The sequence below is a fragment of the Anolis sagrei genome, chromosome 1, assembly GCF_037176765.1.
Source record: "Anolis sagrei isolate rAnoSag1 chromosome 1, rAnoSag1.mat, whole genome shotgun sequence".
In the NCBI taxonomy this organism is placed as follows: domain Eukaryota; kingdom Metazoa; phylum Chordata; class Lepidosauria; order Squamata; family Dactyloidae; genus Anolis; species Anolis sagrei.
The window spans coordinates 129282311-129343258 of NC_090021.1; the positions used below are offsets into that span (position 1 = coordinate 129282311).

General features: G+C 36.3%; 1 protein-coding gene across 7 annotated transcripts; it reads right to left on the reverse strand.

The window, feature by feature from the left end:
- Positions 1 to 8285: 8285 nt before the first annotated feature.
- Positions 8286 to 60019, reverse strand: KIDINS220 (kinase D interacting substrate 220). 7 transcript variants are annotated; one of them, XM_060787952.2, is made up of 31 exons: positions 59850 to 60019; positions 51148 to 51289; positions 48716 to 48814; positions 46980 to 47078; positions 46171 to 46269; positions 45309 to 45410; positions 43885 to 43983; positions 42637 to 42834; positions 42419 to 42517; positions 41888 to 41986; positions 40491 to 40589; positions 39978 to 40155; positions 37934 to 38098; positions 37597 to 37776; positions 36122 to 36287; positions 34541 to 34692; positions 33303 to 33592; positions 32340 to 32480; positions 31539 to 31782; positions 31293 to 31381; positions 29626 to 29770; positions 29045 to 29207; positions 22350 to 22528; positions 19983 to 20209; positions 18991 to 19101; positions 17893 to 17949; positions 15262 to 15294; positions 12549 to 12689; positions 11801 to 11899; positions 10943 to 11188; positions 8286 to 9735 (listed from the first exon to the last, which is right to left on the reverse strand). In XM_060787952.2, exons 2-31 carry the CDS (start codon positions 51253 to 51255, stop codon positions 8467 to 8469), a joined length of 5376 nt encoding a protein of 1791 aa, XP_060643935.2. In that variant the 5' UTR covers positions 51256 to 51289; positions 59850 to 60019; the 3' UTR covers positions 8286 to 8466. The 7 variants fall into 7 exon arrangements, with proteins under 7 accessions (XP_060643935.2, XP_067324599.1, XP_067324597.1 ...); XM_067468498.1 differs by lacking the exon at positions 17893 to 17949; XM_067468496.1 differs by lacking the exon at positions 15262 to 15294.
- Between the last annotated feature and the right edge of the window lie 929 nt (positions 60020 to 60948).

Consider the following 60948-nt stretch of genomic DNA (forward strand, 5'->3'; position numbering starts at 1 on the left):
AACCTTTCAGGATGTTTCAGATTTCACAATAAATTGTTAATAGGACCTGCAAGCTTGGCTCTCTCACTAACCTCCAATAGTGTTCAATCATTTCTGAGTATTAAATAACATCAATTCAAATCTAAGTCCAGCTGCCAACTCCTCCCAATGTTCAACAGAAAGCCCAGCCCATTTATTTCTATCCTTAGCAGTTTACATTTCTTTAGGTCTGCTCGTATGCCCTTCCACAAACACCACTATCACCTTTCCGTTTATGTCCCAGCATCACTTCCAATTTTAATTTTTAATTTTACATTTGGCCTTCCCACTGTTTTTAATTATGTGTTGTCTTATTAATAATGTTGTATTTTTATTGTCTATGTTTTTTTTTATTAATTACTTGTATTGTTATTTTATTGCTTGTATTGTTGTATTTGGGCTCGGCCTCATGTAAGCCGCACCGAGTCCCCTGGGGAGATGGTAGCGGGGTACAAATAAAGTGTTATTATTATATTATTATTATTGGTGCCATAAGTTAATTCATGTTCCCCACAACTAAATCTGTTCAGGAGTCTTGGATGGAAGGATTTGTTAAAGACTTAAGTATGTGCCTACTGAACACATGCAACGCCACCACTACATCTATACTAATTTGGTTCTGAGATGCCACTGAGATACAAGAAAATGGTGGTGATCACACCTCATATTATGAAATGGTAGTGATGGGAATGCACACACTTATGCCTGTGTTCACATCACTGCAATTCAATCCTATGGGGCATTCTACAGGCCACAGGCAGTACCAGTTGCAGATCTGCAGGCCACAGGATTTCCACTTTAAAACAAATATGACAATGCATATTCACATTTTAGACCATAAAATACACACACACACAGAGAGAGAGAGAGAGAGAGAGAGAGCAGTTTATTAGAATAAACAAGTCTCTTTGAACATATTATGTGAATACGTGTGCAATGTGAATAGTTTCATATTATAAGATGAATTTTGCTTGTAATTGGCTTCAACTCTTCTTTTGAAACACAGCAGTAGTTTCTTGGCTTTACTTTCGTTTTCTACTTTATGCTACACATTTTTAGGCTTTTAGTCTATAGTTTTAATTTACTTTATTGGAAGAGTTTCCATGTACACACACCCACACATGATTTTTTTAATATCAATGATATTTAATTCTGTTTAAATGTTTGTATATATGTAGATTTTAAATTGTATCAAAATGCTTTCAATGTAGGCTGCTTTAAGTCTCCTTGTGAAGAGAAAAAGCAAAGCATAAACATAATAATAATAATAATTAATAATAATAATAATAATAATAATAATAATAATAATAATAGCATTTCCTCCATATGGTTTTGTTTTTTTTTGGGTCTAATATTCCCACCTACAATGATTGTGTGAATAAATTTATTCCATCAAAGGTTTCTAGTGGATTCATCTAGGTACCATATTACCTTAAATATATTTTAAAACTTCAATAGACGCTCATTAAATGAACTGAAGAGATTGCATCAATCAACCCACCACATGTAATACATTTGCTGCCCTTACCTGAAAACAAAACTGATTAATGTAGAATCCTTGTCGAGAAGTCTGAAGCTTTGTTCTACTACTTGGCTAAAGATTTTAACAATCTGAAATGCTGGGTAGAAAACAACACCATGATTCTTCAGAACGCTACTACATCTTCATCAGGAGAGAGCACCTTTTCTTTTTAAAAGCTCCAAGGCATCATGAAGTTGTGCTAGATTCTCTTAATTTTAAAGGAACAGGCACCAGCTCCAACCAAGAAACCTCAATTCTTATAGAACTGTGTGTAGCAGAGTGAATAAAGAAATATTCAACCTGAATATTGAGGCCAACCAAGTATGTCTAGTAGGCCTGTGCGGTTTCGTTCGTTAATTCGTTATTTCGTTATTAATTCGTTATTTTTACCACATCCGACGCGATTTCAAAACACATTTTTAAACCCGGAAGGGTTTAAAAGTATCGAAACAGCAGCCCCATATATTTTACGAGCTTCAGCTCGTGTCGTTAATGGGATGGAGGCTGCTGAGTGCTGCTGGTGCCTGGGAGCCAATCCGGCGCTCCCAAGCACCCCAGCAGTAAATGGGGCGGGCGGGGCGAAGGGGCGGCGCGAGCGCACACCCAGTGAGCCAAGCACCGCCCCTGCCTGTTGGGCGCCCGGCCCGCGCGTGCTCACCCTTACAACCGGCCTCCGCACGCCATCCAATCGGCTCCGGCTCCTGCGCCCTCCTCCTCCTCCTCCTCCTCCTGGCACTTCCTGCAACACAGCTGGGAGGAGGAGGAGGAGGAGGAGGGCGCAGGAGCCGGAGCCGATTGGATGGCGCGCGCGCGCTCACCCTTACAACCGGCCTCCGCACGCCATCCAATCGGCTCCGGCTCCTGCGCCCTCCTCCTCCTCCTCCTCCTCCTGGCACTTCCTGCAACACAGCTGGGAGGAGGAGGAGGAAGAGGAGGGCGCAGGAGCCGGAGCCGGAGCCGGAGCGCAGGAGCCGGGGAGGGGATTCCTGCAGCGCCGGCTCTGCCTCCGTGGCCCGCCTGAGATGAGACCAATACCATCTGATTGCCACAAATTGAAGGCTGCATCCATCCAGGCTCTTTTGCTGTGAGTTTTCAGGGCTGTATGAGTGTATGACCATGTTCCAGAAGCATTCTCTCCTGACATTTTGCCCACATCTATGGCAGGCATCCTCAGAGGTCTGTTGGAAACTAGGCAAATGGAGTTTATCTATGGAATGTCCAGGGTGGGAGAAATGAAAGCCATTCAATGCTAATCAAGGTGACCATTACTGCAACATTCACACTTACAAAATGTTTTGTAAATATTTACGAAATTTCGTAAATAACAAAACATTTTTTGGAAAGTTTTGTAAATATTTTAAATATCGAAACAAAAAAACACCCCAATTACAAATCGATTTTAGAAACAATTTTTTTCTTGATCAAACAGGCCTAATGTCTAGAGATGTCCTAGATACATGAAATGTGCATGGGGCGGGGGCTCAACAACAGGCAGCCCCAACCTGAAGCACAGAGGCTAGTCTCTCTAAACAATGTAGAGGGTGCAAAGGGTTGGGGAGCAGTAGATCACTGGGAGCAGTGTCCTTGGTTACCAGGCCCCAGGCTGCATGGCACTGTAGGTTATAATCAGGACTTTAACTTCAATGAATTCTGCACAATGATAGGAAACCAACACAAATTCTTAAATACTGTAGGTCCTTGGTGTCTTTGAGGGTGGATAGTATTCTGAATGTTAAACATTTCCAGTTGTATCAAAGCATAGCCCTATGAAGAATGCACTACATAAAGAATACAGTAGTCCCTGAACATTTGCAGTTTTGACTTCTGCAGATTTGATTATTAAAAAGCTCTCTCTAGTATCCTTTAGGCCCTCCAATATAACTCTATGATCAACTCCCTTTAGTTCTCTCTAGTAATCACCTCCAATGTGATTCTATGGTCAATTTCCAGTAGAAGTTCACTACAGGGTTATACTGGGAAGACCTAAAAATTCCTAAAGAGATTTTCCCTGAGGTAAAAAAAAATAGCAATTTTTAAATCCATGGTTTTTCACTTTTCACGGGGGCCAGTGCTCCCAACCCAGCAAATAAGGATAGATGGCTGTACGTGAAATTAGTTTTGCCAACACAACTTTCCAATATAGAACAGACCTGTGCTTATGAGGATATCTGATGAGCGGAGAATAACAATATTTCCCCAAATGTGCCAAGGTCTGGCACCATACTTGTGTCCATTGGATATAATCCTTTCTGTCTTTCCAAAACTTACCAGCGCTGTCACTGGTCCAGGGGAAACTATTGTGATTAGCTATGTTCTAAAACATATTTTAAATAAAAAAAAATGGTAACTGTGTTTTAACTTTTGCATCTTAATAATTTTTAAGGTGGACTGTTTTTAAATGGTTCTAAGTCATCTTAATTCCTATAAAGGGGAAAAGGCAGAATATACATAAAATAACATTTTTGTGTTTGAGATTCTGATCATATTTGATAACTGTTGGACAAAAAAAAGTTATGCCTGCATGAAATGCATTTTTTAAAATCTAAACACAGAGAATCCAGCTGGAATTCAAAAGGAAGCTTTCATTCTAACGTGAACAATTATTTTGTGTGTGCCAAAGCCTTCAGTTTAGACTAGAGTATCCACACACTGCCTCAGAAGTGTTATGATGGATGTCTGTGAATGCATGTTCTGTCCAGTATAGGATTCACTCTGAGTCCCTTTTAGGAGATAGGGTGGTAGAGAAATAAATTATTATTATTATTATTATTATTATTATTATTATTATTATTATTGTGTGTAAAACCAATGTATTTACATGTTCCTTAACATTAAAAGGTTTTTCTAAAAGACCATTCCTATCTAAATGTTCCATGTTGCATTCTGTTGGACATACTATTCAAAATACCAGCACAAATCTCTGTGCTAGAATTCAAAGAAATAATGTAGAAGAGGTCTTTGCAAGCTCAGGTGGATTTTTAAAAGTTACTCTAAAACACACTATACACAGAACCAATTATTTGCCACCAGCCATACAATATTGCAAGCAACTCGAAATATTTATTCTTATTTTGAAAAAAAAGTATTAGAGGCAAGTTTTTTAAGGGGGGGGGGGGAACAATCTTATACTTCAGGAATGTGAAACAATGAGTGCCACCAGCAACTCGCTGCATCACTGTTGGCCTAGGTAGGCATGCTGGGGATTTTAGTTCAACCTCTGGAAGGCCCGGTGATCCCCACATGTTTCACAGAGGGTTGTTTTATATCTTGCATTAACAAACACAGGTAAAAACATGAACATTTTAAAATTTCTACTACACTCTAACTCAGACCTGGCTTTCTTTCTCCTCTCCTTTTGAATCTCATTCTTCCAGTATAATCTTCTTCAGTTTTCCCCATTCTCATTATGGGGATACCGGTCCCTTCTCTATTTTGGTTTTTGTCCAGCCTGGAAATGTCAATAAAAGCTTTTCAATAAAAATGCATTCAATTCACCACAGTCTATTTTAAAATTAGTATTGTCTGTCTCATTACCTACAGTAGTAGCAAAACTACCTGCCTTTTAAATTTGCTGGGAAAGCCCTATTAGAAACATTGAAAACTTCAAGCGAAATATATACAATTGGGCACATTTTGTCTGAGAATTATGGAGATCTTTGCTGTGTTGGTACAAGCAGTGACAAATTTGTCCAGTCCATGCCAATGCAGGGGATTACCCAGACCAGAGAAAAAGGGGCAGTGCCATAATTGTGTTCACTGGAGTATTCAACCACCCCGGTTCTGCAACTGTATAGACTAAAACCTATGGTGTGATAAAGGTCTTACTACAAGCTTCAAAAGCATGAACATATCATTTCTATCAAAATTAACTGGTACATTTTAGCAATGAAATTTGTGTACACCATTAGTAAAAGTACTATTGCAAAGGATTCCAGGTATCTAAGTTTCATGGCCTTCAGCCTATGGTTCTGAAAGATAGACTTTTTTACTATTATATATTAAAGATCTATTGTAGAGGTTCCCAACCCGTGGTCCTCCAGGTGTTTTGGACTTCAACTCCCAGAAATCCCAGACATCTTACCAGATATTAAGAATCGTGGGAACTGAAGTCCAAAACACCTGGAAGACCAAAGGTGCTGATAAAGGCACACATTACAAGGTTAGAATATACAAAATGCAGTGACCAGAGTGAAAAGACTTGAATTCTGCTCAGCTCCTTGTTTGTATATTGTTCATATGTGGACACAAGTTTCACAGAAATTGTTTTATTTTGTTTCCATATTGAAGCCTTAATTCTGGTATCTTTTTGAGCTTTGTAGTGAAGGCTGTGTTATTAAGAAACACAACCCTACAATTCAATTGCTTTGCATCCATAAAATGAAGTGGATATGGAGGTGGGTGATTTTTACCAGTGGCCCTTCCCAGTACCCAAATCTGCTTGAGGGGGAGGTCCTTGTTCTCTGTGACTGAAAACTCTATCTTTCCCTAGTCTTCTCATGGAAACCTTCCTCTAGATAGCTGGATTGTGCCCTCAAAGTAAATCCATACTACATGCAGATATCTATCACTGACATCCAAACAGCACAGCTTCCCACTGAACAAAGAACAGCATAAGCAGAACAATTAGACAAGGAATTCAGAGACCATGAAGAATAAGCACTTCTACAAAAGATGGAAAATATTTGCAAAACACCTAGCAGCTTCTCATTCAACGGTAACTACCATATATATTCAAGTATATGCTGAGTTTTTCAGCCCTTTTTTAAGGTGCAAAAAGCCCTCGGGGCTTATACTTGAGTCAGTTATTATTTTATTCTGTTATTATTATTATTATTATTATTATTATTATTATTATCATCATCATTATTGCATTTATCATTTTACTCTATTATTATTACATTATTTTACTCTATCATTATTTTTATTACATTTATCATTTAACTCTATTATTTGTATTCCATTTATTATTTTTCTCTTTTTTTGTATTATATTTAGTATTTTACTCTATTTATTAGTGTTATTCTTACATATTATTTTACTCTATTTATTCTTATTACATCTATTATTTTATTCTATTTATTATTATTACTTTATTATTTCACTCTATATATTATTGTTATTATTACATTTTCATTATTTTACTCTATTATTATTGGAAGGATACGTAAGCAAATTTACATTGAAGAATATAAGAATAATGGTTTAATCACAGTTGAAGAGTCTTATCTTAAATTACAGTTTTATGTAAATATTCAAAAACCTTTAACTTACTGATGCCTCAATTAATGTATTAGTATCTATTTTTATTTCGTAATTTACCAGTAGCTGATGCATTTCCCACCCTCGGCTTATACTCAAGTCAATACATTTTCCCAGGTTTTTGTGGTAAAATTAGGTGCCTCGGCTTGCGTTCGGGTCGGCTTATACTCAAGCATATATGGTAAATGGAGATTCAGGACAGCCAAGATTTTTTTAAAAGCCCTCTAATAGAAGCTCATACCTTTTAGTAGAATTTTACTGCCTTAATGTTTCCAATCAACTGAAGACACAAACATTGTAAGTACATAAAAAAACTGAAACAAGCGCAGCGTGCCTCTTAATTTTATTATCCTCACTACTGCAATACATGCAATCCAGTTATCATATTAAAAACCATGCATATTTCATTTGCAGTACAAGTTACTGACGTTACAGACACATAAAAATAGAAATGACATAATTATGTACCGTTCTGCTACACAGTGACACAATGGCAAACAGTACATTTTTACTGAGGTGATGACAACCTCCAATTCCATTTGCTTTCCACAATCAGATTAATCAAAGGCCATTTGAAAGACTGTAAATATTCAAAATGAATTCAAAAGACTACAAACAGACACAGTTAAAAATGACCCCATGTACCACCATGACTAGGGCTGCTTTTTGCAATTACTTGAATGCGACTGCAATTACCACTAATGATGAACAGAAACTTCCATCAATTACATTAAAATCTCAGCCACAACTATCGAACAAGACAGAATAATTTCAACACTTGTCCACATTGTCACAAATATGGCATTCCCAAGGATAGCTCAAAGCAACTAACAAGAGCCACATTTTAACCCTTCTCTACTAGCAGCTACACCATCAATACTTTTAAAAGTGTCACATATAGAAGTGGAAAATTTAAGCTGAGCACCGTTGGGCTGGATATCAGATATTTTATTCTTTTGACTTCCCTTGACATGATACATTCCTTCCCTTCTTTTTCCAAATATTTTTAAAGAAATAGGAAAAACTAGACATGCTAGTATAAAGAGGTGAGTGGGCGGGGCTTCCACTTAAATGTATCTCGTGAGAGCTTCTAGAGTAGTGGTTCCCAACCTTTGGTTCTCCAAGTGTTTTGGACTTCAACTCCCATGATTCCTAACAGCTGTTAAGCTGGCTGGGATGTCTGGGAGTTGAAGTCCAAAATACCTGGAAGACCAAAGTTTGGGAACCACCGTTCTAGAGAGTTCTAAAACTGACTGCGCCAGCGCAGGAACTCCCATATATACACATTTCACAGGGACCACATAGAAGAAGCAATGTCGTTTTGTCTCTGTGTGATTTCTGTCATAATAAACGGGGTTTTTTAAAAATGCACAAGGAATTTGGAGTTAAATGCTGCCTGCATTTGAGAATGGGCACTGATTGATTTTCTCTGATACCTTGCTCATTTTATGCACATCTTTCCCACAGGACATCAATGGGACTCTAGCAACCTTAAGATTGATTTAATCTTCCATGATAATGACCAAAAAATGAACGGGCATAGTCATAGCAAAGGACAATTAACGATTTGTAACCCGATTAGGAAGTGTTTTTTTTAAGAAGAGTGGAAGTGCACAAACTAAAACACGTTATCGCTCGGGAAGCCTGTATTTTTACTTGGATCTCTTTTAAAGAATACTCTCTCTTTCTTCTCCAAAGCCTGCAGCATCAGAGCCAGTAACTGTAAGGAGCTCAGAGGCATCTTTTGAAAGCCTGGCGTAACTTGAACGCTGGCTGCGTTTGTGGGCCACACCTTTGATGTTATCGTTGTGACCGCCAACAGAATTAGAACTAGATCCAGGGCGAAGAATGATTTGAGAAGGCTCTCGGATGCTTTCAACCTCTTCAAAATTTTGATTTGGCCTGTTGGCTGGCGCACTGTTATTATTCAGGGTGACTGTGCTGGGGGTGCGGTTCAGATTGTAGACTTTCTGGCACGATGGCCAGTTCTCTTCAGGGCTGCTGGCTATTAAGCTGCTGTCTGAAGGGCTTTTCTTATCTTCTGAGCAAATTGACATGCGTGCTATGCTGGCATCTTGAAGGCCACTCAAGCTATGGGGTATTCCTCTTTTCCCATTGCGGGCATCATCTTCCAGCTCAATGAGATTTGCTTTTTCAAGCTGAGAGTCATCACCATCATTATGGAGGGAGTGGTTTGGAGAGCTTTCACTGGATCTTACCCCAGAATCAGAGGAATCCTTCTTGTCTAAAAGTGCATCTGTCAAGTACTCTTTTGCTTTAATCAATGTTCTAATGGGCTCTGATCCATGTTCTGGAGATTTGGGTTGCTTCTCTGTTTTCCCTTCTATTTTTCTATCTTTACCTTCCTTGAGGAGGGGAGTGTTATCCGATTCTTCTGTTCCAGATTCATCTTCATCACTTGGAAGCTTCTGATAGCGAAGAGCTACTCCCTTCAGCTTTAAATCTGCAGCCTGGAAAATGCTGGTTCTTTCTGACGATTTCTTCCCTGGAAGAAGCTTAGACCCAGACTGATCCGATTTTTCATCTTCTTCAGTAATTGGATCCAATGGAGATGCATCATTAGTAGATACGCCTGATGTACTGTAGTCTGCAACATCATTCCGCTTAATCAAGAAGGCCTTCCTTCCCTCATCTTGTTTCTGTTCAGCATCCTTTCCTTTATCTTGTTCCACATTCGACTGAAGGGAGCCTGTTGAGGTGCTCTGGCCCATATAGAAAGCTGCGGAACTGTGTGGAGAAGATCTACCACTCACAGTGCTAGAACTTGCACCCCCTTCTAACTGTGACATCTGAGCAATATACTCTCTGTATGCATCTCTATATTCTGCCTGTACCTTATCAGTAAGCTTTGAAATCTCAATACTAGAATCTTGAGAATTTAGGCTTGAGAGACTTGGAGTTCGGCGGGCTTGAGACTGTACAAAGAGAAAAGAGACACATCAGCGAAAGATTTACCGGGTTCGTATCAGCTCTTTACAAAATAAAAGGGCACTTATAAACATTATGAAGTAAAAGTTAAAGGGTTGCTGTGAGATTTCCGGGCTGTAGGACCATATTCCAAAAGCATTCTCTTCTGACGTTTCACCCACATCTATGGCAGGCATCCTCAGAGGTTGTGAGGTCTGTTGGAAACTAGGCAAGTGGGATTTATATATCTGTGGAATGACCAGGGTGGGAGAAAGAACTCTTGTCTGCTTGAGGCAAGTGTGACTGTTGCAATTGGCCACCTTAATTAGCACTGAATGGCCTTGCAGCTTCAAAGACTGGCTGCTTCCTGCCTGGGGGAATCCTTTGTTGGGAGTTGTTAGCTGGTCCTAGTTTTGTGTCAGGAATTCCTCTGTTTTTGGAGTATTCCTCTGAGGATGCCTGTCATAGATGTGGGTGAAACATCAGGAGAGAATGCTCCTGGAACATGGCCATACAGCCCGGCAAACTCCCAACAATCCAGTGATTCTGGCCATGAAAGACATCCACAATGCAAAAATGCATTTTATCTCATTCCATAGTGTTGGACAAGGAGGTTTCACTTCAGTGTAGGCAGCCCCCTACTATCCACATCATTACACATTCTTTTCTCTGTTGAAAAGAAGGGAGTAATTCCAGTAAGGAAACATATATAATGGGACATAAGGTGGTGCAAGCTCTTATTTACACCGAACAAGAAATAACATAAAATATGGTGTTTTCTCCTTTTAAATGTTGTTTGTACAATTTGCAAAACTTTAATAAAAATTTAAATTAAAAAAATATGGTGTTTCCTTTTCATATATATGATTACGATTATGATTGTGGATTACAATTGTGAATTACGTGATTTTAATAGTGAATGCAATGTTTTATATGTTTTAATGTGCATTAATTAATTCAAATTTTAACTTCAATGTATTTTAACTGTATGTTGTTCAAAGACATTGAAAGTTGCCTATATGTAAAGATGCCTTGAGTCCCCTCCAGGGTAAAGAAAAGCAGGATATAAATAGGGTAACTAAATAAAGAAATATATTAACCTACATGCTACCAATGCTACCTGAAAATGATGGCGCACACTAGTAAAAATCACTATTCTTTATACAGGGGAGATGAACTGAATGGGTTGAATTAAATATTCTGACAATGGATTACCTGCCAGCTCAGGTTACTGTGACGTGGAGGGGCTTCTTCTAGACCAATGGTGTTCAGCTCTTCAAAGCTGAAATTGAGACCATATGGAGCTTGGCCAGGTAGACCAGTAAGTTCAGTATGAGGCAATTCACTATTCAGCGCAGGACGGCGAACAAGGTCATTATGTGGAATTGCATTGGCTTGTTCACTCACTGCTCGAGAATCCTCATGAACAGCTTGGGTCTCTGCATTTCTCATTTCAAGTACCTAATATAAAAAAGTACAGCTATCATAATGTGACCAGAAATGCATGAAAATCTATTAAAAGATAAATCTGGCTGAATTTGTTAGATAAAATCTATTGGAAATGGGCCAAGAGAAAAAAAGCATAGTTAAGATTCAGAAACCTACAAATTTCAGCTTCTATGAGTCATCAGAGTATGTGTAATCCATCTATCAAATATGCAAGATTTTACATTTTTAAACACATATGTTAAGCAATTGTATTAAAGAAGAGGCAGCTTTATAATAATGCAACTGGCATAGGAACATCATTTAACCACAACCAAACCTCTTCTTTTCTGTTTTCCTGAGATGCCCTAGTATTTAATGCTTGAACATAATAGACGAGACAATTGCTCAAGCCCCAAAACCATGTAAATAAGAACACCATATAGTCTGAATACTCTAATTCAATTATTTAAAAAAATGTAAACAAGAAAATAAGAAAAACATATGGTTGTAAAGACTGTAGTCCTTTACACGCTAACAGATTCTAAACCATATTACTGACTGATTTCCAAATAGTTATGCACAAGCTCACACAACCATTGCTATCAAGCCATGTTGATTTCTGTTTGAAACTTAAAACTGTCTTACTGCGCTTCTAAAGAGATGCCAGTCACCAAAATTCATATTCATCTCTCGCTTCAGTTCATCAATGTTGCACTGTGCTAACACACGGCCATTGATATTTGCCTAAAGAAAAACAAAATGTAAAATAGGTAAGTGTTTGATGCCTGCAAAAGAGTGCTTTGAAAGATGGTACAGAAGAAAGAGGAAGAGGTGAAATCAGAGAAAGTTTTTTTTCCCCCAAGAAGATATAACTGAAATAAGATAAAGATAGTAAATGAAAGAAAGTAAAGAATATTCAAAGATAAAGAATGCAGGGAGGGAGCTACTCAATGAGACACTAGTAAACGACATTGAATGGTTCTTGAGCAGTTTGCACAGAGGGGATTGGGTGGGGCTTTATCACCAAAACCTACTTAGTTTCCGAATGGGTTCTCTGCCTAGGCAGAAAACCCACTGAGTGAGGCACAGGGACCACTATAAAGAACTGTTGCTTCAACAGTATGCCAAATGTGAGAAAAAGGAGTCAAACTGACCTGACACAAAAACATGTATCATGATAGTGGGAGGGTGGACAGGGTTGGGCTTGGGAAGTGAATGCATGCCGGAGCACCTTCTCTGCTGAGCCCTTCCAAAATTAAGAGCTTTCAACAAAGGGGGATGCAGCCATATTTAGCAAAGTCCCATATAAAGATATGAAGGCATATAGAAACAGTAAAATGGTGAGGTGTTTTTCAATTTTTTCTGTAGGACAATTTTTTATGTGAAAACTCACCTTTTTAATGGTTGCAGAGTACTGAGTTAGCATAGTCTGGTCTAATCCTTCTATCTGTTTCAGCTTCTCACAGACTGCATCAACAGTCATTGAGCTCAATGGCACTTGAGGTGCTCCTGACCCAGCACCCGGCACTGTTCCCTGCAAAAGGGAGAAGTACATACATGCAACATGTTCAGATATTCATTATACCCACTCCACATTATGCCTATATATAATTGCATGTTAGCCCTCACTGAAGGCAGTATCACCAGAAGCTGTGAATACTCCCATACAAAGGAGCTACCCTGTCCCCTGAATAAAGTATCAACTCTTTGAAATTCCCAAGATGCTCATGAACTATTAAAATCAAATGAACCAAAGAAATCTTGATCTGTTCTGCGATATACCTATTCTTCAATGACACTGCCAATTCTTTACTCAAGGCATTGGCAAATGAACAAAGCAGGAAGTCCCATTGGGATAGAACACCACAAGATGCTCAGAACATCACTGGTCACACATATCTGTCATAAGAGGTCCTGGTACATTTGGAGCATAATAAAGGAGGATGAAGTATCTGCTGAAGCAAGATGCAATATCATGCTTTTGCAAATGACCCTGGCTAACCCTGGTTAAATTCTAACATTTGCCTAGTGAATTAAGGTGCCACAACAGGGTTTCATTCCTATGTATAGATTTCCATCTTCTGTGAGTATCTACCATAGCACTAAGCACTATGTAAGAAATGTCTGTATGTTTTTAATTTGTAAATTATATATATGAGAAAAATAAATGCACGTTCAAAGCTGGTACTATAAATGTCATAGCAGGGCAGAATTTCCTGATATGGGAACATCTTTTTAATAAGATATGTTCATCTCAATTGGGGGGGGGGAGGGGTGTAATAGCACAGTTACTCAATTTGCTCATTATGGTATAACTTTTCCAGATTCAAAATCATCCCACTTCACTAAGATACTTGAACATCCCCTTTTTCTTATTTCAAAAGACTGGAAAACTCACTGACTCAAGGATAGATAATATAGATACATGATTATGACTGTAGGGATGTCACTACAGTCATAATGGCAGAAGTTACATGATTTCATCTAGAGAATTTTTTAGTCACTGCAATTCCTCAAACACAGAACTGCTTCAAGAAGCAATATTATGGGGTTTTTTTCACAGCTTTCCAATGCCTTCACCGAAAAATGGTAACAAACCATGGGCTTTACATGCAGCTATTTTCTAGGCAGACCTGACCAATACCTAATAAGGTTTATTTGAAGGTCAAATTATGGCAACAAATATGGCAAGTCCAATAAAACACGACTGAAACTGTGAGATGCAACACAGAAATAAAGCATAGCAGAAAAATTTCTGGAGAAGAGATGGCTGTTTGTGTGGGGTCCCAAAAATGTCTTCATTCAATGCCAAAGCCAGGCCCATTACTGAAAGCATTTGAAATAAAATGAAAGCAGAAAGAGTGGAGATGCCTGGTCTATTCAGATAACCTATGTATCAGGATACTACTGTAATTCTAAATTATTCTGCATTCAACACTTCAATAACAAAAAGATATAAAATCTCTCATGAAATCACAAAAGGATTTTACAATATTTTACATAAACAAGTTTTGAAACTATGTATGTAAAGGATTGGCTTCCAGACATGATAATCAAATACCAATCCTTACTATTCCCCCTCTTTCCTTCCTTTCCTTTCCTTCTTTCCATCAGTCTCTCTCTCTCATCTTGATGAACACCTCATAAGCTCAGCTAACATAACCAATAATGATAGGCATCAATGTCTATGCTGATATTATTAGTTTAGTACTGAGAATAAAGAGACAGCCTTTAATGTGATAGTAGGTGTAGTTTGCATCCCCATAAAATAGCTTTAGTGAGGCAAACCTTTTTCCCATGTGCACCAAACCAGACAGAGTTTTGTTCATATGCTGACTGTTGCTTCACAGACACAGATAATGAATATTTCTATCTTCAAATTTAATATGCACCAACAGCAACCAAGGTTGTACAATATAACCCATCTCTCTAATAATGAAGAAATGTCCTATAAAATTGAGTTTTGATTTAGAACATTTCATCTATATTTAACATATTCTGCATTCTGTACTAGGGTTTCCAAATTGTGATTACAATTGCACAGTTATCACTTTTTATCCCTATTATGTAAGTAACAGAGAGGAAAATAATAATAAACAGGGAGGAAAATAAGAAGGGCTAAAATACAACACTATGGCTGTTGGTGGATTAATTCACTAGAGCTTTTAGCATGCAACATAAGCTAGAACGGGAATTTTTTTCTCCATAGAAATTATGAGAAAAAAATAGATTGGTGTCAATAAATGAATCTCATGATAGACTCAGTTTAATCCAAAACACATCTAATAAGAAGCAGTGCCTAAACAATAAGCAATGCAAGTGCTTTTAGTGATATTTGTTATATCATATATAATATTTATACACACACATAGCTTAACTATACTAAAAATGATTTCTTCTAATTTTAATGTTTTCCAAAAATGTTGACAGAACAATTATTCTGATAAACATTTGCCATGCACAATCTAAAAAGCAGAATGTCAAAGCAACCCCGAAGGCTGGAAAAGTGCATTAGTATATAGACAGCCTGCATGATGTGCTAGTACATATGTACATTCTCTAATGATAATATATAAAAGTGAACGATTTGGAGAAAGTTGCTGTACCTGTCTAGGTCTGTTTAACCCAGTTTTACACTGCTTTAAGAAAGAACAAGAAACGACAGCTTAACATGAAACATTACAAAATGCCTATACAGAATGAACCAGTATAGTTATTTATATTTCCACTTTAGAGTGATGAAGGATCATAGCTGTTAAAAAAAGAGGTGTCACTCAATTAAAAGATGCTGGCCAGAATCCAAAGAAACGTGCAACTAGTCCTAAGCAATAAGAAGAGCATCTGTTTCTTTTTTTCTTTTCTGAAAGACAAGCTGCTGTTGAACTTTCAAAAGCAGTTTGTGATCCCGGAGCAGGTGAACTGCTGCTCAAGCAAGAGCATAATCCTACGGAATGCTTAGAAGTTCTTATGTAAAGTAATCCAACTCTTTGGATCCCAGCCACATACAGTATACAATAAAATAAAGTTCCTCAGTCCATATTTCCAAAATTTCAGTAAATTACACACTTTTGAATTGGAATAAAAATCTCACAGAAAGTTACATGTACATGAATGCCACATTTTATTTAAACTCATGGATTCCAGAATGATTCAAAGGCATATATTAAAGGTGCATCTTCAGTCACCCAATTTCATATAGTCAACACAAATTATAATCCAGCAAGTGTTCCCTTCAAATACAGCTAGGCTTCCCTTTTCCACTGACTTGATTTTCCTTCCCACCCAAGCTGCGTACACAGGTGATATTTTTTTCCACTACCATTCCTCTTTTAGTGTGATTTACCCCATTACATTGAAGAACCGTATCCAGAGGGCTCCTGGCAACAATACGAACTGCACTTATTGCACAGTTAGGCCAAAAAAATCCATTTCCACACTCAACTTCAAGATAGAAAATGTTTAATTTTTAAGGCAAAACTGATGCCTCACATTCAGAAATTGCCAGTATTATTAACAGGACCAGGCTGTAGTAAGGGTCTTTTTTCTCCCTCATGACAAAATGCTACAAGACCTTATTTAATAAAACCGATTCTATTTTACTAGTATAGCTACTTGTGCAATTTATTAAGTTGCTACAGCCAGCTAAAAGCTTCAATTATTTGTAACAGACAGAGGGGCAAGTAATGGTGACCCTTCTGCTATTTTTGATGTATAGTTCCCAGCAGCCCTACCCAGATTACTCTATGATGAGGAATGAAGAGTTATCACCTAAAAGAGCCAGCATGGTGTAATAGTTTGAATACTGGACTACACCTCTGGAGAACAAGGCTCAGCCATAGAAACTTGCCAGGTGACCTTAGGCAACTCTGATTTTCTCAGCTACAAAAGAAGGCAAAACACAAACCCTCTCAGTACAAATCTTGCCAAGAAAGTCCTGTGATAGGTCACCATAAGTCAGAAATGACTTGAAAGCACAAAACAGATCTAAAAGAATCCAGGCGGCCACAATTATCCAGCCCTACTCTAGAACAAACTTGTACAACTTGGCATTCGCTATGATTTTTGACCTAGTAATAAGTCTACTAGGACTTTCACACTAGCTGTAGTTGATGGGAGGCAATACAAAGGGAAGGGGCATTCCAGAAATATATCATATAATTATTCAAAATTTCCTTTTTTTATTAAGTTACTTGCATTTCTAGTGCAAACCCCTGGAAAGAAGTTGTGACTTAGATCTGCATGAATTGCAAGACAGTGAAGGATCAGCTGCCAATAAGTGTAAAAAGTACATTATTGTTTGGTAGTGACCTCCACTACACTGGAGGTGTGGTTGTCACCACAATAAGCGGTGAACAGCATGGAGGAGAGGGACGGAAGAAGGTTGGAATCTTTTGTCTTTTTCCTCCAATGTGTGCATGAGAGAGACAGAGACAGAGAAAGACAGGGAAAAAGACACAGAGAGACAAGAAATGCAGAGAGAACCCCCACGCCTACCCCAGTATTTAGAATATAAAGACAAAACCAAAGCCATGCAAATAAAAGCTGTTGCAGAAACAGGATAAAGCCATTAAGAGAAGGAGTGACTTCCATTTTTGCTGACCAGAGGTTCTGCTGAAGATGTGGGTACAAAGAGCTATTGTGTAAGGAATTTTAGGTTACCAATGGTAAAAGTGATTTAAAGATCCAGGATCAATGTAACATGGTAATATATATGAACAACAAGAAAAAGCAGAATACACACAATTAATATCTGGCCTTCCCACTAAAGCAGCAACCATCCATCTCCACAGCTGCCCTCTAACCAGCTTTGAACCTGGCAAACTGCAGCAGCTTTATGCAATTTAATAAGGATAAGTGTGCATTATTTGGCTAAAACATTGAACAACATCAACCACTCACATCTACTAAAGTGAACAGCTAACATCCTAAGTCCCTTTTACTAGTCAGAACAATGCTAATAAATGAAGGGAGAACATACTGTACTCTACTGAAAACATTGTACTCCACGGGCTACTGAAATGCAACAAGAGGAAGGCAAATGACACAGTACATTTTAAAGTAGAATATTAGCTCTTGTATTCATTCACAAACTATGCTTATTAGTCTTCATCTACTCTATTTGCTCATCAAGCCACTGATGCAGTGTTAGTGAACTGCAGTTATAATGAAAGCAGGCTCATTACTGTTGAAGAAGCAATGAGATGCTACGGTTCCACACCACATGACTACTCATTTACCATTGAGGGGTCTGTGGGTGAAGGAACCCACTCATCAGCATCTTCCTTGATAATATCCTAACAACAACAACAAATCATTATGATTCGCACAACACTGTTAAGCATGCAACAAAAATATGAAGGGATAATGGATGAAAAGGTTATATCCTACAAAAACATCATTTATCCTGACCTTTGAAATCACACTGTTTAATCACTCAGTTTGGAACACACTTCAAACATTCACATTCCCTCCTGCCTTCCTTGTTTCTTTTTATATTTCCAAGTCTTTGCATGGCTTCTGCATTAGCATGAAACTGTAGTTCACTGTTGCATCTGAACTAATCCAATCATAGTTGGTACAAACCATGATTAACTCACAAACCAGAGGTGAGGGAGAAAATAATGGAGCACATGAACATAGGGACATGATTCGGCACTGGAACTGAACTGAGCCTCTGTGATAATTCAGCAGACCAGACTTTCAAGGAAAAAGGCAAGAAAACCCATCAAATCGCCAAACTTTGAGGCAATTTGTGGCCCACAGGCTTTGGGTGGTCTTTTCTTGATTGAGGTCATTTTTAGAATACAGTTTAGAAACTTCTGACCAACTTTCCTCTAAAGTTATCCATTTTTCAGATCAGAATAGAATTTCAATACAGGGGGTGTTTTTCAGCATTTTCTATTTCTCTCTAAACTGACGACTCAGTGCATGTAAGTTATAATAATTACAATTTATGGAATTATGCTACTGTTAGTACATAAACAAGCATAAAGCTCAGTTTCTGTCCAGACAGAAATTAGAATTTTAACTGAACAAAATACATTTTGTTTCACATCTGAATGAAAACACCCAAATATTTAACTAGACTTCAGGCTACTACCAGGACTCAAAGGTTATTTATAAAAACCCTTTGATATAAACTTGTTACAAATGTGAAAGATGATTCATTTCCCAATCTTACCTAACTTTGTCTCAATTTTAGAGAAAGTTTCTGAGAAAAGTTCCTTACACATCTATGTACCAACATTAAACAACAGATCCATATGTGTTTTTACTCACTAATATTATAATGTACCAGTAAGTTAACATGTTCAGTTACTGTTTGAGATACTTACTAGACCACTGTTCTGTTCCCTGGACAAACTCGATTTTAGTGATGGACGTGAGGTGAGATGAGAATTGCCAGGGTAATACCTTGGCATGTAAACATATGGGGCAAAGAATGGCTATGGAAAGAAACATGTAACAAAAAGGGACCATTACAAAAATCAAAAGAAAAAACTTAATTCAACAAATACGACTTACTTGAAAATGTAAAACATAAAAGTTATTAAAAGTGTCCACTTCTTGAGACAATTTACACAGGCCTATGTTGTTTGAAACATAGGCGCAATAGATAGGTTGGTACCTACCCCACTTTGAAGTCAGTGGAAGAGTTCCAGTTTAGTTCAATGAAAGACAAACATTAGGGTAATGAAACACTTTTGTAATGAGTTACAACAACATTTACACAGTTTCACTTGAGAGCGACTAAATGATGCAGTTTAGAACTACTGCCAGAACAGCCACGCTAATGCAAGTTAGTTTAATTCCATTCCAGTAGTAAGAAAATCCTATGGGGCAAAATGTGATAGGGAGATCATGGTTTAAGGATCTAAAAAGTGAAATCCAGATCCCCAAACATTTGATTGCCCCTGCTTTTCATATATTTTTAATGTACAACAATAAGAACATGCTGATCCACTCTATATTGGTTGGTTCAATGTATGATTCATGTCCAAGCCTATACATTGGACTCTGCATGAATATTCTAGAAATAATGTAATCCATGCTTTATTAAACGAAGAAATAGTATCTTCTGTGCATAACGTAAAGTATGGGTCCTGGTCTTTCATTCATTTGCTTGCCTCCTGCAATTGTGAAATCCACAGATATTTTCTTCACAAATTTTGGATCAGGGCTGAGTGCTTGTCACACACATGTAATCAAAGGCCATCATTTTCATCCATTTTCTGCTAATGACGTGAAGTGTTTTTAACCAAGCTTTTAAAACATCTGACAAAAAATACAATCCTGTGAAAATGTAAACAGTGGCTCTATTTCTTACCCTATTATAGAATGGATGCTGAGGTCCTGTCATTCCACTATAGTAACTGCTGTGGGGTTGTGGTGATACAACATTCCCATTGAATGGCCCATTAAAGGAGTGTGTTGAAGAGCAGGCTGATGATGGCTGGCTAAATACTGATGAAGCTCTAGGAGCTGCCTCTTGTAAAGGCAATGTGGGATATGGGATTGCCCCAATATTAACTTGGTCTCTTGCAGCACGGACATCTGAAATGCAACCAAGGAACACTGTCAATAAATAACACTACAATCTGACAAATTACACAAAAGACTGCAAAAGCCCAATTTTGTAACACTTCAAGTGAAACTCTTTCAATAGTCCTTGATTATTTGTGTTTCTCACTAGAAACAGGCACATAATATCAATCCCCTTTGCAACAAAGTGGCAAACACAAAAACTTGAAGATCTGACAACAACAAAGGATTTTTTTCTCTTTTCTCAGTTCTCTACTGAAGGCTTAAGAAAAACAGAACCAAAGAACTGACTGGAAGTTCTGGAAATTGTAGTCTAAAACGTAACTTTTTAAAGAGCTGGGTGTGCAACAAAAGTAGGAAGGAATTAGGGATGTACAGAAGAATAAAACTGTAAAATGCCTCTTTGAAGGAGATGGCTTCCCAGGGAGAAAGGAAAGGGGAAAACTGATCTGCTTCTTTGGAATGTGGAGAGTTTGACCCATATACCATATTTATTTGAACCTAATGCACACTTTCTTTTTTTTTTCTTTTTTTCTTTTTTTTTTTTTTTTTTGCTAAATGACATTACCAAATCTGAGGTACACATTAGATTCAATGACAAGTTAGAATTGTGCACGTATATCTATCTGTGCCATTAAGCAAGAGATCTTGGCTGGGGAACATAGGAGGAAGAGGCTTGGTGGGAAAATTGCGGTGGCTGCAAAATGCAGGATGGGACGCTGTGTCCTTCCATCAGGCCTGGTGGGCAGCCGGCTTCCCACGAACATTTCCGCAGACATTGCCACTTTTCCTCAAGGCTGACAGAGAGGTGCATATTCTCACCAGCCTTTTTGCTGCCACTGTAGCCTAGCATTATGTTTAAGAGCAAATCTTTTTTTTTTTTTTGCAATGTTCATCTTCAACCCTGAGATGCACATTACATTTGATTGTACATTATACTCAAGTAAATATGGTATTTCCTTTTGTGTCCCTTCATACAGAAACCTGAAGAAACTCTTGCTGTCATTTCTCCTTGACTTGCCGCAAGTAGAGTAATTACACTAAATATATACCTCTCCCTCCACTCCCCTGTTCTTAAAAGAATATAAATCAGTGAAAGATTCCCTTCAGAAATAAGACAGCATTCTACATCAAGCAAATTTTATATCTGGAACAAGAAGGACAGAAATATGTTGAAGATCTGTAAATACATGGGTTTCCCCAAATGTTATTACATAGAGGAAAATGCCAGGACTTCTGCGGTGCTCTCAAGAAAGTGAAATGCTCATTTTGCCCCCCATTGAGTGCTTTTGTTTTTCACTGAGGGCCATATAAATATATCTTGAAAAAGGCTGCACTTTAATCCTATTTCATTATGGAAATGAAACGTTCAGTGAACATGAAAAAGTTGAAAATACTCTTTGTTTGATAAAAAATATGAAACTGATTTTAATTGTGAATGCAATGTTTTATGTTTTAATGTGCATTTAATTTTCATTTTCATTTTTTAACTTAAGTGAATTTTAACTGTTTGATGTCCAAAGGCATTGAAAAGTTGCCATATGTAAAACTGCCTTGAGTCCCTTTGGAGTAGAGAAAGGCGGGATACAAATAAAATAAATAAATAAATAAATAAGTAGACTAGATGAGTGTAAATTACAAAATCAAAGCAGGCCATACAGATATATTATAAATTTATTAATTTTTGTTTTAATTTTAAGTTGTCTCAGATGTAACAGGTGGCCTAAAAATAACTTTTAAAATGCATAATATCACTCCCTAGGGAAGATCACATCCATCTTCTCATTCAAATTGTATTCTAATCAGAAAATTGCAACCCTATAAGCATATATCTCCTACATTATCAGTGTTGTTAATTTTTTTATAAATCAAATACTGAAAGTTCAACAATCTAATTAGCAACAAATGAAACAAACTTCAAAAAAGTGTAGTCCTAGCAATATCATGGATTAGAAAACATGTAGGATATAGTAACATTTATAAAGAACCAGGAACTCAGCACTAGTTGCTCAAAGAATAAAACGAAACAGTGATCACGTTTGATTTGATTCTGTGTATTTCTTGTTTCCAATAACAGAAGTTTATCTTAGTTAGGTAAAAGAATTATACTAGTGGCATTGAAATAATTCCCAGTTATTTGGCAATACATTACCTGCAATAATTTCTCTGAGTTTTGGATCAAGATTTACTGTACATGGTAAAAAGGTTTTTACATCACGTGCTACAAGAACTGGAGTTCGTGAAGACAAAAACACTTCAAAGTTTCGAATATCCCCATCAATCTCAAGTAGAGGCTCTACATCTTTAGTTGTTGGAATATTCTTTGAAATCCTAAAGAAAACAAAAGAACCTTCAGGTTATTAAACATTGGTCTATAGAAGTCGCAAATATTTCTTCTAAACAACAGCAATCAATCATAAACCAGCAACAAATCTCCGATTTATCCTGGATTACTAAATAAAAAAACCCACAATCATTTATGAACATTTTCATATTCAAGTCACATAATTAAAGCACAAGATGACTACCAATCAAGTGAAAACAGTGAACAAAGGGTTAAAACATTTCCCAACCATCTGATTTTTGCAGAACAAGATTGTAAAAAGAAAAGGAAATACCACTTAAATGAAAAGCCACAGCTGAGAAGTCACATGAAGCAAATTAGCTGAACGTTAATGCCAATTCTGATTAAGTCTGAATGTGAATAGTGTTCTGCACATGACGAACAATGCTCCTGTTCAGAATCCAATAGCCTACTACTGGTTTATGGACTGAAATCTCTATTCTAACGTTCTGAGCACAATACATTCCACTATTATGTTGAAAAATATTTATGTAAATTATAATGCCTTGCCAAAGAACCATAAAGCTATGCATCTGTGCTTCTCAGATTTTTTAAATTTAAAATCGTAAAACAATTACACAAAAAAATTCTGCAACATTACTTGCCCCAAATGGCCAAGTCAATTCGAAAAACTAAAGCACTGTAATGGAAGAAGGAAACATCTGCTGTTACTGATGGTATCTTTTTTTCTTTTAAAGGAGATAGGAAGAATTTGCACAAAACTGAAAAAAGTAACATTAGAACACACTGGTGAGTAGTAAGTGTTCCTGCAGAGTACTATGTATGCAAGTTAAAGTTCCTTACAGGAAAGTCTGGGACAAAAACGAGACTAATCAAGTTGCAATCTTTGAGGAAATCTTGCTTATGAAACCAAATTTCCTAAGGAATTAGAAAGCTGGTGATCAAAACCAGGGATGCTCAATACTTGTTTCCTCAGTGTTTTACACTTTATCTCCCAGAATACCTGACCACTTGCCAAGCTGACTAGGGCATCTGGGAGCTGAATTTTAAATTACCAGAAGGGAAAAAATTTGGAACCGCTGGGCTAAACAACTGGATGACTGAACCGAGTCCACAAAAGGAACATCAGTCTCACAAGTTGGTACCACCTGAAATTAGTAACAGTGTTCAGCAGAAATTATGGGATCCAAACTGGAGTTCCTAGTAGGAAATGAAGAAGTCAAGAACATCCCATTTTAGCTTCTATACATTTAACAATTTGATAAACTCTGTAGATTTTTTTTTTTGGTCGTGTCAAGAGCGACTTGAGAAACTGCAAGTCGCTTCTGGTGTGAGAGAAGTGTCTGTCTGCAAGGACGTTGCCCAGGGGACGCCTGGATGAATTGATGTTTTTATCATCCTTGTGGGAGGCTTCTCTCATGTCCCCGCATGAGGAGTTGGAGCTGATAGAGGGAGCTCATCCGCCTCTCCCCGGATTTGAACCTGCGACCTGTCGGTCTTCAGTCCTGCCGGCACAAGGGTTTAACCCACTGCGCCACCGGGGGCTCCTTAACTCTGTAGATATAAGTATGCATATACACAATAGATGCCGATGAAATTTAGAGCAGCTTGCCAGTTGGAGTGGACAACTCAGCAGTTAAACTGGCTGGGATTTCTGGGAGTTGTAGGCCAAAACACCTGGGGACTCACAGGTTGAGAACCACTGTTGTAGTTGAACTCTCATTATTCTGCACAACTGTGTATACTGATTAGGATGAAAGGGTTTTGCAATCCAGTAATATCTAGAAGCCCAGAAGCAGTCTATATTTGCTGGAGTTAAACTGAAGGAACTTGTTGACATGCAAACAAAGCTGAGTGACATCAAGCGGTACTATGAAATCCTGTGCAATATGGCTTCCAGAACAGCCTGAAGTGGTGCCAACTGGAAGTAACATCTATAACTACCTACACATGCCTTGGGGACAGTCAAAACAGAACAATTACATACTGAGGAAAAACAAGTACAGGTTGAGTATCCCTTATCCAAACATCCTTGGGCCAGTAGTGTTTGGGATTTTTAAAAATTTTGGAATACCACTATTCGCATAGACATACATAACAGAGTATGTTGGAGATGAAACCATAACTTGATTATTATACACTATATTTTACTTATTTTTTGCATGATAGAAAATTTGTGTTCACTGAATCATCAGAAAGCAAAGATGTCATTATCTCAGCCATCCAAATGGGCAGATTGGAATTTGGAGTATTTTATATTTCAGCATGCCAGACAAGGGATGCACAACTTTAATGGGATTAAACCCAAAGCTAATCAGGAGACTCCTGATAATCTCTTGCTTTATTTGTTTTTAAAAAGCCCAATGTACTTTGACCACTATTAGCACTGGCCTTCCTCAAAGGCTACACTAAAAGAAACCAATATAATTCCACTTATTACATTAATGAGTACAACATAAAATTAATTACATTATCTAAAAACATAAGGATTACATTATTATGCATAACAGAGGATCAACTGGTTCTTATTTTGTCTTTACACATGGACTCTGATTACTTCAGTCCATGTATAAATATCCAAGGATAATAGTCTCGATTTGTCTTTATTTAATTGTCCATTTTTTGGAGTATGCATTATACAACTCCGAACAATTTTGTGTAAAAGTATGCATATACACTGTGTTATGTATGCTTTCTGAAAAAAATGTTCAAATACTCTTATTTTAAAATATATAAATAAAAAATCTCAAACACATTTGTCACAGAATAAAAAATAACCTGTTTAAACGTAGCATTGGAGAAGTAATGTGAAATGAGTTTCCCCTTTTCTCACATTTATGTATATGTTAGCAACAAAAAATCAAATGATTTAGAAAAAGGTTTTTAGCTCAACACATAATTGCAATAAAATTATAATAATTGTCCCAATTAAAATAATCCTGAATGAACAGTTTGTCATCTTAATGTTCCAATGGTTTATAGAAGGATCTCCTTAATTAACTAAAATTGCTTTCCAATGTTATTATCAAATGGCATTTGTTAAAAGTTGAATGATTTAGAAAATAATTTAACAAAAGCAACTTTATCACACCAACATTTTTCAGATGAATAAAGCAAGCAGATGCATCATCAAATTGCTATCAAACTAAATGAGGCTTTTTATAGGGAGGGAATTAACTTTACTACCAACACTAAAGGTTTTGGATTTTTTATACATTTAATAAGATAAAATGTATATATCATTTATGCTTTCTCTGATAATTATCCTGTAAATACATCTTGAAATCCTTACAAAAAAAGTAGATGAGAAATAGATCTATTAGCTTAAGAAAAACTATAATTAACTAAATTATTGTTCATTCCATCAAAGACTCTTTATTGAAATATTGAAATATTTATTCATTTCATTTCTGTACCGCTTTTCTCATCCCTGGGGGGACTCACAGTGGTTTATAGCATAGTAAATGGCAAAATTCAATACTTCACATAAATGTAAAATACATCACATAACTAAAATAATATATAACTATATAATGTATTTGAGGTGCCACCACCGAGAAGGCCCAGTCTCTCATCCCCACCAGTCGCACCTGCAAGGGTGGTGGGACAGAGAACAGGACCTCCTCAGCTGATCTTAATGCTCTAGTTGGCTCATAAAGGGAGGTGCATTCGGAGGTAAGTTGGACCGGAAATAAATAAAAGATATCAAAAAGAAAAAATACTGGTTTCTTTATTCACACAATTTCTGTATTTTAGGCCATCTTCTTTTGGCTGGGGTGAGCAAAGTATGACTTTTCAATTGTTGGACTGCAGCTTTCACAGTCTTTCACACTGACAATACTGGATAGGGTTGTCAGGAACTGTAATACAACAATATTTGAAAGAAGGCATAGTGCCTTGTTTGTTTGATTACACAAGCCCTCCTAAGGGTCCACACATAAATTTAAAAACCAGGGCAACTCTAAAACAGTTTTAGAGTTTTAAAACAATTTTAATGTTTTTTTAAAAAGTTTAACACACAGTATGTAGGCTAGAATAATTCTATGAAGTTGCAGCATACCTCTGCAAAACGTAAGGCAGTATGGACTGCACCAAATGATTGATTTATTTATATTTTAGTGTAAACAATTATGTAATATTAAAAATATCTGAAGAATTTATGATGTAATACAACTAAAACACAAAGGATTAAAGTTTCAAAACATTTACGCAAGTGGTCCTATAAGAACACTAAGTTAAAACAGTTTCAAAAGCATTTAAGCACAATGAAGTTCTCATGAAAAGGTTTCAGTGGGTCAGCAGAACTGTTGTCAGGTTGAATAAAGCCCTTTGCTTTATTCTATCAGATTTACTGCAGATGGTGTTGAGTTGTCAGGAAAACGACATCACACAACCTGATCTGGGAGGATGACATTGACAAAGGCAAGCACAGTTGAGGGCGATAATACTGTTGCAATCAATTTTATGTTATAAATCCCTTTACTCAATTGGTTACAATTATTCAGAGATTATGTGGAAGTGGTAAGTTTAGGATCTGCAGTTGGTGAACAAGAATACAATTAAAGCTTCCTAGTTCTTCTAAATGACAGTTTCAGATTATGTTAGGGAGAACATCTTCACATGGTTATAAGTCTTTCTCCTAGAAAGAGAATTAACAAAATACACTTTTCATTGGAAACAACAAGAATTCACAAATTTATTTATTTATTTACGACATTTATATGCCACCCTTCTCACCCCGAAGGGGACTCAGAGCGGCTTACAAGGTATATATACATAAATATATTATTAATATAGTACAATATCAGTGTTAAATACAAATTTGCCTTTAAAATGTGATTGTATTTCTATGTGTTTTGGAAACTGCTTTGGTCCAACTCTGGAAGAAAGGGAGCTCATAAATTCAATAAATAATTAGCTGAATAGCCTCACCACTCATATTGCCTCATTAGGATGAAATATGCTATTTCAACTCAAGGAAGCTATAGCACTAGCACTATCAAAACACCCCAAAATCTGTAAATACCTGCTCACTGACCTCCAATCTCATTCTTCCTTGATGTTAAACAAACCTAATAAAAGGTTTTCTGGTTTACAAGGGTGGTATGATACAGTGATCGGACACTTGAAGCAAACTGGGAGATTCTGGAGCAGACACTAGCTAGCAGCTTATTCTGAACATTAGAGATTTTTCAAGAGGATGATATGGAAAAGCAATTATGTATCTTAAACTTTGGGGGATGCCTAGAGTGGGGATGAAATCAAACCCTCAGTTGTTTCCAGTTCCCGAAATCCATACCACACAGGTGGTATTTTAATGTTTATTGTAATAGATTAAATTTTTAAGCTGCACAATATTGTATTGTCGAAGGCTTTCATGGCCGGAAACACTGGGTTGTTTCTGGGTTGTACAACAACCCAATTTTTAAGCTCATTCCTAATCTCCAAGTTATATATTTATCTCTTCCAACATACTGTATAAAGGCTACACTGTGGTCCTTGGAAGCAAGTATCAGACATCGTATTAAGATAAAGATGAATATAAATTCCTATTTATTTTACAACTGCCTTGTAGATGTCTTCATCAAAATAACTGGTAGTATTACTGCCATCTACTGGTAGAGTACAGCTAGCTGATGAAGATCAATGTAGGTTGCATTCTGTTCACAATTAACCTGGGAGTGCATTCCACTGAACTTTATGAAACTTCTGAATAGGCCTGTACACTGGAAAATATTTTCCAAGACAGTTAATTTAATCCCTGAAATACAAAGTAACATATAATTTACAGATCTTGGAAATGTTACATTCCTGTAATGTAAGGCCCATAATCATGGTTCGCAGCTTTGCTGGGAGTGGCGTTCCAGGGCCTAAAGTCTCAAAAAAAAAAAAAAAAAAGCTCTGCATATGACATAACTGTAGTAGAAGGACAATAGTAGTCACTTCACACAACAGAATGACTCTTATCTGTGATATCTCCCAGCTTGCTCTTTTTTGAATCTAGCCAATTCTTTCCTGACAACTTCCAATACAAACTGGCAAAAGCTCCAGCTATAGCAGGGTTTAACAGCTGATGATTTGGAACAATACAAAAATATAGGGTGGTCCAAAAGTCAAGAAGTCTCAATAGTTAAGAATGCATTTCTTATTTACAATACTATCGCATCATATACTGCATCTACAAGAAATACATTTACATTATGTGTGAAAAACCAAAGCTTGTATTGTAGTGTCCTATACTATATCATCAACTTCTCTGCAGGAAATTCAAAATACTCCAAACTCCAAAATTGTCTCCAAGGATAGCCAATATAGTAACATCTTTCCTTTCTGATGATTCAGTGTATACAAACTTTGTTTCATTCACAATTTTTTTTACAGATATGGTTAAAAATTACCTTCAGGATATGTGTGTAAAGGGTACATGAAACACAGATTAAATTAATTCTACATTTAGATTTGGATTCCATCTCAAAGGTATCATGTTATGGAAAGAGATGTAAATACATCATTAGCAGACATTTCTCATAACTCCTACATACCTCTCATAGATTGTTTTTAAAGTTAACTGATCTGCAACGCCATCGGTTTCTTCCAAATATAATATAAGCCATGATGTCCTGTATGGCCACTGCTCTGTCAAGTTGATCCAGCTAGCCAATCTATCCCAGTTGAAACTAATCTGATTAGCTCTCAATAAGCGTCCTGTAAGATATGAAGTTCAATTTAGATAAAATTGCAGACAGCAAGTCTGCAATCTTGCAATAGGTTTATTGTGACCATTGAATATATCAAAAACAGTAAGCAAGCTTGAGTTTTAAGATGGTGGGTGTTGGAAATTGAAGAACCCCCTTTTAAAAATACTGTTCATATTCAAATTTCCTTGTTAACATTCATTCACACCACCAAACAACCTATAATCCTGCCCTACGAGATTAGTTCAATGATCAAGACTTTTCTCAACTTTGCAATTCAAACAGGTTCCATTAATGATTTTCAGCCTAGGCTTTCTTTTTTCTCTCTTCTTCCTCCCTATCTTTTTGCTTTTCCAATACATGCAACATGCAGATTATAGTTCTTAAATGGCTGCCCTTGTATTTCAAAGACCAATCAGCAAACATACCTGTCACAGAAACAATATTGAGCAATCGCCTCATAGTCTGTGGACTAATATCACTGAACCAGTCTTCTGTAACTAATAGTTTAGTCAGGTCAAAAGACATTTGACGTGTAATGGTACGCTGCATTTGTCTTCTCCTGTAAGTGTCCTAATTATAATAAAAACCAAAGCAAGTGCATTTAACATTTATAGTTTAACAAACAGCAAATATCAGCATATCCAACAGGAGAATATGAAAAAGTACTTAAAATCCTCCTTTGAAATTACTTTTCAAAGAAAATTTATTAGGATAAAATATTTAAGTATTTTTCTAATGACATCTTCAAAAGATGCTACATCTTAGCACCTTTGAGTAGCATGTGATGGAAGTAGATTTCAATCTAGGAAACCTTTTTTTTTCTCAGTCAATCTCAAAGTTACTACAAGATCTTTGCATATAGATCCAAACTTTTTTTTATCATGTCAGAAGTGACTAGAGAAACTGAAAGTCACTTCTGGTGTGGGAGAATTGCCCAACTGCAAGGACATGGCCCAGGGGATGCCCAGATGTATTACCATCCTGTGGGAGGCTTCGCTCATGTCCCCACAAGCAAAGTTGGAGCTGAAAGATGGGAGCTCACCTCGTCTCCCAGATTAGAACCCCGACCTTCAAGTCAGCAGTTCAGCTGGCACAAGGGTTTAACCCACTGCACCACCACAGCTCCGGATCCAAATTAACACAGCTATATCTTTGAATGCTTAAAAATTATGTTCTTTCTCCAATCCTATTTCTCTTTAAGCACAATTTGTATGGCAGAGGAATCTGTCCAAGCCAGCCTTTCTAAAGCACTCAGCTCAAGGACAGATTTGCTGACTAGGAAACAACAATAGCTGGCAGCCTTTCCCCTCCCAATGACAATGACTTTGTCCTCTTTTTTTCTGGGATATGGCAAGCATCATACTAGGATTTCTACAGGGCAGCGGGGGTTGAAAATTATTCAGGATTAGCATGCCTCTTGATATACTCCGTGAAGATACAGACACCTGTGCAAATTCTTGATGAGAAAGAAATGTGTAAGAAAGAATAGTTTGATTATCTCTTACAATAAGTTCATGAAGACTGCTTTATTCTACTGAGTTTTAATTTATCTTACTATTGAACTCCATTTATGCTTTCTCTCAAAAGTTGGGTTTTATTACATTTGGGCTTCTGCTGTGTTTTTAACAGTTTTATTGTAAGCTGCATTATTTCTGTCTTTCGAAAAAGAGAATGTTGCATTGGATTAGACTAGGTTCTCAAACAGCTACTTCCAACAGCAATTTTACATCACTATTGTTTCTCAATTTTATATCAATACTTGGCAGTGCCTGCCTACCAACACAGGTACAATATTCAGACATTGATTTCTGCACAGATGCATTTCTGTAGAATTTTCACTTCTGAAAAGTTTAACACAATTAACTGACAGCAGTTGAACTAAATACATCCTAAGGCAGGCCTGCACAACTTCTGGCCCTCCAGATGTTTTGGACTTCAGCTCCCAATTTTTTTGTCTGTTGGACAAGCTGGCTAGGGCTTCTGGGAGTTGGAGCCCCAAATACCCAGAGAGCCACAAGTTGTGCAAGCCTGTTCTAAGATATTCTAATGGGTTTTCCAAATAATGAAAGATTTCCAATTTTCTATTTCTTACTCGTCTGTTAAGAGCTGTTTTACTTCCAAGCTTGGTCACATCTCCGAGACTATTCTGTGAAACTCTTCGGTCTACGTCTTCATGAAATCCTAAAAAAAATATCCATATTTTCCTTCATTGTTGCAAGCAGCAATTTGTACCATGAACTCTTAATATAAAAACAAGAGGATGAAGTTATACCATATATTGCTAATGAATGCTGATATTAAAATGTGCTTGTTTTCAATTTTGTAGTTGCTACTATACCTGAACCATCTGTGTATGGAACATCTCCATTTGTGGTTGCAGCTACCATCATCCTTTTAGCACTACTGAGTCCACGGCTGTTCAGAAAGACTGGTAAATGGACTATATTCCTCATGTAATCATGTCCATTTATATTTGAGTCCCGAAGCACACTGTTCAAATTCTGATTTATTGCCTTTATAATGATGTGTGGATCACTAGCAAAAATGGCAATAAATGGACCTTTCGAGAATAGGACTCGAACCTGTGAAAAGTGGAGGGAAAGTTGAACTACACATCAGTAAAGATGATAAAAACACCAAGAGTAGTTGAGAGAGTTAAGAGCCAAATGACCTGGATTGAAATACACTGAAGATGCATGCATCTGTCCCTTTTTTCTGCTGTGGCCTGTCTCTGTTCAATATGCTGAACAGACAATTAGAAAATGGGCTCTATATTATAGAGGACATAATAAATGGCACTCTAATATGCTTTGGTGGCTTGATGTGTAACGTGACCATCCTGCAGCACTGCAACCACAATATTCTGCTGAGAGGTAAAGTTCAAAAGGCAATATAGACTACGTGGATCTACAGCACTGTTTGAAAAAATCGAGCTTTTGTACTTCTCTGCTTCCACTGCAGCCTCTGCAATACTACTCCTTAATGTACAGAGACCTATCAGAATTGTTTGGGATGTGAAACAGAAAGAGTAGAGAGAGAATGGAGAAATCTGTTGCCAGTGAATGAAAAACTAAAGAAAAGCTAGAAGAAGCGTGATTTTATAGCAGCCATCAATTTAAACGAAACACTATTTACTTACAGTATCAAGCATCTGTAAAACTTTGTCCTGTTCACATGCATCCAATCCATCAATAATCACTACAAGTCTGGTCTGATTCTGAGTAAAACTATCAATGGTTTTTGCCATCTTTGCCATCAACTCCACTTCACATTTAAGAACCTATAAAAAAATAATAATCTTTAAATGGCAGTGTTGTGAACATTATCCGTGGTGAGGGCAAAAACATTCCAAAATTCATCTCAATTAAAAAGGCATTGGTAACTCCCACAATCTTACTACAAGTTAGTCATTCACATTCGCTGAAGTTGGGATGAAATGTCCCCTGGGAAAACGAAAATTCACGCCCACCCGTGTCCAAAACAAAATTGGTTATTATTTCAGGTCCACTGGTTGTTGGTTTGATGGTTGTTTTTATATTTTGTTAGAATGTTGATGTTTTATTTTGTCTTATGCTGTCATTTATGTATTTTGATGTGTTTATTTTAACTATGTTTTTTGGGCTTTTCCCCATGGAAGCCTCCCGAGTCCCTTCAAGGAGATGGAGGTGGGGTACAAAAATAAAGTTGTTGTTGTTGTTGTTATTATTATTATTATTAATATTATTATTATTATTTAAAATGTTGATTTCTTTTAATCTCAAAGAACTCCTCTCTAGAAATCTCTGGATCATCCAATGACTATGATCAATGTCTAGCAGAATTTGATCACAGTCGCATTGAAGGATCTAGAGATGTTTTAATCAAATCTGTGAATAATCAAATCTGCAAAATTCAAAGCCATTAATATTGAGAATCGACTGTATTTAGAATAAAATACATTCTTTAAGTTTAGTGGAAATCTAGTATGCAAGACAGAAATGCTCTGTTTTAAACAGACAACTTGCTTTGTTCTTATGACTCATCTGCTGTTAAAAACACTGAAAATCACTATCTTAACTCAAAACTGCTCTTATTTTGTTTGTAATGAAGGATTAGTGCTTACTTTCATAAACCCTTCGCTCTTCAGTTTGTGTAGTTTGGAAGCCGCACTGTGGAGCCGTTTTCTTTGTGAATTCAAGACTGAGTCCATCACGCGCCACCATGTGCGACAATTCAAAATGAAGCCCAAACCCACGACACATACAAATGAGATCAGAATAGCATTCACTGTCATGTTTTCAGGGTTCACTTTAAAATAAGCTATTAGAGTAATCCCCGCCACAATGCAGCTCAGAATGAAGAGGAAGATAACAAAGGATGGCAGGCAACAAGTTTTCTTCCATTTCTTTTTTCCTGGGAAATAAACAAGCAATGAGTAACTACATTTCTACTTTCAACATGAAACTTTCAATATGAACTACCAAATTTAACCACGTCAGATAAAACTGTGATGGAAGTTCAACCATATATTTTAGGACAACTAGAGACTGTGTTAAGTTATATCTAAAACATACAAATTATTACAGGAAACATTTACAGCGCGAATCTTAGAAATCCTAACTATACCAGTTTTTCTTTAAACTACATACAGAATGAAATCTAGAATGGATGAAATGCCTACAGTGCTTCTCTTTCAGGGCAGAAAATTGTAGACTGGCTAACTTCTGTTCACAGGAATATAACAAAAGGAAGTAAATTAAACCAATAACTATAAGCATCTACAAAAAAAGTGAATGATCACTGATTAAGTAGAGTGATTCCACTCTGCTTAAAATCTGGATGTTCATAAAGTTTGAGGACTCCACCCTTTAAAAAGACTCTTCAGTGCAGAGCTACACTATCAAAGGCAACTAAAGTAATTAGGTGCAGCTTCTGCAAGTACACAGATACAGGATGTAAGGAAATAAATCTCTGACTGCAAAAGCTCTGAATGGGTAAAAGGCAATTTTTACCAGAAGCATTACAAGAGTTAGCATTCTCTTAACAGACATAACTGGTATAAAGAAATATATAGCCTGATGAAGCTGCAACAACCTGCAAAATAGTATGCACAAGCAGGATACAATCTGATACGTAATGAAGGCTAAAACAGTGGTTCTACAAGTGATAAAAGGTTTTTGCTAGTGAAATGACACTATTCGATGGCTTTCTGAATTTGCCTAAAATCAGAATGAACATTGTTTATTTTCATTTTTATGTACATTTCACAGAATGTTTTTTCTGAAACAGCTACATTTCCCCACTTTTAGCAGTGTACTAACTGTCAAGTGGAAGGGAGAGGGCAGCTTAGTTCACAAATACCTTGAGTATCTTCAGTCTTGAAGACTCGAAAAAGGCGTGTTGCTAAGAAACCAAATTCTCTTTCACAGGCATCTGAGAGAGTGGCAATCATCTCAGCCATGGAAGTTTCTCCACCTACGCTGGACAGTCTATTGTAATCGGTAAACAAAAATCTGAAGAGAAACAGTTAAGAGCATTAGATAATTAATGATTACTTGGAACATGGATTTGGATTTGCTATAAGTGCAATCTACGTTTTCAAACTGCAAAGCTGCTGTGAATTTTTCTGTTCAGAGTTATTTGTTTTTGCTACTTCTTGTATTTAATACTCAATTCTATAAGTGTTCAGAAATCCAATGTACGGATTATTCCAGCTGAGAGATAATCAAAGGTCTAGGTGAAAAGCAAACACAACATACTGTATATACTCGAGTATAAGCCAAGCTTACAGCTCTTTTTTAGGCTGAAAAAGCCCCCCCCCCCTCCACACACACACAGCTTATACTCGAGTCAAAGTTATTTACTATTTTATTGTTTTTATGACATTTTTATTTTACTCTATTTTTATTATTATTATATTTACATTATTTTACTCTATTATTATTATTACATTTATTATTTTACTCTATTATTACTGCTATTATTACATTTCCTTTAGGATTATTTGATCATATTTTTTATTATTTGAAAGGATGCATAAGCACATTTACATTGAAGGAGGTTAGAATAATGGTTTAATCAGAGCGGGAGAATTTTATCTTAAATTACAGCTTTATGTAAATATTCAAAAACATTTAACCTACTGATATCTCCATTAATGTAATTTAATTGGTATCTATTTTTATTTTGAAATTTATTAGTAGTTGCTGCATTTCCCACCTTCAGTTTACACCCGAGTCAATATGTTTTCCCAGTTTTCTGTGTTTATTATGTTTATTTATACTCCACTTTTTCTCTCCACAAAGAGACTCAAAGCAGCTTACATTAAAAGCATTTCAACACAATCTAAAATCTACAAATATACAAACTTTAAAACAGAATTAAACCTCAATGGTATTAAAAATTCAGTTACAATCCATAAAAACATATTCAAAGCTAAAAACCACAGCACAACCTGACTTGATCTTAAAAACCTTTATCTTTAAAAGCATACCTGAATTAAAAAAAACTTTTACTGCACATAATTACAGAGCAATTTACCTCTGTGATGCCACAAAGTTTTTTTTTGTATAATTTACAGGATAAAATCTTGAGATACTCATAAATTTGTAACTTTTGATAAATTAAAAACTCAAAGAGAGAGAGATACAGAAGATTATAAGAGATGCTTTGTATACAGAAGTTACCCAGGTAATTTCAAATTCAGCTCCGAGCAGTAACTGTGAGATACAGTTGAACAGAAAAGTTGTTTTGCTTGCTTGAATCTCACACAGATGAGCAACAACATAGAAAATATAAAAAGCAAACTAGCATTCTGGTGTGAACATCACAATGCCCCATCTGCATCAAATTTCATCAGAGATAAGTGTTTTGCAACACCAACATTTTTAAATGCTTCAACACAGTTTAAAACAAAAGAACATTGCACTAAATCATTCTAACCTGACAGGTAAGGCTTTTGTAGTTTGTTCAGGCAGCTCAGGTGGGTTCACAAACATGAGTTTCAGCAGCAACTCCATGTAGCCAATATGTCTGGCTAACCTTGTACTTAGCACCCATGCCCAGTTCCAGTTCTCTCCTTCTCTTCGGCTACCAAAGTATATCACAGCTAAAATGAAAGATTTTACAAATATCTAAATATTAGTTGCAGCTATAAGAGATTTAAAAAGGAGAGCCAAAAGATTGCTTAACTTGTACCACTACTATTCCCATTTAGCTCCACATCATCTTTCTGAATGAAGCACTATGAAAGAAGCCAAAGCCTTAATTCCTATACTGCATATATAACCAACAGATAGTAATAAACAAGCCAACAAAATCAAGCTTTTTGTAATAATCAGAAACGAGAGTAGCACAGCTTAAATCAATTTTATGCTGATTTTAAATATGTCTTTATTTTTGTCCATCATGTCAACTTTTTAAAATATGACGAATGGTACATTACAGTGGACTACTGTAAAGTCTGCACATTTCACATCATATTCATGTAACAAAAGCCAACAAGTTTTTCATCAGATATAATTTTAGGCCATTTGTATAGAGTTTTTTTGTGCTGAATTCAGATCTGTGCTTAATTTTTTCTCTATCATGTGTAGTTTTTGCGATGAAGCTAATAAAATAATTAATGCATTGATATCAATTAGATTCTATTGACATCAGTGCATAAATGAATTAATTATTTGATTAGGCTTATCGCAAAAACTACACGTGATAGAGAAAAAATAAATACAGATCTGAATGCAGTGCAAAAAAAAACCTGGATCTGAATTCAGTGCAAAAAAAAAGTGCATTAAAATGGCCTAAAATTATATCTGATGAAAAATGCTTGTTGGCTTGTGTAATCAATCATCAGTTAACTGCATTCAGAATCAGGGTATTCCATTGATTCAAAATGGAGTTTTACTCTAGAGTCCCAACACCTTGAATAGGTCCCTTAAACTCAGGGTAGCTCCCACAAAATCCCATATGAACTTGCATAAAACCCAGCTCTGAGTCACAGACCACTTCTATTCAGAATTAACAGAAGACAGAACTTACACTGAGTCAAAAGAAATATGATCCTCAAATCAATGGATATCTAAAATTGATTGTTACAAATGTTTTAACTCTCTTAATACATTTGATTAGACCTCCCATGAGTGGAGTTTAGGCACAAGATCATGTCTGATCTTGGAAACTAAGCAGGGTCAGTCCTAGACAGGAAACCACCAATGAATACCAGGTGTTATACGCTATATTTCAGAAGAAGGAACTGGAATTTGTTTACTAAGAAACCCCTATAAATTTCATGGCATCATAAGTCGACAAGTGATCTGAAGGCACACACACACATATTTGGTTTCACTTTGTATACAAACTTTTGAGTTCAATTATAAATACATAGATTTTCACTCAGTCTGACTGAAAATAAGACTTACTAAAGAATACGTATAGTAGTGCCAGTAAACTCAGTGAAACTGCAATTCCAAGTTTGGCATCTACAGTGAATGCAAGCAATAAGCCAACACCTCCACACAATAGAAATGTAAGGAACACAATAAGCCAGGAGAACTGGAACAATGGTTCAATCTGCTGTCCAGCAAAAGTCTTCATTTCATCTATAAAAAGAGAGAAAGAAATTCTATCAACACAAAATCTCAAAGCCCATTATTTCGTCCCTTGGAATTAAAGACCAAACTGTAATGCCAAAACCTAACTATATTGTGCTTTATTAACTAAGGAATGATGACAATAAATATTTGAACTAAATTTTACCTTCAAGTTTCTTGAGCAAAAATGATTTCCCACTTCCCCATTGGGCATAAAGTCCAACACAGATGGGTGGCTGCATAGTCGGTTCACTAAGAATATCTGCTAGTGCGCTGCTGTAGAGATCATAGCCCAGCATATCTCCATCAGTTTCCGTGGGAGATAAATGTCCTGCAACATCAGAAAGCTTCATAAAATAAACATGTTACAAGTGTATGTTTTGTGTTCATTCATCAACAGCAACCCATAGCCAGCTTGCTAAATATAAGTTCAATGATGTATAGGCAACTGTATTGTATGTTTGTTTTTCTCTACTACTTCTGAGCAAAAGTGCAGCATCGACTTACACTGCTTTTTTTCAGATATTATTTTCCACATAAGGTTTATTCACCTTTTCTGGATTATTTTTGTTTCTCCTAGTAATAATAATAATAATCATCATCATCTTTATTTGTAGACCACCCTACCTTCCCAAGGGAACTCAGGGCGGGTTCCAACATACATAGCAAACATTCAATGCCAAAAGAGAAAAAAAACAAACATTCAGACAGATTACATCAGGACAAACCATATTAAACAATATAAGAGCAACCTAACTCTAAACTTAATAACAAACAGAGTAACCAACAGTAAGAACTTAAATAACCTATACATGTTATGTATAATCTGTTATTCAAAAATTATTCCTTAGCCTACAGTCCAGGTACAGGCAGTCCCAAAGTTACAAATATCTGACTTACAATTGACTCATAGCTAAGAACGGGGCTGAGACAAGAGGAAGTGAGAGAAATCTACCCTTAGAAAGGAAATTCACTCCTGAAAGAGTTATTATGGTGAAAAAGTGTATCCACTGAAGAGTTATCACCAATCCTTGATTCCACAAGACAAATTTTTCAAACTCCAATTTTCAAAGGGACAGAAAGTGCAGTGAAATCTTCTGAACAGGGGCATAGATAACAAAATAAAAACCACAAGGGTGTTAACCCTTCCCTTTGCAATCCAAAGCTTAAAAAATATTTTTGGCTGCAGTTACAAGGAAAAAAATTACCTGTTCTGACTTTCAAACAAATGCAAGTTAAGAATAAACCTACAGAACCTATCTTGTTCTTAACTTGGAGACTGCCTATACTCTTTTGCCAGGCTGTTTAATGAGCTTATTTGAAAATAATCATTTCAGTAAAACACAGCACTTGGAGAACTCCTGGAATTAATCTATGTTTATTACTTCATACTTGCATAAGCAGTTCTACTGACCCATGTGACCCATAAATTACAGTATCACAAAGAAGATAGTTAAAGAAAGATCGTATAAGAAAGTTACAGCTCACTAGCAGTTTTAATAAAAAAAAGTAATATAAAAAGGTAAAATTATTCCTATGATCTTGATTGTTTGTTTGTGAAAATGTAATCAAATTTAGATTCCATCTAAAATTGCATGTTGCCTTTCTCTTTCCATGGGATAAGTAGAATTCAGAAGCTTAAAATCAGCTTTTATACAGTTGTACTTTGTTGTGCTTTCCAAGCCAAACAAAATGTGGTTGACATTAGTTTCAAACAAATCAATGTCAAACTGTGTTTTTTCAAAGCCCGCTTGTTGGAAACTAGTGAAAGTTAAAATCTTAACCACGGTTCCAGACTGTACAGCAAGCTGGAGTTGATGAGAAAAGGCAAAGAAAGGGAGTACAAATAAAATGAAAAATACAGGAGAGAAAGCAAAGTAAAATGAATAGATTTTAGCATGAAAGGGAAGTACTGGAGAGGGAGACAAAGAACACCTGACTTTAAAAGCAGGGCAGGAAAATAAAAACTGAGAGACAAGGGCTTACAGAAAAAAAGCTAATGACTCCTGCCTTCTGATGTAACTCATTTGATATGGATTGCTCTTCTGCACCAACCAGAGAATTACTGTTCTGTCTTTCAAATCTGAACTGTGCACAGAAGCACATGAGTACTCAAACTTCACATAAGTTATATTTTTTCTTGTTCAATCCAACATGTTCCTGAAAGTAACTGAAGTTAGATATATTTTTTGAAATTGCTTAATACTTACTAGCACCAAATATCTGTGTTAAAATACTTTTCTGGTGGCTACAATCAATGTTGTAAGGTGTCTCTCCAGCTTTATTAGGCCTGTAAAGCAGCCTGCCATCTTTAGGATTTCTTAAAAGCAGCTCTGCAAGCCTTCGGCTTCTTCCACGAATAGCAATATGAAGTGGAGTATCCCCTTTCTGTAACAATCATCATAACGTTAAAGGATGTAAACCAAAGTGTTTTATTACAAAACAGTTTCATTACTCAAAATTTAATACATCACATTCCTTTCAATTTGGCCCTATAAACTTTATGACCAGAACTTTCATTGGGATAATTTCTACAATTAGCATGCTTCAACAGTTGGCTAAAAGAACCAAGTTATTTTGTTAAGTTCTGAAAGAACGAAGTTATTTTGTTAAGTTTCTTTCCAAAAGGTCCATCCATCTCAATACACATGGTGAAATTTCTCTCTGCACCTGAGCTGATTTTAAACTATCTTTAAATAAAGCAGTTGTCAACAAGAGTGTACCTTATCTACAGCAGAAACTTTTGCGCCTTTGTCAAGCAGAAGCTCAACTATTTCAATGTTTCTCATCTTGGTAGCCTTTATAAGAGGTGTTTCTCCATCCTAAAAGCAAAAGCAGAAAAATACTATGTGAGTGCTTCAGGATTAGATAGACTTTCAGCAATATTTTGCCTTCCTATATTTTGCCTTCATATACTTCATGACAAAAATATATAATTCAATTTTAAATCTTGATGTGAATAATGAATGTAATGAATTTGAAGCTTCTATTCCATTTTGATCAGATTTGCTAGTCTATGAGGCTGCCTCTAATGCAGATACTCAGTACCACATAATAAATCTAAGATACTCCTTTTAAGCAACTATACTACTCAAAGTTATTATGCAATGTCTCAGTAACCAAAATGGGGCTTCTTTTTGTATAAACCTCTATTATGTTTTCAGTTGCGACTGATTCTTTTAGTTTGCCTTAGCTATTTTAATGATTTAATGTCTAGAATTATTTAACACAAACACTCTGTTTGTATATGGCACTGCTTCTTAAAATGTAGGTCCTAACCCCAAATGAAGTCCCCTTAGCTCAGTGTTGGGATCCTGAAAAATCTGCCAACAGTAAAAGGTTATTGAATGTCACCTTCTGGCTGTTTTAGACATTTACCTGAATCTGTTGGCAGAAAAATGCAGTGTTTACAGTGTACTCTGCAGAAAATGCTTCAGCTGTATTTCATAAAAACAAAAATCAGCCTGTACAGCAAGTCTTCCAAATGCGGATTTATTATCAGTAAATGTTTACTTCTTATACTCATGTTATATACCAAGGGTCACATAAAAAATTTCCTGGGCCATCAGGGGCTGTGAGTGGAAAAAGTTTAAGAAGCCCTGCTATATGGGATCTTTCTATGAAGGAAATAACTTTGTTTTTGATAGAGAAGAATGAATACATGCTTTCCGTTTTAAACGCTTTCCAACTAAACATGATGAATTAATATTTTAGAATTATTTTTATAAATATTACTTATGTTTCCCAGGTATGGATGTTTGGCAACAACTGGTGTGGTGTGTTAATTTGTGTGTTAAGTATATTCTACATTTCATATTTCTGTATTTTGAATTTTGTAAAAAATAAAGCTAAGAAGGCAAGATAATATTTTACAGAAAGTGACAGGAACCAGTTGGTAAGTTATTCTAATATGCACATCAATGGTCCCCTGACCACACTTTTCTAAGGTCATCATTAGTACTGAAAAACAATTAAAAACTAATTTTGTCCTGATCCATGGTTTCTTCTGCCATCACAAACACATAGTCATATTGCTTTATTTAGTAGTACAGGAACATGTGAAAAAAAACACATGCATATTGGTATTTTTAGGAGACAAAATCAAGAACGATATATTTACCTTTGTACATATTTCAGTGTCCGGATTGCACTGCAAGATATCTCTCACCATTGTAGCATTTCCCTTCTCAACAGCCCAATATAAAGCAGTTTTATTATCCTATGAAAAAATACACAATTCTGATTAGCACTTCAATGTCAAATCCCACCTAAGATACTTTTTCTATTTAAGTTAATTTTACCAGTTGCAATGTAAAAAAACAAAAAGAAATCATTTAGTGCATTAAGCTAGATTAAAGCTTTCAAGACTGAGATGAGAGGCAAGCTTGTTCTCTGCTGCTCCAGAGGGTGAGACCAGGTCTAATGGTTTGAAGGCACTGGAAAGTAGGTTTTGATTAAACCTTAAAAGGGACTTCTTGACAGTAAGAGCAGTTTAGGAATGGAACCAATTATCAAGCAAAGAGATGGAAGCTCTCTTCACGAAGATGCCTTCATAAAGAGGCTGGGGATGCTTTAGTTAGAGACTATGCATAAAGCAGAAGGTTGAACCAGATGCATTCCGAAATATAGTACTAAACATAACATTACTTACCTGACCTCTAATGTCAATGTCTGCATACTTATGAAGCAGAGCTCTCACAATTTCAACATGCCCACCTCTGACAGCTCCAATCAGGACAGTATCTCCACTCTGCAATGAGGAGAGAAGACACATGGTGAGATATTATTTTTAATACTTAAAAATGGACAGTAACTGTAGTTTACATTAGACATAAAGGAAAAAATGTGAGTACATTAACATGTGCTTACCCTATCAGGGATATTCACGTATGTTCCTGCATCTAGAAGGTCCTGTACTATTTCTGTGTGACCCTCCTTTGCAGCAATCATCAAAGCTGTGTTTCCATCTTTATCTGTTAAGTTCACATTTGGGTTTCTTTTCAAAATTTCTTTCACTGAATCTGTAAAGCCACCTTTTACTGCCACAATAAGAGCAGTCATAGAATTCTGGGGTCAAGAAAAAAGAATGACAGGGATTTATTAGCAAGCTACTTCTATTTCAAAAATATTCATCACATTCCATATCACTTTTTAATCAAAAGCAATCTCCTATTTTTAGAAGACAGCATGTTTCAGCAATTCCACAACATGAGTCAGATCAACATTTTCAAGCATTTTCAAGCAGTCCAACTAACTGGCTCTCTACTGTCCCAGCTGTAACTGCAACATGCAAGAACCACAATTATTTGTTGGTCTCAATAATGACAAGAATGTAGCAGCTAGGATCTTCTGCACACAGACTGATCTACATCAGTTTAGGAGATATTCAGGATGTTTTTCTGTCCTCTTCTGCAGTAGAAGCAGGAACACATAACTTCCAAATATTGATGGACTACAGATCCCTATATTTGGATCACTGACCATGATGGGGGATGAGCACTATCTGTATAATCTAAAGTTCCCCTCCCTTCTACTGCAGCTCAGAAGTTTACTGAGGCCTAGCAGAAAACAGCAGAGCAGTATTACCTGTTAATAAATGTGGCATTATTTCAATCATGCTATTCTCCACTCAATAATACACTACAAGCAGCCATGTGCAGTTTTTCAGACATTTCCCTTTTAAACTGAAAGACTGAGAATTTCAGCAGTAAAATACCAGAGATATGAAAGCACTAGGATCTTAGAATTAAATAACCAAATATCTCCTAATATGATTTGATTATATCTAGAAAGCTGGTTGAAAGCATATTTAGTCTGCTCTTAAGGCAAATATGCTCCAGAGAGACTAATAACAATAAAAAGAGTAATCCAACTTTCAGCTTTAAGGCACTAAAAGGTATAATATTAAAGCAAACTCAGGCAACATTTCTTGTTGGGATGGAAACTGTTCAGGGAAAGGAAGAGCCAAAAGAAATTGGCCTTTGAGGAGAAATGGTTGCTAAAATAGGTGACATCTGAAGAAAAGGATTTAGTTTTACCATGCTCACCTTTCGAATTCTATTGTTTGATATTTTTTGAAAATAGAAATTACTTTATCATAATTTTGAAAATACTCACTGCTCCTTCTTGATCAACATCTGCTCCCATATGCAGCAGAAACTTCACACATTCCAGGTGACCTTTTCTTGCTGCCCAGATCAATGGAGTAGTGCCATACTGGTGAAAATAATGTACATTTTATACATTACACTTTCTGGCTTCGTTTCAAAAACTGAGTATCTGCTATGGTAACAGATGATGAAAGCTTTACATACCAACAATGTACACACATTTGTGGTGGAAAAGAAGTAGTTCTTACTAATGGGAATAAAAATTTAATAGGGAAACCTGAAGTAATACTTCAGTATAATGCAAGAACCATTCACAAAATAAATGATGTTAATTCTTACAAAGCTGATACCAATTTCCACAGTGGTGCAATGTAAGAGTAGTACAACTTATGGGTAGGATAAAACTGCCAAATATACAAAGACCGAGGGGATACAAATAACAGATAATTCAATAATCTCACATTGATAAGATCATAGAAAAGAATGTAATATGCCTATGATTCAACACTTGTCAGCTCTTAAAATTACTTGATAATTTGTTTGAATCAATACTGTCACCCCAGCAATGATTTATCTTCTAGCATAAAACAGGGCTTAGCAATCTATGTCCTAAGGATAATTATTTGCTTTTTTGTGTTAATTTTTTTCAAGTTAAAGAAATAATTATTATGAAAACAACAAACATAATATAACAATTTTTTACAGAACAACTTAGAAAAGCACCAGACCTGTACTTATCAGGCACAGCCAACTTCATTAAAACTTGGCTGTTCCAGTGTGCCTTCAAGGAATGATTAATTGAACTATAACCTCTGACCCGACCAAACCTTGTAAAATAATGTCCTCGGAATCACTTTATTTTCTACCTACTAGTGCAATTAAACCCTATTTTCATCCCTCTGATCCCCTGTCCAGATACAATACATTGCCTTCTCACCCAGTGTTTTTAAACTTTTTAAAAAATTTAATCCTTGCTATTGGCCCTGCCCACTGGGTTTTAGCCTCAGTGTTTAAATTATTGTGATTTTACATTGTTTATGTCTATTATATTGTTTCTGTATTATATATATATATATATATATATATATATATATATATTAATAAAGATTATTTTTATTATCATTACAGATCTCAAAAAAATGCAATCCATCAAAATTTCTGTCATGTGAAAATGACAAGAGATACACAGCACAGTACTATGCACATACGTCAATCTCAATGCATTTACTGAAAAGCAAGTGAGAACAGGATTTCAGCGAAAGTATTTTTAGCATCAGGTTTTAAAAAACATTGTCATAAATTAACAGCAATGAGACTGAATCACTCTTAACCGCCACTTAGTAAGTCAGAGCTCAGGTTGCTAAGTCTCATAATTTTAACTTCTTAAGTTAAAGTAAGTCTGTACCTTAAAGGAAATACTTTTCAACTTACCTTGTCAGAGCAGTTGACTTTTGCTCCATACTGAAGAAGTTGTTGCACAATGCGGGAGTGGCCCCTTCCTGCTGCCCAAATTATCGGATAGACACTATATTGCTTAAATAAGATTTCAGATGTATCTTTTTAAAAGAGCACATCAACACATTTGTTTTTTGTTTTTTCAAGCATAAATACAGACAAGTATAGAACACATAAGACTATAAAAAGGCACAATGTTAAGGTTTTTGGTCTCCCTCTTTCTTTTAGAGGCATTTGGCTTATTTAAGCAGGATGGGACATACAAAGTTGGAATGTACTTACAAGGCCGTTTTTATACTGTAATAAATATGTAAGCCTGAATAATGGAAGGTTTTTTTAAAAATGTATAGCAATAATATTGGAAAAAATTACATAATTCTTATTCTTCAGTGGAAGCAAATCAGTATGAACACTAACGAAGATGAACATGACATAAACCTAAAAGAAGAATACATACAGTGAAGCAGGCTTCCACATATGTAGCCAATTCACCTACTTGCATTATGATTATGAATTAGGTACAAGAGAACTAGGTAGATGCATCTTTTAATGTGGGCTGGGACAAGCACCCAATCCTAGGGCACTTGATGCATATGGATACAGGTGCAGTCGTTATGTTTAACTTACATGTGACTACAATAATATCCTTAATATCATTAGTATTTTTTACAGCTTGAGTGTGTCTCAGAAACATCTTATGCAAAGTAACAGATCAAAAAGGCATTTCCTCTTCCAGCAACAGCTATCCAAACAAGTCAGTCAATATCAATTACTCAGAGGTGCGAGATTCTTCTTCTATTATCCTCATTACAAAAAGGAAAGGAAAGAAATAGCTTACCAGTCCAGTGGTGTTGGGGTTTGCTCCTCTTTCAAGAAGCACTTCTGCTACTTCGGTGCGGCCTTTGTAACAGGCCCACATAAGAGCAGTCCATCCACCCTAGCATGGGAGACCATCATTTAACACTGTTTAAAAATCTTCATATGATATGTAAATATTATATTATGCACATACTTAAGGACACATTTTTCAGAAATAACCGTATTTCTTCAATTGTAGGATGCCATCAATTGTAACACACACCTTAACTACCAACAAAAATACATAAGATACACCTTGGTTTCTAAAATGTACCCCATTTTTAGAGATGTTTATATAGAGAAAAAGTGTGTCTTAGAATTGAAGAAATACAGGAATTCTAAATGGGAACGAACAGTTAAATCTGATTCCCATAAACAAACCCCAACATTTTACACAAAAGACTATTTTTGCCATAAGTAATGTCAATTACGGACATTAAAAAACAATTATTATTATTATTATTATTATTATTATTGCTATCAAAAAACACTAGGAAAGAATTTCAGCTTTCCAGCAGTTTGTATAAGGTCTTAAAGTGGTCATCTTAAAGCACACAAGCGTAAGCATCACTACAAAATGCTCTTTAAAAAAATTCCCAAAGGGAAAATTCCAGTATCTCCAAAACAAAAGGAAACTTCATAAAGTTTCCCCAAAGGACCCAACTTTTGTTGGAACTTCTAAAGTTGAGAGTTCACAGTTGTGAAGAATCAAAAACATAATTCATTTTCTGTGCTCCTGCTTCAAAAGAAACAAACTGCAGCATTTTAAAAGCCCAAAAGACATCATACCATGTCTCGATGTTCCATGTTCACATTGCAGTTAAGTAGTTCTGACACAATGGCAAAATGTCCCTCTTTAGCTGCTGAGATAAGAGCTGTCCAGTTATCCTAAAATGGAGAAAGAATGTTAAGAAAGAATAAACAGTCCAACAGATAATTAAAAGCACATTTCATATCAACGAATAATGAGAACTAAAAGGAAACAACTGCCCATATTAATACAACTTTAAAAAAAAACAATTCACAGATTTCACATTAAGGATGCAAAGAATATTTGAAGACTTGAGAAAAAATATTTAAAAAGAGTTTTGCAGGTGTTCAAAAATAGCAGTTTTTTAAAAGATGGTTCCCCGGTGGGGAGGAAACTGGCCACATCATTTGTTCTCTCCTATGGAAATAAATATTTAAAATTGCACATCCCTATTTCATGCCGCAGGGCAATACATTAGCAGGGCAAGAAGCATGTACAATATAATCTTAGCTCTACTTGATGTGTTCAGAGCTCTCTGTGCAGGTTATTGGTCACAAAGAGTCAAAACAGAGCTTACGTTTCACATGCTTTGAAATATAATGTACAGCTCATGAAAATATGTTGGCTGAGCTCTTTTGCATTGCAATTACGACGAAATAAAAGCATTTCAAGATCTGCAATTACTGTATTTCCTAAAAATGAATAGAGAGGTCACTGGATAGCAATTTACATTTAGTATTCATGGTGAGTAAATATATTTTAAAAATTACATCCTAATTTTAATGCCAATTTTGAGTCAGGGATTAAAAAAATTAATTTGCAATAATGAGAGATTGTACTGGAGAATCAGTAACTGGACAAGCTGGAGATGACAATCTTAATTTCCGTGGGCATGGAATTCAATTGTGTGATGGTGGCTGTATTGCTGGCAGTGAAATTAGCAGGATGTTAATGTGATACTGGACACTGCAGAACTTATTGTTTCAGGATAGAGAATCACAAGATTTCTACTTGAAGTAAACAGCCTGATAATTGTAGCAATGTCTGTGTAATAAAAATATTATCAAAAGGCTTTAATTTTGTAAGGTGGTAACTGCTTAAAATGTCTCTAATTGTATTGGTTGATATATTTTTCTCCATGTTTTGGTTCAATATTTACATATATTATTAAAATATTTAATATTAATACAGTAAAGTCTCGCTTATCTAACATAAACAGGCTGGCAGAACGTTGGATAAGCGAAAATGTTGGATAATAAGAAGGGATTAAGCAAAAGCCTATTAAACCTCAAATTATGTTATGATTTTACAAATTAAGAGTCAAAACACCAAGCTTTACAACAAATTGACAGAAAAAGCAGTTCAATACATAGTAACGTTATGTAGTAATTACTGTATTTATGAATTTAGCACCAAAACATTGGAATGTATTAAAACAGCTGTGGATCCGGATGAGAGGCAGACTGAGTTGGATAATAATGAATGTTGGATGAGCAAAGGTTGGATAAGCGGGACTCTACTGTATAATGAAAATTTGCAAACATGTATTTCTTAATATTATAAATTCTTGAACAAGATGCATAAATAACAATAAAAACATGTAATGTTGGCTTATGTCTTGCAACTCTAATGTTTGTAATATGTTTCTTCTATGTTAATTGACTTAGGTCACTGCATATAAGTTGATAGAAAAGATTAGCAGCAATATGTGCTGATCAGTGTATACAAATGGGACTAAAACAGCATAACATTGGATTCTTCTGTCAGTACTTACTGAATCTTCCAAGTTGCAGTTGGCACCTTTCTTTATTAATTCTTGGACAATCTCTAAATTGCCTTGTTCAGCAGCTATCATTAACGGAGTCTGACCACTCTGCAATTATATGAAAAAAAGTGCTTGTGCTGTAAAACACTAATAAAATAGTAACTGTTTTTATGAAGAATACTGAACATTTTATGATTTCTGACAGTGTAGGACATACATTTTCCTTGGTTTCAAATTAACTTTTTTTTTTTGCCATATCAAAGTAGAATTTTCTTCTGAAATACTGTGAGGTTTCTGGAAAATGCCTATATATAAGCTGGTAATCTTCCACTCAACATTTAGATGAGCATTAAATCATTTCCATTTCAAACTATTTTTTGAGTTCTAGGCATTCAGTCAGTGATTACAAGTTGTCAGCTGATCTTACAGGTCATGACTACTAAGCAGCATGATTTCTTGAAATTTAGTAAAAGTCAAGTTCCTTCAACATTCATTTTGTATAATATATTGCAACACAACTGGAGATTAAATAGAAAAACAAATTTATATTACCAATGGGAAAATAAGTGGTCAGAGTGGTTAAAATTTACATCATGTTACAATCTTAAAAACAAATTGTATATGTATAAAATAGCATATCATTGGTATAATGATAAATCTAATGTTTCTTGGACATGAAGTCCAAGTGTGTTTGTGAGGCACATGTGAAAAAGCTAAAATGGTTTATTTAAATGCATACATTAATGCAGAAGATCTTAAAGATTAATATTCACCAAAACATACTTTTCTTTTAGGACTCTTTTAGTGGGAAAAGAGTCATGGACAATGGTTTCAGCAAATGACCACAAATGCAAGACTGTTGTATGCACAAAGATGGATGAACTCAACACTACCTACTATGGAGGAATGGTTGTTGAAACTGATAAGACTTAGAAAAATGCACAAATTATCTACTTTGATTAGAGCAGTGTTTCTCAAATTGTGCGCCTCCAGATGTTGTGGACTTCAGCTCCCAGAAATCCAGCTAGCTTACATCTGTTGTGGGAGCTGTAGTCCAAAACATCTGGAGAAGCACAGCTTGAGAAATACTGGGTTAGAGAAAGGTCATTAGCAACCTTTCTCAAAGACTGGAAATACTTTATAAACTTTATGCAAAAAAGAAAACAATTTGTTAACTTTTGATTTGGGTGAATAAGCCATTCATCCAAACAAAAGAAAATGCCATTCAAAAAAGGGAATCAACTTAATTTTGAAGAGAGAAGTAAAAATATCTACAATGCATATATAGATACTGTTATTAGAAGATTGGAAATTCCTCCTTTCGTTCTTTTCTTCTTTATTTTTGAACTGTATTTAAACTTTTTAATTTATTTTAGTTTTAATCCTTTTTAAATGTCAGTATTTCCTCATGTATTATTTTAAAAGTAATTTCAAAAAACAAAAACAAATGTATACCCAACTATGCATTGAACTGTACTGTTGCATTATCTGCACCGAGACAGAGAAGGGTAGTCCATTTTATTGGGGGGGGGGGGGGGATTGAAGGACGAAAACCATTTCCCCTGTTTTCCTGTTATTCCTCCAACCCATGTTGCCGTTGTCATAACAACTGTCATTTGTGAAATGAGAAGTGTATGGGGCAGGAGTATAAAAGGTGAAATAGTTTTCCTCCTTCAACTCCAGTACCCGCCCCTGCCCCCAAATGGACTATCCATCTCTGTCTAGGCCCCCTTTTGGAATCCATCCAGATAATGGAACAGTAGTACCCATTGAATCAAAGGAAGTGGTACTTTATTGCGTAAGGTTTTATTTAAAAAAACAAATAGGGCAGAAATATTATACAAAACTTCATTGAAGTGAATGGGACTAATGTCTAAGTAAACTGAAAGAAAACATCAAGTTCAGCAATAATTCCAATGTGATATTTCACCTGTTTATTCAAAAATACACTAAGAATGGCAAGCAACTGGGGTCAACTTCCACCCATATAGCTGAAAACAGCAATGAGCATTGGTTCTGGTTGCAACTGTTATTGAAGACCCCCAACCCCACCTCTAATAAAAAGAAGACATAGTGTGATCCATGGGAAACTGGAGTTTCCCAATGACTGAATAAATCTAAATACCTATTCTATCAATGATGGAGAGAAATAAATTTTTCAGGAGCAGAAAACAAAGGAAGACATGGTATTTTATCTTAATATGACCAGTACAGTGTATCAATTCAATCAAGGCTTTAAAATAAATAAGTGTAATCACGTGCATTTCAAATAGGAAATTTAAAAATGACCATGTGATCTTAGAATCTAAGAGAAATGTTTCTGGCCTACACAAGAGAACTGTACTTTATCTCATCACTTGTATTAGTACAAAACAGCACCTATTTAATGTTAGTTTTAGTATAATAAAATTTTCAGAAAAGCTACTGGGATTTTAGCTTACCTCATTTCGCTCATCTACATCTTTGCATTTCTCTAGAAGTGCCTTCAAAGCAGGTACATTTTCTTCTTCCACATAAGTCACCAAACTCTGAGACACCAGACCCGCCATCTTTGCATGAAAGGTCAAACTCTACACCAGTAATCTACATTAACAAGACAAGCAGTGTTAATATGCCACTAATGTATTACTGTCTTTACACATACAGAGGAATACAAAACGGTGACTAAGAAGCAACAGCTACAAATTATTTCTGTTTTACAGAAGGGCTCTAAGTATTACATGGAGTATTACATCCTCAGACCTCATTACTTCTGAGGATGCTTGCCATAGATGCAGGCGAAACGTCAGGAGAAAAATTGCCTCCAGAACATGGCCATATAGCCCGGAAAAACCTACAACAACCCATGGATTCCGGCCATGAAAGCCTTCCACAATACATATTACATGGTTTTTTAGTATCATGATAAAACCCAGCATTAAACTGATTAGATAAATATCTAAAATTAACATTAATTCAGATCATGACAACGTGTCAGTATATGTAGGGGACAGTAACACCTATAAATTTACATGAAACTGTTTTGTATTTCATTAAAAGTTGCAAATTGTGTATGTAACATAAAGAAGAAAGAGGAGAAGGAAGAAGAAATGAATTGATAAAATAATATAAACAGGACAACTGTGGAATTAGGAAGTTAATTTTTCTGGTAGCCTGAATATATATTGAATTCTTAATAAATATAAGGATATAGAATTAGGAAGGTAATTTATTTAGTACATTACATATTAAAGAAATCATAAACACAAGAAATTATGATTGCCCAACATGTTAGAAACCAGCTACTTGTTATTATCAAAATCCTACTGTGCCAAACCACATGCACATGAGCTCATAGCACTTGTGGTTTAACATTTTTGCTGCTTGTGCAATGAACCATCCCAGACTTGGATGAACAAACTGAGGCTGAGACCTTGCCAATGGTCTGTTGCAATGTGCCAACAACAGTGAACCTGTCATTACCACACTGGCTTTCCATTCCACTGATGATCAGTATTATAAAGTAACTGAAAGTAAATTTCAGTAGTAATACATATTTAATCTGGCCTAGTACAAGACACCCAACAACAACAGCAACAACAACAACAGCAAATGTGTAAAATAGAATAAATGCATTTTGTTCTGAAATTAATACATAGTGTGAAGTGATAACTTTAAAAAATACATTCTACCCAGCACATCATAGATCTTCACTCTGACATTATTTGGCTCTGAGTTAGGCAGTTTGGTATAAAGATTTCAAGAACAGCAGCAACATAATAAGGACCCACAACCAGGGCAAACTCCCATTACTCCAAGCCTAACCTGGCATTATTAAAAACTGTTTACGTAATATCTGGTGAGATAAAACAGAAGTGACAACAATTTTGAGTTAGCAGCCATTCAAAAGTACTGTCATCTTCTCAAAGAAGCTTTATGAAACTATTTTCACCACAGATTGAAAAGCAACTGCTATTTCAACCTATATACATGTTGCTTATTTCCTTTCCTGATAACATAGTTGCTACACTAGTCATGAATTCTTTTTGATGGTATATTTTTACTCCAGCTTCCATTTAAATCACAGAGGCAGAAATATAACTGATGCAGCAGTAATACAGAAAAAAAAATATTTCAACAACCTGTTAGGATAGATAGCCCTTCAAAGGCTAGCTATGACTGAACTATTTTCTTTGAGAATTTCATGCTGCCAAGTTAATAAAAGGAATAAAGGAACTAAGAAAGCACAGAAATAAATGGCACCAAAATAAACTATTTCCAAATAAATAGTTATTGCTGCTATTTCCCCTAAAACACCACCATCACCCCCCCCCCCCCCCGAAGAATACAACACACTGACAGTCAACATTTTGGGCAATTGGCTACAACAAATATAGGAAATACAAAGCACTAAAGGAAAAGAAGAATCAGCACTGTTCCATTATCTGGGTAAACCCCATGACAGAGAAGGATAGTCCATTTTATGGGGGGGGGGGGAGTTGAAGAAGGAAAACCATTTTCCCCATTTTCGCTGGATATCCCCCCCCCCTTTTCCCATATCAAATACAATGGTTGCTTCAATGATAGGGGAAATCGGGGGGGGGGGGGGAGGAGAAGAGGGGGAAATGGTTTAACTCCTTCAACCCCCTTCCCCCTGTAAAAATTGACTATCCTTCTCTGTCTTTTGTGGCCCCCACCTGGATAATAAAACAGTAACAAAGAATCTTAACACTGGGTAAGCACCTCTTTCTAAACATGCCTGCCAACAAAGTTGGATCTGCTGTATATCCCTCCAACTGGAATAAAACATTATATGGCAACAGGGAAAGGGCCTTCTCTGCTGAGATACCCTGATTGAGGAATGCACCTAACTACAGAGGCCTGATCTGCCCTCACTTTGTTCTCATTTTGGTGCCAAATTACTTTTCTCTTTTTTCCTTCATCTGTTACTTTTCGATCCAAATAACTATGGCTTAGCTCTGACTGACTGGGTTGTGAATTTTTGCCCACTGTGTTATCATTTTTATATCGTCTTATTTCCTGTTTACAGATATGTAAGACAGTAAAGTATACATAGCTATCTGTCTTTCCACCAGGCACAAAACATACACACACACACACTAAAGTTGATCACAAAGCATACACATGCAAGACTAAATGCATCTTAGTCTGTATTCGTCTGTATACCAATCCTTAGATAAACAGATTCTAAGATAATGGAAGAAGGGTGACCTTCCCCAAAAAGCAATTTGAAGGGCAGATTGTCCAGATGCTGAGATAGCATTTCAGATGAAGTGATATTTTCTGCTTAAAACAGGTAAGTCTCACAGTTCTAAGCCCAAGAAATAGCCTTATTGATTCCTCAGTGGCAAAACATTAACCCCCTGTGTAATCTAACTCTCTCACTGGTCTTCAACTTCATAAGGAGCAAAAATAAATCCTATTGCATGTTAATTCACATTCAGTCTCAGTGAATCAATATTGTATAGATCAAACCTGATCTATAGTCTGTAGAACTTACTACTTATAAGTAGTGCACTGGACCACTGGTGTCAGGCAAATACTAATTAAACAGTGTACTTTGAACTGCAACACTGTCATAGATGGCAAATAATGCCTCACCGGGAACTTAGAAACAACAAGCAACTAATACTTTCTTCTAAGTACTTTGTAATGAGTGTATTACAAAGTTCTGGTCTCCATTACAATAAGACAAACTCTGAAGATAAATATGTTATGTCTATCTTAGCTGAGATATAAGACGCTCATCATTAAACAGTAGTAAGAAGCAGCAACTAGCTATCACATAGATCCCGAATATCAGTAGTAGAAAGACCACTGAAAGACTTCCAGATTATCTTTTCCCAACCAAAGTACATATAAAAATGTTATCTGTTATTTGTTGTACTTATTTGTGTGTGTGTTTAGTTACTTTTAAAATGTTTAATCACTTAACTTCTGTATTTTGTCAATTTTAACTATGTTTTAATCAGTTATGACCTTCCTTGAGTCCCAAACTGGGGATAAGGTGGTATGATATCACTTGTTAGCATTTTTTAACTAAAAATGCTTTGTATTGTAAGTCATAATTACAAAACTGGGAATAGTTAAAATACTGTACAAATGGTTTAATAACTAACATTAAAAGGCTAGCAAAAACCTTTTCTACAAATATTTCAAAAAATACCTGCTGTACTCAATTCCCTCCCCCACTTCTATCCCTTTTTCCGTTTATATCTTACTTAGATTATAACCTGAAGGCAGGACACTGTCAAATTAATTATTTGAAAGCTGCTTCAGCCTTTGTGGCTAAAAAAGAGGTGTATAAATACTATCTATATAAATAAAAATGTAATGTTAGTTTGTGGAATTAACATAACCCAAAAACCACTGGACGAATTGACACCAAATCTGGACACAATACACCTATTAGGCCAACGAGTGACCATCACTCATAAAATACTGAAAAATGCAGCAGAAGAGACTTAAAAAGCCAAATAACAAAAATACATTACAACACATGCACAAAACCACATATATATGCAAACACACATATATACACACATATACATACACATATATAAAACACATATACACAGACTGGGCCACAGCAATGCGTGGCAGGGATGGCTAGTAAATATAATAAATAAGCTCTGCGGCAGGAACCTTACAATTAATCCCAAGATAAATGCTAGCTCAAAAAGTGGGAGAATGATCCAAGGTAAAATACAGTTCAAGCAAATCTAATGAATGTTGAAAAACACTTGTTGTTGACCCTAACATATATTCAAACATATAGAAGTCACAGAACAAGATCAAAATAGATACCACAAAAATGTTAAGAAGATGTAAGGAACAAAATCCATAATGAGAAACATCACATGGAGCCAGCTAAGCAGAGAGGTTTTTCAATAGTGCCATACAATATGAACCCCTTATCCATGGATTTTATATCCATTGTTTTACTTACCCACTTTACCCCAAAATATCTACACCCTGAAAAAACCAAGAAGGAAAGATCTGGGCCCAGCTAAGAAAGTCTTATGGCACCTTAAAGACCAGTAAAAAATGTTTGAAAAATCTAATGAGCATGCGCTTCATTAGCATTTACTGAATGATGACTCAACATATGATATGTCACACACTATAAAATAAGTACTATACTTAGGACTTCTGCTTTTGGCCAGGCTCATGATTTTTCTATCACTGTCAAATGAGACAAAATCAATGAATCATATGAGAGAATCTATCTGGGATGCCTTTCAGTAATGTTAGTTCTCCTGTGTGATACTTTATATCAGTAACATTTTAATATCATTCCTTCCATATAAAACCTAAATGTAAAACTTCAATTCAAAATTTGTCCAGTTTTCCCACCTCCCAAATCCTCTTCTGCCTTTGCATATCTCAAAACTGCTCAATATCAATCAACAACATATAAAGCAAAATAAAAAAATCTTTATTAGTAGTTTTTCCCCACAAAAATGGGGAAACTACTAATATAAGATCTTGGGGGGTTTTTTTACATGAGAAAACAATTCTCTTGGCATTTGTAGATCTTCCAAAACAATTCTGTGGTCAGCATCTAGTGGAAGGTGACCAAAAGTAGTAAAGGTCAGTGCTAATAATCTGTTAATATTTATGGGAGCACAAAACTGTTACGATTTTGTTAGGCATGCAACGCTCCTTATTATCATGAAACAGACAGGGCAGCTGTTTCCTCAGAAAGAAAGCAATTACAGTACTCTCCACTAAAAAGTGATCACAATTAACAGATGCATTATGTCAAACATTGGAGTGGGTGAGGTTGTACTACACACAGAAAAAGAAGAAATGCTGCATACACATCTGTGCAGGAAATATGAGAACTTGACTTATCTATTCAGAAATATACAAAATGAACACAAAGGCTGCACACATTTTGCAATTTCATGCTTACTAAAAAATACTGCTGAAACATCATCATTAAAATTGTTATTTTAATGTACAACCTGTCATCCCCCCCCCCCCCCCAAAAAAACCCTTGGGATACAAAGTGGCTTTGTCAACTTCAATGATAGCGAACGAACTGTCGTGAAAATGTTAACAGCAATTTCCTGACATTTATGATTATTCAAAATTTATTGTTCTACCTCCATATGTTTGTGTACACCTTAAAGTCACCTATGAAATAAGAGCCATCCCCTCAATTGCATAGAGTTTTTCCCTCAGAGATTGTTTTCCCAGGTCCTTCCTCTAAAATACAGGTTGAGAATCACTTATATAGAAATTCAAAATATTCCAAAATTCAAAATTGCCCACTTGCGTGGCTGTTTCATGTACAAATTTGTTTAAAATCCTGTGTATAAAATTTTCTTCCTTGGAATGTGTATAGGGTATATATGAAACAGAAATGAATGTCAAATTTAGACTTGGGTGCTATCTCCAAAATATCATGTATGTATTGCCAATCCAGGTATTCCCTCCAAAATCCCAAGCACTTCTGGTCCCAAATATTTCAGATAAAAGATACTCAATAGGAATAAGCAGTTACGAATGTATGCATTCTTTATATAGTATTGCCAATGTGTATACAGTAATGCCAACTTGTATAAGATTAAATAGCCAGTTTCATATCCATATAACTGTAATGAGTACACAGTTATGCCAACCTGTATAGGATTAAATAGCCAGTTTCACATCCACATAACTGTAATGTGCATATAGTCATGCCACCCTGTATAGCATTGGTTCTCAACTTGAGGATCCCCAGATGTTTTGGCTTTCAACTCCCAGGAATCCTAACACCTGGTAAATTGGCTGGGATTTCTGGGAGTTGAAGGCCAAAACACCTGGGGACCCACAGGTTGAGAACCAATGTTGAATAGGATTAAATAGCCAGTTTCACATCCACATAACTGTACTGTGAATATAGCCATGCCAACCTGTATAGGAAATTGTTACCAGTTTCACATCCACATAACAGTAATGTGCATACAGCCACACCAACCTGTACAGGATTAAATAGCCATTTTCACACCCACAAAACTGTAATGTGTATATAGCCATGCCAACCTATATAGCAGGCTCCTCAAACTGTGACCCTTCTGCTGTTTAGGCCTTTAACTGTCAGAATTCCTGACAACTGAACAAGCTTGTTAGGGCTTCTGAGAGTTGGAGGCCCAAATGGCTGGAGGTCCGCAGTTTGAGGATGCCTTGCTGTATAGGATTAAAGAGCCAGTTTCACATCCACATAACTGAAATGTGTATATAGCCACGCCAACCTGTATAGGATTAAATAGCCAGTTTCACATCCACATAACTGTAATGTGTATATAGCCATGCCAACCTGTATAGGATTAAATAGCCAGTTTCACATCCACATAACTGTAATGTGTATATAGCCATGCCAACCTGTATAGGATTAAATAGCCAGTTTCACATCCACATAACTGTAATGTGTATATAGCCATGCCAACCACAGCCACAGGCCTGTACCTAATATTATTGTTGCCTGCCATAGCATTGCACTTAATTTCCGGGCCTCCTAGAATTTTTGGGCTTGCACAAATCTTGGCCCGGCCTTTTAAATTTTTAAATTGCCTTGAACAAGCAGGATTACTTTTAATATATGTGTGTTGTGGTGACAATTTTTATGCTTATATTTTGTTTTTTTAATCTTATGGTTATGTTGTTTTTACTTTGTATGTTTTGTGATGTTACCTGGGAACAGCTCTGAGTCTCCTCGAAAAATGGAGCAGTATACAAATAAAGTTTTATTATTTATTTTTATTATTAACCTGTATAGGATTAAATAGCCAGTTTCACATCCACATAAGGTAATGTGTATATAGTAATGCATAGGATTAAATAGTCAGTTTTGCATCCACATGACTGTAATGTGTATATAGTAATGCCAACCTGTATATGATTAAATTACCAGTTTCAAATCCACATGACGGCAATGTATATATTATAATCCAACCTGTATGATTAAATCATCAGTTTCACATGCACATAACTGTAAATATAGCAATGCCAACCTGTATAGGATTAAATAGCCAGTTTCACATCAACATAAGTATACTGCTAAAGTATATACAGGCAGTCTGTGAGTTACAAACACCTGAGTTACAAAAGACTCATCGTTAAGAAAGGGGATGAGATAATAGGAAATAAGAGAAATCTTCTCCTCAGAAGGGAAATTAATAGGGACAAAAGGTAAAGGTTGTCCCCTGACATTAAGTCCAGTCATGTCTGACTCTGGTGTGTGTTGCTCATCTCCAGTTCTAAGCCGAAGAGCCAGTGTTGTCCAGACACCTCCAAGGTCATGTGGCCGGCATGACTGCATTGAGCGCCATTACCTTCCTGCTGGAACAGTACCTTCCTGCTGGAACAGTACCTACTGATGTACTGTTCGAAAACCTAGCAGTTTTCGAACTGCTAGGTTGGCGGAAGCTCACGCCACTCCCCGGAATTGAACCTGCAACCTTTCGGTGAACAAGCTCAGCAGCTCAGCGCTTTTACCCACTGCGCCACGGGGACCAAAGTAAGGTGAAATCTCCAGAAGAGGGGCACAGACAGCAAAGGAAACACCAGAGGGCTGTGAACCTTTAATAAACTTTATTTATACCCCACCACTATCTCCCTGAAGGGACTTGGGGCAGTTAATCTTTCCTACGCTGTCCAAAGTAGCAATAAATAAATAAATAAGTGTGTGTGTTTGGCTGGAATGACACTTTAAAAATGTACCTAATCCGACTTGCAAACAAATTCAACTTAAGAACAACCTTTAGACCCTATCTTGGGGACTGCCTGTGCAGTAATGCCAACTTGGATAGGCTTGAATAGCTAAAAACAGCCTTGCCAGTGTGCACAGAGGAATGTCAACCTATATGGGATGGCACAGCCCGTTATAATAAATGCAGTTAAAAAAAACAAACAAAGAGAACAAGACGCCTTCCAGCCTGACAGGAACTGCTGGAAGGGGGCTGCTTAAACCCCAACTTGTTGAAGAGCCCTCTTTTCCCTCGGCGAAACCCTTCCACGGCGGCGAGGGCAGGCTAAGGAATCAAAGAGGAGTCTGCTTGGGCGGCTCCCCTGCCTTTGTCAGGTGCCTTGCGCGACCACCAAGCCCCTCCCCGCCCCTTCCTCACACCCGCCACCCGGGCCCTGGTTGACTTACCAGCAGGAACAGATGAGGAAGGAAAGGAGAAGGTAGTGACGGTGCTACAACAGGGCGGCGAAAGAGAAAGAAAGCGACTGGGTGTTATTAGCAAGCGCCTGTCTCGCTGAGGCACCTCTTTGAGGAGACCGAGACGGCGGCCATTTTGACTCCTCCTCTCGCCGGATAGCCCCCCCTCCCAAAAAGACTCCGTCACGTGATCCGCGGGAGGGAGGGAGGGAGGGGCGCGCGAGCCAGGCCTTGAAGGCGTTGCCACGGAAACAGGAGCAGGCCTGAGGTGGCGTTGCATCTCTGGCCCCTTCCACACAGCCACATAACCCAGAATATCAAGGCAGAAAATCCCACAAAGTATCTGCTTTGAACTGGGTTATTTGAGGTTTATCTCCAGCCCCTTCTACACTGCCATATGAAATCCAGGTTATCTGCTTTGAACTGGGTTTTCTGATAGTGTTGCTTCCAGATAATCCAGATCAATGCTGATAAAAAGGGGAAGTTGTAGGTTTTTTCGGGCTATATGGCCATGGTCTAGAGCAGTGGTTCTCAACCTGGGGTCCCCAGGTGTTTTTGGCCTACAACTCCCAGAAATCCCAGCCAGTTTACCAGCTGTTAGGATTTCTGGGAGTTGAAGCCAAAAAACATCTGGGGACCCCAGGTTGAGAACCACTGCTCTAGAGGCATTCTCTACTGAAGTTTCGCCTGCATCTATGGCAAGCATCCTCAGAGGTAGTGAGGTCTGTTGGAACTAGGAAAATGGCCTGTATGGCCCACAAAGTATCTTCCAATTCTAGGATTATGAGTTATATGGCTGTGTGGAAGGGCCCAAAGTGGCTGAAAGTTTGACCTACCTATGCAGATTTATTTATTTATTTACAATACTTCTACTCCGCCTTCTTGAACTTGAAGGTGACTCAAGGCAGCTTTACAACATAGGCAGCTATTCAATGTCATTAAAACAATGTAAAAATTATAATAAACATTTAAAGCAGAATTATAAAATACATACATTAAAACCTTTATAAATATATAAAACCACTATCTTCACTATTAGCCCCATCATCCAGAAACATCAAATAAGCCATTTCATTATTCGATTTTACAT

What these genes read in the sequence shown, in the direction of transcription:
- KIDINS220 (XM_060787952.2), bottom strand. Translation starts at nt 51,255, where the DNA reads ATGGCGGGTCTGGTGTCTCAGAGTTTGGTGACTTATGTGGAAGAAGAA. An exon ending in ACTGCAACTTGGAAGATTCA is followed by an intron (nt 47,079 to 48,715) that starts GTAAGTACTGAC and finishes TCTCCATTTTAG; the next exon opens with GATAACTGGACAGCTCTTAT. An exon ending in GGGAACAGAACAGTGGTCTA is followed by an intron (nt 17,950 to 18,990) that starts GTAAGTATCTCA and finishes TGTTGTTGTTAG; the next exon opens with GATATTATCAAGGAAGATGC.